General features: G+C 52.3%; 1 protein-coding gene across 2 annotated transcripts; it reads right to left on the bottom strand.

Moving 5' to 3' along the window:
• Positions 1-29168: 29168 nt before the first annotated feature.
• SIK1 (salt inducible kinase 1) lies at positions 29169-40577 on the bottom strand. Of its 2 annotated transcripts, none has more exons than XM_070376759.1 (14): positions 40421-40577; positions 39865-40035; positions 39296-39412; positions 36709-36772; positions 36385-36546; positions 36084-36208; positions 35734-35857; positions 34928-35151; positions 34521-34667; positions 33927-34049; positions 33606-33822; positions 32823-33098; positions 31908-32142; positions 29169-31504 (listed from the first exon to the last, which is right to left on the bottom strand). In XM_070376759.1, the coding sequence occupies exons 2-14, from the start codon at positions 40018-40020 to the stop codon at positions 31138-31140; spliced, it is 2337 nt and encodes a 778-aa protein (XP_070232860.1). In that variant the 5' UTR covers positions 40021-40035; positions 40421-40577; the 3' UTR covers positions 29169-31137. The 2 variants fall into 2 exon arrangements, with proteins under 2 accessions (XP_070232860.1, XP_070232866.1); XM_070376765.1 differs by having other exon boundaries at positions 40353-40501.
• Positions 40578-70888: the final 30311 nt, after the last annotated feature.

Here is a 70888-nt window from a genome sequence, read left to right on the forward strand (position 1 = left end):
CACCCACTGTCCATCCTTCCAGAGTCTTCTCTGACTCTGCTCCACTCCAGCCCTGGCAAAGGCGGGTCCAGGCTGTGTGGGTTTCACACTTACACATTTTAAGGCACAACTTTAAGAAAAAGAATACAGTCTATATCCGCAAAATGTAAAAGATACATCCACAAGGTGCAAAAGTGATTACTGAGAATGAAAAAAGAAATCATAGCAAAGGACATATTTTTCATGCGACACGCAAGACAAAATCCAAAAATATGACATAAACTTTCATGAAATGATCAACAGATCTGTGTAATTCTCTTTTTTTCCTGTTTTTAACTGGATGCTGTGATTGTCTCTTTCTGTGACAACAATGTTATAATATTTCCTGTAAAGAGAGTGAAAAGGCTCTTCATAGAAAATATTCACGTGGTTGATCAGAATTTGTTTCTAATTATTGATAGAACAATTTCTTTACTGATGATGTCAAACATCTTTTTAACATCATAAAATTTAGGAAAACCTCTGCTGAGGTGCTCTGTCTCTCTATGAATTGTCAAATTTGGAGGAACATTCCGTAAACAAGCTCTGACTATGTTCTGGAGACTGGTCTCTCCTGGGCTGTGCACATACTTCTGGGATCTGAACCCACCGGACGTGCTGAGGTCCAGACCTGACCTCTGACCCTGAGTGTCATGGACACTGGGGCCGGGTGCCAGGGGTAGGATGATGACTGCAGGTGCCCAGCAGACCATCCCCACAGACATTCCACTGCACCACGCAGAGTGTGGCCCCCACACTGCCCCTGCAAGCCTGGGCCTCCTGCGAGGCCCCCGAGGGGAAATACCTGGGGTGGGAATGGCTCCAGGCTGGAGGAGGGGGGCCATAACCGATTGTCCTGGAGCATCTCACTCCTTCAACATTCAGGCCAACCCTGAATGTTGGGACCAAGGCCTACGCTTCCCCTCTCTGAGACCCCACCCTCTGGGTGGCCTGCGCCCCATTCAGGGACTCTTGGCTCCCCAAGCATCACCCAGAAACAGCACCTGCAAATCAAGGAGGGCTGTCTGAATGTGGAGGAGCCAGCAGGAAGCCTCCCCCAGAAGGCAAAGGTGTGGGTCTCCTCAGCCTCCAGCGGAATTTGCTCCTGGCTCTTCAAGAGCAGCCCAGCTCTGGCCCGGGGGTAGCGAGTGGTAGGTGTGTCTGGAGGCTTTGGTCCACGGGCAGTGCCGAGAGTGGCCAGCCCTGAGCCCTGCTCCCCCACCCTCTGGCCTCCCGTGAATGAAGGTGACGGTCGCCCAGGCAGAGCCTAAGAGGCACCCCTTGAAGGCAGTGCCCCGCACCCCACTGTGGGGAAAGATGTGAGCGGGTATTGCATGGGGCCATGTGGCCGGCCTTCATGGGGCTGTCATACCAGCTTGCGGACCATGTCTGGGCCGGGATAGGAGGCTTCCTGAGTGCAAGAAGGGAAGATGACCAGTGCTCTGCCCACATCGTCCTAAAGGCTAATGGCCAGTGGGATTGAGAGCCTGGGAGGCCTGGCCAGGCATCAGTAGCACTGGGGACAGGCGGCCGGGAAGGAAGGGCCCTGGGCTTCTGTCCCTGTGAATGTGCAGGGTGCGAGGTGAAGGGGGGAGGGGCAGGGTGGGCTCCTGCTTCCAAAACAACAGGGGTGAGGGGAAGGGGCAGGGCCTTCAGCAGCCACAACATGTGAGGCCATGCCAGGTAGCTAACAGCCCCAGGTCTCCAAGGCTTAATGCCTCCAGATATATTTCTTGCTTCTAGGACACACCCATCATGGTGGACACTCCCGGGACAGGTGGTCACTGCAGCAGGAAGACAATGGAGACCTGGGGTTGGGGGGCGGGCCTTAAAGGCTACACACCTCCTCCCCCCGCCCCGCGGCCATGTCTTATGTCACCCAGCTCACTTCCATGGGCCAGATGTTAGGGTCTCCACTCCTGCCCCACGTGGACAGAAAGCCTGGGAGGTGCCATGGGAGGGCAGCTGGGAGGGGTGACCCGAATTAGTATAGGGTCTAGGGAGAGGGGTGTGAGGCTCTGAGTGGGCCAATCCCACGGAGGCCAGTCTGAGCTGTAGACCCCCTGGTCTGGAGGTGATGGTCACCCAAGAAGAGGAACAGGTCCCAGGGGGCTCACTCCCGATCCTGACAGCAGCAGCCATGTGGAGGGGGGCTCCATCTGGAACAAGAGCAGAGGGTGCCCCAAGGTCAGGCTTACCCTGTGTCCACCCTCCTCTTACTGGGTCTGCCACAGGGCACAAAACAATTCCAAGGGCCTCTTTACTGGGGTTTAAGGTCAGCTTTAAAATGGCTGTTTACCTGGTGAGCTAGAAAACGGTTGTTTTTCCTCATGTGGCAGTGACTGCACACACCTCACGTCCACCTGAGGTATGGGGAGCGGGGCTCCAGGCCACCACTCCCTGCCTCACCCCAGCTCCCTAAGCTCCCCTCCCAGCCCCCACCACCACCCAGAACCTCCCCTCACTCACACACCCTCTCTTGCCCAGTATGCCTCTCCCCTTCCTCACCTGACAAGTGTTACTTGTTCCTCCACACACATCACTGATGTCTCCTCCTCCGGGAAGCCAGCTGAGCCTGCCCCACCAGATCCAGCTCCATCATCTTCCACCACAGCCCTGGCAGGCCTTACAGTGCCACTGCAGCTGCCCTTTTACCCCATGGGCCCCCGCAGCCCAGAGCCAGGCTGGTACCACCCATCCCAAATCCCCAGACCGGGATCATGTCCCCAGGCAATGGTCACCAAGAGGAGACCTGGCTGGGCTGCACAAAGGGGTGGAGGGGTCTGGGGTCTGTGACAACCAATGAAGCTGATGCAGAGGTTTGGGGCCCCTTGAGACACCAAAATCCCAGCAGAGAGCCCGGCCTCTGGCCACTTAGAGCACTCAGGCAACTTCCTTGGGTGCCTCCAAGGCTGGTCATCTGAACCAGGCTGACTCAAATATTCTGCTATTGCAGCAACAGGCAGAGAAGGCAACGGCACCCCACTCCAGTACTCTTGTCTGGAAAATTCCATGGACGGAGGAGCCTGGTAAGCTGCAGTCCATGGGGTCGCTAGGAGTCAGACACAACTGAAGTGACTTAGCAGCAGCAGCAGCAACAGGCCTTCTAGGGCACAGAGTGTATTAGAAGGTACTCGGAACGCACTGTGACGGGAGCTCTGAGAGGGACACAAGCGAGAGCTCAGGGCAGGCAGCCCCCTGTGGCAGTGTATTGCCTCCTTCGTGGGAGCGAGAGTAAAGCCCACGTGACCTCACTTCTCTGGCCTCCCTTGTCCCCCAAGCTGAGTTCTGGGTGAATTTCCAGACTGTCGTCCTTAAGTGCCGCTGACCATGTCTCAGGCTGGTGCTCATGCTGCTGACGGAGGGTTTGGTGTCTATGCTGGCATCCGTGATGGCTTCCACATGGCAGACCATGCTGGGTATTTCTGTGTTAACCCCGTTCTCCCCATTTAGTGGAAGGGAAGACGGAAGCTGCAGAGAGGGGGCAAAATGGCTTAAGGTGAGACTGCTCAGGCCACACGGAGGGGAAGTGCTGTCTACCTGCTGTCTGAGGACCAAAGCCTGTTACTAGAGAACCTCTGGAAGATACTCTCTTCCATTCTCCAGGTCTCCATTCAGACCCCCTTCCCTGACCCACAGCTCCCGTCTTTCAGATGGGCCTTCTTCCTTCCCACTGCCTCTTTGGGGACTTGAATCGTGAGTCCAGACACAGCCAGTCATATTGCCCAGTCCACTCCATTTCCTGGAGAGCAAATACTCCATCATGCTGCTTTTCCTCCAGCGCTTTGAAAACGTGTGTGTGTGTGTGTGTGCGTGTGTGTGTGACAGGGGGGCAGGGGTGGGAGGATGAAGGGAGTTTTCATTTTCACTCTCTCTCCTCATGTGTTCGTTTCCCATGGCTGCAATAACAAAATACATCATTGTCACCATCATCACCATCATCCCAGAATTGAGATGATGAGAGCCTGGATTCAGGTTGTAGAAGCAAAACGGGACAAATTTGAGAGATGTTATGACAGAATAAGGGCTTCCCTTATAGTTTCGTTGGTAAAGAATCCACCTGCAATGCAGGAGACCCGGTTCGTTTACTGTGTTGGGAGGATCCCCTGGAGAAGGAAATGGCAACCCACTCTAGTATTCTTGCTTGGAGAATCCCATGGACAGAGGAGCCTGATGGGCTACAGTTCACGGGGTCACTAGAGTTGGACATGACTTAGCAACTAAAGAGAGAGAGAGATGACAGAATAATGTGTAGACTTAGAGAAGAAATAAATGCTAGAGGAAAAAGAAAAGAGGACTTGGAAATGGCCATGAGGGACCCAGAATAGGTGACTAGGGAAAAAGAGAGACGAGTCAGGGGCAACATTCACAGAGGCTGGAGGCCTGGAATAGTGGGGTCGGGGGTGGGGCGGCAGGCAGGAGTGGGATATGAATGTGGGCAGGAGAGCCTGGGGCCACGAGGATGACCAAGCAGAGGGTCAGGAACCCAGACTCCATGGTCAAGGTCAGACCAAGGATTTGAGTCAGAGAAAGAGCCAGAGGAGGAGGAGCCAAGCAGGAAAAGGGAAACCAGAGAGGAGATCTGGAGCTTTGTGCCTCTTCTGTTTTGTGGGTTGATGTTGATTTGCTGCTGTTTTCAGGATAAAGATGGCCTTCACCTGGTCACCAAAGTGATCAGCCCCTCATTTTCCTAACAGAAGGGAGTGGGTCCTTCTGGGGGAAGTAACATTTATTCCAGTGGCTGCAGTTCTTTTTAACACAATGTGCAGAAGATAATCAAAAATTATGAGACATGAGAAGATGGAGAAAAATGTGACTCTCCACCAGGAGGAGAAATTTGATGAGAGAAGCAGAGGCGCACACAACTCAGAAGTGAGAGCTATTGAACAAAGATTTTAAAATATCTTTTAAAATATGTTAAAGAATTTGAAGGAACATATAAAATATTTTGGGCTTCCCTGGTGACTCAGTAAAGAATCTGCCTACAATGCAGGAGACCCAGGTTCAATCCCTGGATTGGGAAGATCCTCTGGAGAAGGGAATGGTTAACCCACTCAAGTATTCTTGCCTGGAGAATCCCATGGACAGAGGAGCCTAGTGGGCTACAGTCCATGGGGTCATAAAGAGTCAGACATGACTGAGCGACTAACACTTTCACTTTTTTTCATAAAATAAATCAATAGATGGGGAGTTTCAACAGAGATGTGGAAACTCTGAAAGATAACAAGTGGGTATCCTACAACTGAGGGCTCAGAGTTTGAATGGAAGGATTTGTTGTGTCGGCTCCACAGCAGAGCATACAGAGCAGAAGAAAAGACAATAAGACAAAGAAAAGCATACCAGAGGGGTGCTTCAGTGAAAAAGATGGAACACAGGGCCATCACAACATCTGCATGTTTGATTTATGCAAATTCAAACAGTACATTTGGGGCAAACGTGGGTCAATAGAAATCACCCAGAGTGAAGCACAGAGAGGAAACAAATGGGAAAAACAAGAACAGAGTTTAGAGACATGTGAGAAAATAGCAAATCGTCTACCATACCTACCTGTAATTGAGTACCAAAAGGAGAAGAGAGTGAAGATGGGACAGAATAAATATTTGAAGAGAATGTTTTTAATTGATAAAAGATATCACACCACGGACTTAAGAAGCAGAGTTCCCAGACACATTGTATGTGTGTGTGTTTGTGTGCTCAGATGCTCAGTCAAGTGGGACTCTCTGTGACCTCATGGACTATAGCTCACCAAGCTCCTCTGTCCATGGGAGTCTCCAGGCAAGAATACTGGAGTGGGTTACTATGACCTTCTCCAGGGTCTTCCCAACCCAGGGATTGAACTCAGGTCTCTTGCCTTGCAGGCAGATTCTCTCCCATCTGAGCCACCAGGGAAGCCCAGAAACATCATAATGAAGCTAAAAAGGAAAGATACAGAGAACACCCTGGAAGCAGCCCGAGAAAAATGATACATTGCCTCCAAAGGAACCACAGTTGAATGATGGATGCCTTCTGATGAGGAACGATGTAACCCAGGGACAATGAGTCCAGTGTCCAGGTGCTGACAGAGGGAACTTCTAACCTAGGACGCCACACCCAGTGACAACACCCTTCCATAACGAACACAAAACAAAGATATTTTCAGACAAACGAAAGCTGGGAGATTGATCACCAGCAGACCTACACAATAAAACTGCAGACCTGCACCAGCAGACCTGAGGAAGACCAGAGGAAATTCTTCAGGCTGAAGGGAAGTGACCACGGAGTGAGTTCAGATCTGCGGAAAGGAAGAGAGGGCACCTGAAAAGTCCAGAAAGGAGGAAAGAAGGATAAAAGAGGAGGCAGGACAAATGGAAAAACAGTAGCGGACCAAGACTTAAACCCAACCACGTCAAGCCATTGCATTACACGTAAACGGAATAAACATTCCCCTGGAAAGACAGAGCTCCTCAGACCGGATAAGAAAATCATGACTCCGCCATAAGCTATTATCAAGGGACACAGTTTAAATATCAGGACGTGTGAGACTCCCCTGGTGGTGCAGTAGCTAAGACTCTGTACTCCTAATGCGGGAGGCCAGGGTTCAAGCCCTGGTCAGGGAACTAGATCCCACATGCCACAACTAAAATTCCCGGTGCAGCCAAATAAATGAATAGACATTTTTTTTAAATAAATGAAAAAATTTTTTTAAAAATCAAGACACAAAGAGAGTGAACTTTTTTTCAAGGGAGAGATAAATCACACAATCTGTAACCATAAGTCAGCTGATAAGACTGCATTAATATAAGACAAAGTGGACGGGCCTCCTCCCCCAGCCTGGCTGGGGATTTCTGGCTCCAGGCTCTACTCTCTCCAAGTGGACACACTCACTGGGGGAGCTGCAGGCTGGGAGCAGGCTCTTTAGGATGACAAGTGGCCTGGTATCCTGACAGCATGACCCTGGCCCCTGGCCCCTGGCCCCATGCATGGTCTGCCTTCCCTCTAGGTGAGAGGTGTTCTCTGGCCAACCCTGAACCAGGTCAGCCTCACAGGACAGACAGCAGGGAGCCGGGAAGTGGGGCTCCCTGGGGGTCCCGCAGGCTCAGCCCGCCACTGTGGGCACCAGGGTGCGTGTTGGCTGCTGTGTCCTCATGGAGACTTCCCACCTGCCCGTGTGCTTCCTTTCTGTCTGCCCTGGGCCATCCCAGGACTCAGGGCTAGGAGAACACACAGGGGGATGGGGAGAAAGTGACCCCTGCTCTCTGCACACCTGGGATCAGCTCTGTTCACAGACCAGCTTCCAAACATAGTGTTCCAACGGAAACCCACAACGTGGCTCAGGGAGTCACGGGCACCAGGGCCCCGGGCACGTGTGTGCTCATCATCCCTGACAGCCAGGGAGGAAGCACGAGACAGGCTGTCCTGACCCTGGAGGAGTCTGGGCCCCAAGCAGAGCCATCTGGGATGAAGTGTCGCTGTAGCTGTTCTGGGGCTCTGACCCGCTTCTGGAAGGACCCGCCCACCTTCAGGATTTTCCTTCTTTAGAAGGCCCCAGTCATCACTAACCAGGACAGCAGCTGGCAGGGGACAAGCTGGCATGCCGTGGCTGCTCTGTGTCCCTGGGGGCTGCCCTCCTGCCCTCTTGGTCAGGCCCCTGCAGAGTACTGTTTTCAGGCACAGGGTCCAGTGGGGAGCAAAACCATCAGGGGTTCAAAGTGTCTGTGGGACATGGCCTTATTCAGATGACCAAGGGACCCCCACTCTTGCTGGCCCCAGTCTTGTTTGCAGGGCCCATCTCAGCCTGTGTGTCCCACCACCCAAAGACAGAGACCAGACCCCAGCCCAGCCCTTATGGGGGATGCTGAAAATGCACTGATCAAGATAGTACTTTCTAGGGCATTTTAAAAAATTGATGTATAGTTGATTTTACAACATGTGTTAATTTCTGCTGTAAAGCATAGTGATTCAGTTGTGTGTGTGTATATATACATGCACACGTATACACACTATATACATATACACACAAGTATAAGTGCATTCTTTTTTAGATATTCTTTTTCATTTTGGTTTATTATTGGATGCTAAAATGGTTTCCTATGCTATATAGCAGGACCTTGCTGTTTATCCGCCCTGTATACAAGAACTTCCATCTGCCAACCCCAGCCTCCCGCTCCATTCCTTCCCGAACCCCCGCCCACTTGGTGGCCACGTCTGCGCTCCATGTCTTTGAGTCTGTTTCTGTTTCATAAATAGGTCATTTGTGTCATATTTTAGATTCCACATGAAAGTGGTATCGTATGGCATTTGCCTTTCTCTGACTAACCTCACAGCATGATAATCTCCAGGTTCATCATTTCCTTGCTGCAAATGGCATCATCTCTTTCTTTTTCAAGACTGAGTAATATTCCATTATGTACCTTCTTTATCCATCCTCTGTTGGTGGGCAGTTAGGCGACTTCCACGTCTTGGCTGCTGTGAATCATGCTGCTGTGAACAGGGTGCCCGCATCTTTTTGGATTAGAGTTTTGTCTGGATATATGCCCGGGAATGGGATTGCTGGATCATATGGTAGGTCTCTTTTTAGTTTTCTGAGAAACCTCCATACTGTTTTCAGTAGTGAATGCACCAATTTACATCTTCACCAACTGTGTAGGAGGGTTTAGAGCAACAGTTTTAAAAATCAAAATGACTGTGACATTCATGATGAACAAAACTTTCAAACAAAGGCAGGCTCCAGCCCTGGCCCAGCTGGAGCCCCCAGCTGGGGGCTGCCCTGGATTCCACAGAGGCCACCCCAGGTGTGAGAGTTGGAGTTCAGAGGCTCCGCTTCTGGGACGGATGGGGAATCCCTGCCAGGAAGAGACTTGGCTTCCTGTGAAGGGAAAACAATATTCCAGGGATACAGCAAGGAAATCCCTGGTCCCGGGAATTTCCCAGAGCGTGGGTGGATGACTCCATCCTCCACATGGTAGGAACTGGGCAGGGCGTCCCTGGAGCCCTCAGACCTTTCTGTGCGGGGGCTCCTAGACCCCCAGGACAGTGTTTTCCCACATGCAGAGCGGAGGCCGAGTGGGTGACCAACCATTAAACTGAACAGCATTTTCTGACACACTGCCCTGTGAATAATTATGGAGGTTGACCACTAGTAATAAGACGATAAGAATACATTTGAGTCTGAACACTTTTTATTAACAGTTCTTACCAGTCGTGGGTGCTACTGAGGGTGGATCTGAGGGAAAAGTGAAAGTTGCTTCCAGGTTTCTCCCTCAGGGAAAGACCTGGGAAAGTCCCTTCTGAGAGCAGTTAGCATTTTTTATGGAGGGTGGGATGGTTCCGTGTGTGGGCCTGACAGGAAGCTGTTGTTGTTGTTTTTCAGTCGCTCAGTTCTGTCCAACTCTGCACCCTCATGGACTGCAGCATGCCAGGCTTCCCTGAAGTTTGCCCAGACTCATGTCCATTGAGTCAACAATGCCATCCAACCATCTCATCCTCTGTAGCCCCTTTTCCTCCTGCCTTCAATCTTTCCCAGCAGCAAGTAGCTTTGACAGTCAAACTGGGACATTCTAGGAATGTTTAAGAAAGGGACAATTTGCAAAAAACATACACAGGCCTTAGGAAGCAGGGCAGGGGTGGGCGACGTCCTGGGGCAGCACAGGAGCAGGCTGTGTCCACCCCATCCTCAGGGCAGGTAGGGCCTGCTCACCCAGGCTCCGTTGGCCAGTTCTGCCATTAATTAAGTGCAGAGGTTGAGAGGCTTCCCAAAGGCTTTGTAAACCCTTCAGTTTCCTCAGAGCCCACCCGCCCCGCTGTCTCTGACCACAGAGCCCCTAAGAGCAGGAGCAGCCAGTCGGTGCAGATTGGACCCATCCAAACGCCACCAGGCATTGTGCAAGGGGCAGGCGGTTCAGAGACACCCTCCTAGCAGGGTGTCATCTACTCTGCTGGGGGTGGACTCTGCTCAGCCTCTGTCCCCTCTGCCAGGCACCAAACCTCTCTTTTTTACGGGACTGACCCTATCGAGTAGACAGACAGGTAGATAGCCCATTCGCTAACCACAGTGGTTCGTTCTGGGATGCTCATGTGACCCAAGTCACATTGTTAAGAACCGACCTTTGGGACTTATCTGCAGAGTGATCAGAAAAAACATCAGCCTGTCCGCACTGGGGCTGCTAATCCACTAAGAGGCAAATTCATGCTTGCCAAAGGCCACCTACACCCCATGGGGAGGCAGTTGACACCCTGAGTGAAGTTAGTCAAACCAAGCAGAACCACAGACTTTCCTGGTAATCCAGTGGCTAAGACTCCATGCTTCCAATGCAAGGGGGCCCAGGTTTGATCCCTGGTCAGGGAACTAGATCCCACATGCCACAAATGAGGGTCTCGCATGCTACAACTAAGACCCAGTGCAGCCAAATAAATAAAGAAAAAAGTTTTTAAAATTTATATTTATAAAAGCAAACTGGAAGAACCAATCCATGAAGAGACAGGCAGAGCCTTGAGGCCATCTTCTGGGTTCCTGGATCCACCCATGCCTGAAACTGCTCCCAGGTGATCTATTAATAGTTTAATGTAAGCTAATAAATTTCCTTTTTACTTATATTCATTTAAATGGGAAAAGACCCTGATGCTGGGAAAGATTGAGGGCAGGAGGAAAAGGGGGGAGAACAGAAGATGAGATGGTTGGATGGCATCACCAATTCAATGGGCATGAGTTTGACCAAACTCTGTGAGATAATGAAGGACAAGGAAGCCTGGTGTGCTGCAGTCCACGGGATCGCAAAGAGTCGAACACGACTGACCGACTGAACAACAACAATTTGAATTGGGGTTCTGCATCAAAAAGAGTTCTACCTAAAACAGAGAGACCATGTTAATGTACTAGGAGCTCAGGTCGTCATGTGTAGAGGTACTGTGGGAAGAAGCGAAAGGGCAGGGCTGTGTCCTGAAGGACACTTGCAGCTACCCGGGCAAAGGCATGCAGAACTTCCCAGGGAGGGAACAGTGTGAAATCAGAGAGGATGGGGGCAGGAACTGTGAGCAATCGAGATGTCCATAAAGGGCTGGGTGTAGGCAGGGGTGAGGGAGTGGCAGGGGTAGAAGGGGGCTGCCGAAAACCAGTGAAGTGAGCATTCTGTGGAACCGCACCTCCTCTTTCTACGCTGGAGCAGCGCGGTGATTACACACATCCAGCACTCAAACAAAACCTGCAAGTGAACTCCTGGCCTGCGTTTTCTTCCAGCAGTGTGATTGAAGTCCAGAACCACAGCATCTTTTCCAGAGACTCCTGCATCCCTCCGTCCGATCCTGCCCAGCAGAAAGGACACTGCTGAGTCTTCCTCAGCCAACCCACCAGTTTAGCCACCATGGATCTATCCTTCCCTCTCCTTCCCCCTCTCTGTCTGCCCCGCACCACCGTGAATCAGGGGGCCCATCAGAGGGCTTTGGCAGGACACGCAGCCTCCAGCCTGGGAACCCTCGGCCCTAGGCCCCTGTGACCCACACAGGCACAGCACTGCTGTTGCTGCCTAAGGTCTCAGTCCTCGCTACCCCTCCACACCGGGTCTCACAAGTGGTGTCATTGGTGGATGCCCGCTGCCCCCAGCAAGGCCTCCTTGCATCTGAACCTGGACCTCACCTGGGCAGCCTGAGCACAGAGAATGTGGGCTCGAGGATGGAGCCACCCCCTGCCTTGTACCCAGGGTCACCCAGACGCAGGGGAAGGCCCAGCCTCTGAGCCACAGGGAGGTTGAAAGGGGCTCCCGTCGGCCTAGAGCCAGGCAGGAGCTCATCACGCCCTCAGTTTAGGGTGGATGCTGTGAGAGTGGGCCTTGCCTGGACAAGCCAACTGGATGTCCTCAACCCTAGGTCACGAGTGGAGTGCAGTCAGAGCGAGGGAGGAAGCTTCTCAGGGGCTCTAGTGCCTGTATGAGTCACCCTGAGAGTACTCACCCGGGGCAGGGGGAACTCCCTCCTGGCCCCGATCCATCCGCACCTGGGTCAGACCTGCAGGAGCCTCTCTGGAAGCCTCCAGACCTCCAGTGTCGGGGGGGGCCTTCGCTGAGCTGGGACCAGGGTGGGGAGGGGCACCTCCATCGTAGCAGCCCCAGGGCACCAAGACCACCTTTCCAGGCCCCAAGTCAGGACCCAGCAAGGGCCTCCTCATAGGCAGGGCCTTGGGGACCGAGGGGCCACAGCCTCCAACTCCCAGAAGGATCTTGTCCAAGGGAATCCAATGCCAAGGCTGCTGGGGTCTCTACATTCGGCTCTGAGTCTATTCTCCAAAATAAGCAAGGAAAATGTCACCTGAGTTTCAAAGTCAAGGATGAAATGGCACCTGAAGGGGACCCATGTTTATACAACGTTTAGAGTAACGTGTGTGCAGAAAGTCAGCCAAGCTCACACCCAGCAAGTGACTCAGCTGTGCCCTGGGCCCACAGGCGGCCCTGCAGGACAGGGAGGCATGCACGGGTGGCTGAAACCCCTCCCTTGGTTGAAGGGGGAGATTCCTGGGAGGCCCTCACTGGGTGGAGCCGTCCCCCCTCATATCAGCTGCCCTGCTGGCTGCCAGCGCGGGGCCTAGCCTTCCTCACAAGGGTCTTCTTGGAGCCAGGTCTCTGTAATGGTATTTGACAATAAACTAAGGCTCCCAGGAGCCCAGTTTGCAGTAAACTTCCACTTTCTTCAGCCCAGTTCTCAGGGCTCCACTGGACCAAGAAAGGGAGATTTGCATTTATTTTCTACAGCAAAGGAGGTGCTGGCCTCAGTGGTCACGTGTGACACAAATCCTCACTTGGCTCAACCTCCAGCCCCTCCAAGACACTTTAGACACACACGCACGTGCACACGCCCAGGCAGGCAGCATTCTGTACACAGCATGCTCCCACACTGCGGACAAGCGTGGCTCTCGGTACAACACTGCCTGGCTGGCAGCTGGCATGGGTGACATCAGCAGCTCGGCTCTCATGAGCTGTCCTAACCATTGTGCACGAGGGGAGTGGGGGAGCAGGTGCCCCTGCGGAGGGTGGGACCCTGGCCCAGCGACAGGGGACTCCCAAGGCCCCGGGACGTCTATGCTATGGTACCTGCATTGGCCAGCCCACAGGTCCAGAAGAACAGGGTGTGTTGACCACGGCCCTCCCTATGCCCTTTTCCCATGGGCCCTTCTCCTCAACCTGCAAGGCGGCTGCTCCCCTGGCAACCTTCTCCCCTGACAATCACCTCTTCCCCATGGTCACCTCTCCCTGTGGTCACCTCTCCCCGTGGTCACTTACCCCCTGTGGTCACCTCTCCCTGTAGTCACCTCTCTCCCTATGGTCACCTCTCTCTCTATGGTCACCTCTCCCCATGGTCACCTCTCCCTGTGGTCACCTCTCCCTGTGGTCACCTCTCCCCGTGGTCACCTTTCCCTGAGGTCACCTCTCCCTGTGGTCACTTGTCCCCCTGTGGTGACTCTGTCCTCAAGATCGCCTCTCCCTATGTTGATTTCCCCTGGACGTCACCTCTCCCCATGGTCATTTCTCCCCTGTGGTCACCTCTCCCTGTGGTCACCTCTGTCCCTATGGTCACCTCTCTCTCTATGGTCACCTCTCCCCGTGGTCACCTCTCCCCGTGGTCACCTCTCCCCGTGGTCACTTACCTCCTGTGGTCACCTCTCTCCCTGTGGTCACCTCTGTCTCTATGGTCACCTCTTCCCCAAGATCACCTCTCCCCATGGTCACCTCTCCATGTGGTCACCTTTCCCTGAGGTCACCTCTCCCAGTGGTCACTTACCCCCTGTGGTCACCTCTCCCTGTGGTCACCTTTCTCCCTATGGTCACCTCTCTCTCTATGGTCACCTCTCCCCATGGTCACCTCTCCCCGTGGTCACCTTTCCCTGAGGTCACCTCTCCCTGTGGTCACTTGTCCCCCTGTGGTGACTCTGTCCTCAAGATCGCCTCTCCCTATGTTGATTTCCCCTGGACATCACCTCTCCCCATGGTCATTTCTCCCCTGTGGTCACCTCTTTCCCTCCGGTCACCTCTCCCCTGGTCACTTGTCCCCTTGCAGTGACTTCATTCTGGAGATCACTTCTCCCTGAGGTCACCTCCCTGCATGGTGACTTCGTCCCCGAGGTCACCTCTCCTCCCGCACTCACGCTGACCAACATGAGGTGCTCTTCTCCTGCAGGAGCTCACCCACCCCGCCCGCACGGTCAGCAGCACTGTCCCCGGCTCTCAGCCACCTGACCTGGAGTCACACCGATGAGCACCAGCAGATGAGCTGGCCTCCCTCTGAGTCACCCAACCTCCCAAACCTCAGCTTCCTCTTCAGCAGCCGGGGGCCCAAACATTCGCTTTCGAGTCTGTTGTGGTGACCAAGTCAGAACAAGTAGGAGCGCAGTTTCTGTGCCTGCATGCACCCAGGTCCATGCACACGTGTGCCAATGTGTGCAAACACACATCACAGAGTGGCCCGCTCGCCACCCACCCTGTCCCTTGGCCTTCTCAGAAAAGGTGGTTGAATGTGTGCCTCCCACTTGGGGTGCATGGGAGGAATTGAGGGGCCAGGGGAAAGGGTGAACCCCAGGGGTGCAGGCACAGCCCAGCAACCTCTCTTCCGCTTTCTGCAGCTAAGCCTGGCTTCAGCTTCCTCATCTGGGTGCTTGAGACACGAGTGACCGTGAGTGACAGCCAGCACAACAGCCCTGCACCGGGCCCCGCCCTGCTCGCCCCGACACTGCAAAGCCCGCCGACCAGACCCAGCATGGAGTTTGTCACCCACAGGCGGGGATGGAGGTGCCATCCTCTAGGATCCTGGCTGGGGCGTTCCCCTGAGGCTCACCCCCTGGCCTCAGTTTCCCACTGGACCCCTGCAGGCCTTTCCTGGGACATCTCCTGACTTCCTGAGCTCCTGGAAGACTCTCCCTATGGAGGGACCACTATGTCCCGAGGAGCAGACAGACTTCTGAGGCACCAGGGCCCCACATTCCATCACACTGCTGCCCACTCTGAGTCCCACCCCATGTGAACTGTGCTGGGAGGAGTGGGGTGCAGCCCTGGCCCCCGGAAGCACTGCCACCCCCCAGACCTTAGCTGGCTGCACTGGAGGAGCACCACCCTAAAGAGGGGAACCTGGAAGCCAAGGGCAGTGAAGAGGGGTAATTAGGGGGTGCTGCCCAGAGACACCTCAGTGCATTTCCCCATGTGTGCGGGGTTCTGGCTGCGAGCAAGCGGGGGGCCCAGGGCTCCTCCCTGGGGGCCCCTGAGGTTCTAGAACCAAGACCAGCCCAGCACCTGCTGCCCTCTTCACCACCTTGTGACTTTCTGCCCCTTGCTCACTTGGCCCGCCTGGGGCAGACCACTTCCCTCTGCACTTTCATTTCCCCCTTTCCTGCCCATTTTCCCACCCTGCCCAGGACAGGCCCCTCACCAAGTGCAGCAGCAGCTCTAGGCCTGGGGAATGGGGCTCAGAGCGGGCCTCACACCTCAGGGCTGCAGGGAGTTTGGGAACTCAGCATCCTTCCCAAATACACATCAGGGGAGCCACCAGCTGCCCCAGAGGGGACAGGACTCGGGGACAGGACTCAGGGCCAGGCGAGGGCCATAGTCGGGGCTGCTGGGTACACCACAGTCCTGGAGCCAGGCTAGGGAGACAGCAGGGTGCACACCCAACCCCCCACTGGCAGCATCCCTCCCACAGCCCCCTCACCAGGGGGCCACCCTCCCCTTGCCATCCTCAGGACACCCCTGCACGTCCATAGGGTCCCCACTGTCTTGCCCCCAGCCTGAAGACCAAGACAGGAGCCCCCAGCAGCCTGTGTGCCCCCTCCTTCCAACCCCCCGGCTGGGAGGTGGGATCTGGTTCTCTGTGGATGGGCAGCGGGAGTGCTGGGGGAGCCCCTCACCACAACCTCCTGCTCACAAGCCCCTCTCCAGCCCTGGTGTCGCCACTGGTCACAGTGGCGACACCTTCCATGGCTGGGGTGGGCACACCCTGTGCTGGGCCCACCTGCACCCCCCACCCTGCGAGAGTGGTGCTCGCTCAGCCCCTGCGTGCCCTGGGTCTCCCGCTGGTGGCTCAGTTGAGCCTTAAGCCCAGGGTCCTTGGACTAAGGCTGCCCAGAGGTCACCACTGAGGACAGGGGGAGGCCCCAGAGCCATTTCCTGGATAAAACCCGGGCCTCCCAGGCAGCCAGCTCTCTTCACTCAGCAGGGACTCAGGGAGGGGATGGTGTTGTTTGGTCCAGCAGGAAGCAGTGTCTGGAGTCTCCTTGGGTCTGAGCTTCGGACCCAGCGCGGCACAACGGACCCCCTCCCACAGGAAAGCACATGGCACTGCAGGGTGGGAACCTCACTCCCCTCTGAGATGCAGGCTGAGAGGCCAGTGCTCCCAGGAGGAGGGTGGGAGGTTGGTAGGAAGGGGTGGCTGGGTCCCATCCCCTCTGTTTTTCTGTCTGCCCTCACCCACCCCAGAAAGACGGTGAGTTCTCTACAGATGCCCCTGCTCACGCACTGTGTGTGTGTCAGGCAGAAACATTGGTGTTTGGCAGGAAGAAGGGATCATTTCATTAGGAAAATACTTCTTGACCATGAACCTTTTGGTCCCCAAGCTCTGGGCAGGGTGGCTGTGATGGGCAGTGTATCCCCAACTTCTGGCCAACCCTGAACCCCCCTGCACCTCCGCCATGGGGCTGGGTAGCTGCGGGCATGTTGAATTCCCAGTGGCCGACGGCACGCTGCACCCGTGAGAGGCAATAATCACTGCCTGACTCAGGCAAAGACTGTCGGGCCTGTCATGCCTATTTCAGGAAAATTAATTATACCCCATACGGAGAGGGAACTCGCTCATTAAATGTCTCAAACTCACCAGCCTGGAATGCCCTGCACAGCTTGCCTGCAGCTCTGGGCACTGGACGGGCTGGGCAGAGTCACCAGGAGCCCTAGGTGCATGGGGGCTCCAGAGCCTTCCAGCTGGGCCCTTATCCCTGCCATCCATCCATCACTGATGCGGGAAATGTGATCATTGCCCAGAGAGTCCTGCTGGGAAGCCAAGGCTAAGGACCAGCTTGCTGCTGGGGGGCTGTTGGTGGGGTTAACTCAAGAACCTGGCTGGACCCTACATGCCAAGTGGGGCTTGTCACCCTTGTCAAGGGTAACTCAGGCACAGGAGGCTCCCCTTTGCCCATTCAGATAGCACTCCCTCATCCCCCTATTTTTCCAACTTGTTCTTCAGGATCTTCTGATTGTTCAATGAAAAGAGATGGACAGTAGGTGCATCCAGGGATAAGGGTGTGAGCCAGGCTCATCTGGCCCCAGACTGAACCACCAGCCCCAAGTCTAAGGCCCCGCCTTTCCTTCCCACAGGAGTTGATAGTTGCAGCCTGAGAAGGTCAGGGACAAGCTTCCTGGTGATACACAGCAGCAGCTCACATTGCCCGTGCATGCCCTCCCTGCTCCTTGGGCAACTGGGCTCAGGAAGAAGGGGCCAGAGGGATATAGCCCAGCTGCTTGGCTGGGGAGTCGATGCCTCTGCCCACTACAGGCCCATGTGCACCAGTCAAGTCCTACAGGTAGAATCATGCTTGGAGCTCATGGAAAAGTGGACCCACTGGTCTCTGTCTCCAACTCCAGCAGTGAAGGCCCACGTTTCCCAACGCACATGTTGTCCCAACCTTAGTCGCTATTGTTGCTTGTCACCACAAGAGGAATTCTTGTGGTGCAGTATTCTTCCATGAACACTGCTCTTTAAAACATGATAAAAGTGGTGGTGTGGCCACATGTCCACAGTTCAACTAACAGGAGATAGACCAGGGAGTTGTGCACTGCACCCCCTCCCCACATGGAGACAGGCGACATAATTAAAATGCAGCTGTTGCAGAAGATGTAGAAAGAGGCCACGACAAGGAGCAAAGAATAGAGAAGACAAACTGGAGTGAAGCGCGTGTGGCAGGCAGATACACTCGTGTCACTAGTTACAGTAAATGTTACACAAATTAAAAGGCAGAGATGGTCAAGCTGGATAGAAATCCAGGATGCAACTCCATGCTGTCTACAGGAAACCCACTTTAAAAGTGGGCTAATAGTGTAAAAATGGTAAAAGATGTACCACGCAACCACAAACCCAAGAAAGCTGGAATCTCAGTATGGAAGTAGACCTCAGAACAAGGAAGATTAAAAGGTAATGAGGGGCAGCTCATAATGATAAAAGACTCAGTTCATCAAGATGCAACAATCCTGAAAATGCAGGCTCGAGTAAGAGAGAGCTTCACATACATTACTGTAAAACCAAAGAGAACAAAAGAAACAGACAGAGCCACACTGGAATCCACATCTCAACACTCCTCTCTTAGTGCAAATAGAAAAGAACAGAGAAAAATCAGTAGAATGGAGGAGAATTCAACAGCAGCATTCACCCTCCTTGGCTGATGTTTATAGTACACTCCACTAACAAGAGAAGGACTCAAGCCCTTCTCAACAGCACGTGGAGCATTCACCAAGATAAACCACATGCTGGGCCACAAAACAAGACTTAATGAGATGGAAAGCATGGCTGCAGAGCCTATAGATAATAAATGAATACTAAGAGATACTACAAGCAAGAGAGTTCCAGAAAAACATCTATTTCTGCTTTATTGACTATGCCAAAGCCTTTGACTGTGTGGATCACAATAAACTGTGGAAAATTCTGAAAGAGATGGGAATACCAGACCACCTGACCTGCCTCTTGAGAAATCTGTATGCAGGTCAGGAAGCAACAGGTAGAACTAGACATGGAACAACAGACTGATTCCAAATAGGAAGAGTATGCCAAGGCTGTATATTGTCACCCTGTTTATTTAACTTATATGCAGAGTACATCATGAGAAACGCTGGGCTGGAAGAAACACAAGCTGGAATCAAGATTGCTGGGAGAAATATCAATAACCTCAGATATGCAGATGACACCACCCTTATGGCAGAAAGTGAAGAGAAACTCAAAAGCCTCTTGATGAAAGTGAAAGTGGAGAGTGAAAAGTTGGCTTAAAGCTCAACATTCAGAAAACAAAGATCATGGCATCCGGTCCCATCACTTCATGGGAAATAGATGGGAAAACAGTGGAAACAGTGGTAGACTTTATTTTTCTGGGCTCCAAAATCACTACAGATGGCGACTGCAGCCATGAAATTAAAAGATGCTTACTCCTTGGAAGGAAACTTATGACCAACCTAGATAGCATATTCAAAAGCAGAGACGTTACTTTGCCAACAAAGGTTCGTCTAGTCAAGGCTATGGTTTTTCCTGTGGTCATGTATGGGTGTGAGAGTTGGACTGTGAAGAAGGCTGAGCGCCGAAGAATTGATGCTTTTGAACTGTGGTGTTGGAGAAGACTCTTGCAAGTCCCTTGGACTGCAAGGAGATCCAACCAGTCCATTCTGAAGGAGATCAGCCCTGGGATTTCTTTGGAAGGACTGATGCTAAAGCTGAAACTCTGGTACTTTGTCCACCTCATGCGAAGAGTTGACTCATTGGAAAAGACTCTGATGCTGGGAGGGATTGGGGGCAAGAGGAGAAGGGGACGACAGAGGATGAGATGGCTGGATGGCATCACTGACTGGATGGACGTGAGTCTGAGTGAACTCTGGGAGTTGGTGATGGATAGGGAGGCCTGGCGTGCTGCGATTCATGGGGTCGCAAAGAGTCGGACATGACTGAGTGACTGATCTGATCTGATCTGAAGAGATACTACAAACTTCAGAGAAATAAGGCCAACAACTCATTTTAAATGGACAAATGCCTTAAAAGACATAAACTCCCAAAGTTCACTCAAAGATGAAATAGAAAACCTGACTATCTCTAAACTTAAGAAACGAAATTGAACTTGTAATTTAAAACTTTCCACAAAGCAACCCCAGCCCCAAATGCCTTCATCAATGAATTCCATCAACATTTAAGGAGGAAATAATACCAATGTCACACAAATAACAAGATTTGATACAACTTACAGAAACTGACAAGCTGATTCTAAAATGTACATGGAAATGCAAAGGATTTAGAAGAGCAGTAGTAATTTAGAGAAAGAACAAAATTAGAAGACTTACATTGCCTGATTTTATCAAGACTTAAGCTATAATATTAGCAATAGGGACTTTCCTGGTGTCCAGTGTTCGGGACACCACACTTCTGCCGTAAGGGGCATTGACTCGATCCCTGCCGAGGGAACTAGGATCTCACATGCCACACCAAGCAGCCAAAAATAGAAATTGATAGTAGCAATAATCAAGGCAACATGGCATTGACATCAGATAGACACATTGATGTAGATCAGTGGAACAGAGTCCAGAAGTGGGTCTTCATATCTGTGATAAACGTGGCCAATTAATTCAATGGGGCAAAGGAGAGTCTTTTCAATAAATGGTGCTGAAGCAACTGAACATCCATAGCAAATAAATATACTTCAACTGCTATCCGAAACCACAGGGAAAAGTCATCTCAGAGTGGATTGTAGACATGGATAGAAAAGCTGACAGTATAAAGCCTCTGAAAGGGAACAAGGGGATCCTCTCGACATTGGCATAGACAGAGGTCTCTTAGGACATAAAAAAGCACTGACCATAAAAGATAAAATGATAAGTTGGACTTAAAACCTGCAACTCTACTCTGCAAATGAAAGGTAGGCCATAGACAGGAGAAATATTATGTGTGTGAATGTGTGTGTATATATGTGTGTATGTATAGATACATATGTGTGTGTGTGTGTATGTACATAGATATGCATACATCTATACACACATTCCACCTGACCTGCCTCTTGAGAAATTTGTATGCAGGTCAGGAAGCAACAGTTAGAACTGGGCATGGAACAACAGACTGGTTCCAAATAGGAAAAGGAGTACGTCAAGGCTGTATACTGTCACCCTGCTTATTTAACTTACATGCAGAGTACATCATGAGAAACGCTGGGCTGGAGGAAGCACAAGCTGGAATCAAGATTGCCGGGAGAAATATCAATAACCTCAGATATGCAGATGACACCACCCTTATGGCAGAAAGTGAAGAGGAACTCAAAAGCCTCTTGATGAAAGTGGAGAGTGAAAAAGTTGGCTTAAAGCTCAACATTCAGAAAACAAAGATCATGGCATCCGGTCCCATCACTTCATGGGAAATAGATGGGGAAACAGTACAAACAGTGTCAGACTTTATTTTTGGGGGCTCTAAAATCACTACAGATGGTGACTGCAGCCATGAAATTAAAAGACGCTTACTCCTTGGAAGGAAACTTATGACCAACCTAGATAGCATATTCAAAAGCAGAGACGTTACTTTGCCAACAAAGGTTCGTCTAGTCAAGGCTATGGTTTTTCCTGTGGTCATGTATGGATGTGAGAGTTGGACTGTGAAGAAGGCTGAGCGCCGAAGAATTGATGCTTTTGAACTGTGGTGTTGGAGAAGACTCTTGCAAGTCCCTTGGACTGCAAGGAGATCCAACCAGTCCATTCTGAAGGAGATCAGCCCTGGGATTTCTTTGGAAGGACTGATGCTAAAGCTGAAACTCTGGTACTTTGTCCACCTCATGCGAAGAGTTGACTCATTGGAAAAGACTCTGATGCTGGGAGGGATTGGGGGCAAGAGGAGAAGGGGACGACAGAGGATGAGATGGCTGGATGGCATCACTGACTGGATGGACGTGAGTCTGAGTGAACTCTGGGAGTTGGTGATGGATAGGGAGGCCTGGCGTGCTGCGATTCATGGGGTCGCAAAGAGTCGGACACGACTGAGCAACTGAACTGAACTGAACTGAACTGATACACACATAGACATAAGACAATACACACATAAGACATAAGACCAATTTAATATGCAGAATATGTAAAGAACTCCTGCAACTTAATGAAAGAATTAAAACAACCTAATTAAAAACTGGCAGAGACATAAATAAGCTTGAAAAATAAAATGGCCAATAAGCACATAAAAAGATGTTAAACTTCAATAGTCATCAGGAAAATGCAAGATGAAATGAGAATAGCAGATCTATTAGAATGGCCAAAATTATAAAGATTGAGGCTACCAAGTGCTGGTGATGATGCAGAGCAACCAGAACACTCAAATTATGGGAAGGAATATAAACTGGTATACCCACTTTGGGTCATAGTCTGAAATCTTCTCATAAAACTAATAGCTATCATACCATATGTGTAGCTTCTACCTGTTACCCAAGAGAAACAAAACCTGTCCACGCAGACTCACACACTCATAGCAGCATCATTTGTAATAGCCCCAAACTGGGAACAACCCAAGCATCCATTGACTGGAATGGATGAACACCCTCTCCTCCGGCCTGGCCACACCCTGGAGCTCTACCTGGCTGTGAAAGGCTGAACTAGTGATGCTCATGACGCCTGCACGGGTCTGCACGCCATTCTGCCTCCTGAAAGTCAACAAACGGAGAACCCACACTGTATGACCCACTGGTGGGAAAGTCTAGGAAATGCAAACTGGTGCACAGAGATGAGAGCTGGAGCAGCTGCCTGGAGCCGGGAGAGGACGTGGGGCCTCTCCGGGTGATTAAACATGTATACTGGTTTCAGTGGTCATCACACCATCTTTGCCTGGTCAAAGCTCACTGATGACTGGCTCTCGGGACACCTCCTTTCTGGGTTCTCACATCCCCTTCAAATCTCGATCCAGGGCACCAGGAGTCCCAGACTTTACGTACCCTTTGCTGCTAGAGGTGGACACACCCACCAAAGGATGGAAGGTACGTTGCCCTCCAGCTGAATCAAACCCCTCGACCCCGCCCCGAGACTGCTGGAGAAGCGGCACTGGCCTGGAACCCCCTCGCGGGCTTCACCCTAGCACACAGCTCCTCAAAGACAGTGGGGGCAGAGCTCTGTCACCTGGGCCTCCTGAGTGATGTGTCTACTTTTTACAGAACTCACCTTCAAATAAATGAAATGATGATAATTAAAGAGTGAGTCAGGCCGAGACTTGGGAGTTCCCCTAAGGGAGGAGGAATGAACAAGCTCACTTTTTCTCCCTCCACACTCCTCCTCCCCCTTCCCTCCCTCTTCCCCTCCCCCTTACCCCTCCACTGTCCTCCAGGCCCATCTGTTTCCCTTTGCCTCCTCTCACCACGGATGGTAGCCCACAGAGCCAGACCTGGAAAACCTAGGGTGGGTCCCCTAAAGACATCTCCATCCCAGATAATCTCTTCAGGACCCCCTCCCAAAGTCAAACGTCATGCTGCAGGCTGGCTGTGCTCCCCATGGGCATCTGAGACTCCCTGCTACTACTCTGGAAGGAAAATTAATGGGGGACTTCCCTGGTGGTCCAGTGGTTAAGAATCCACCTTCTAATGCAGGGGACATGGGTTTGATCCCTGGTCAGGGAACTAAGATTCCACATGCCTTGGGGCAACTAAGCCCATGCACTGCGACTAGAGAAGCCAGTTCACCACAAGTACTGAGTCCACACTCCACAAGGAAAACCCATACACTGCAACTAGAGAAAGCCTGTGCACCTCAGTGAAGACCCAATATAGTCAAAATAGAGTTTAAAAATTAGAAAACTAATGGACTAACAATTTTTCCTTCCACCCCAAGCAAGTCATTCAATATCACATTAATCCAAGTCTATGCCCCAACCAGTAATGCTGAAGAAGCTGAAGTTGAATGATGCTATGAAGACCTACAAGACCTTCTAAAACTAACACCCCAAAACGATGTCCTTTTCATTATAGGGGACTGGAATGTAAAAGTAGGAAGTCAAGACGTACCTGCAGTAACAGGCAAGTTTGGCCTTGGAGTACAGAATGAAGCAGGGCAAAGAGTAACAGAGTTTTGCCAAGAGAACGCACTAGTCATAGCAACCACCCTCTTCCAACAACACAAGACTCTACACATGGACCTTACCAGATGGTCAACACTGAAATCAGATTGATTATATTCTTTGCAGCCGAAGATGGAGAAGCTCTATGCATTCAGCAAAAACAAGACTGGGAACTGACTGCAGCTCAGATTATGAACTTCTTTTTGCAAAATTCAGACTTAAATTGAAGAAAGTAGGGAAAACCACTAGACCATTCAGTTCAGTTCAGTCGCTCAGTCGTGTCCGACTCTTTGCAACCCCATGAATTGCGGCACACCAGGCCTCCCTGTCCATCACCAACTCCCGGAGTTCACTCAAACTCATGTCCATCGAGTCAGTGATACCATCCAGCCATCTCATCCTCTGTCATCCCCTTCTCCTGCCCCCAATCCCTCCCAGCATCAGAGTCTTTTCCAATGAGTCAGCTCTTCACATGAGGTTGCCAAAGTACTGGAATTTCAGCTTTAGCATCAGTCCTTCCAAAGAACACCCAGGGCTGATCTCCTTTAGAATGGACTAGTTGGATCTCCTTGCAGTCCAAGGGACTCTCAAGAGTCTTCTCCAACACCACAGTTCAAAAGCATCAATTCTTCGGTGCTTAGCTTTCTTCACAGTCCAACTCTCACATCCATACATGACCATTGGAAAAACCATAGCCTTGACTACATGACCTCTGTTGGCAAAGTAACGTCTCTGCTTTTGAATATGCTATCTAGGTTGGTCATAGCTTTTCTTCCAAGGACTAAGCATCTTTTAATTTCATGGCTGCAATCACCATCTACAGTGATTTTGGAGCCCCCAAAAATAAAGTCTGCCACTGTTTCCACTGTTTCCCCATCTATTTCCCATGAAGTGATGGGACCAGATGCCATGAAATCTAATCCCTTATGATTATACAGTGGAAGTGACAGATTCAAGGGATTAGATCTGATAGAGTGCCCGAAGAACTGGACGGCTGTTCATGACATTGTACAGGAGGCAGTGATCAAGACCATCCCCAAGAAAAAGAAATGCAAAAAGGCAAAATGGTTGTCTGAGGAGGACTTACAAATACATGAGAAAAGAAAAGTGAAAGGCAAAGGAGAAAAGCAAAGATATATCCATCTGAATGCAGAGTTCCAAAGAATAGCAAGGAGAGGTAAGAAAGCCTTCCTCAGTGATCAATGCAAAGAAATAGAGGAAAACAATAGAATGGAAAAGACTAGAGATCTCCTCAAGAAAATTAGAGATACCAAGGGAATATTTCATGCAAAGATGGTCACAATAAAAGACAGAAACAGTATGAGCCTAACAGAAGCAGAAATTATTAAGAAGAGGTAGCAAGAATAAACAGAAGAATTATACAAAAAAAAATCATGACCCAGATAACCACAATGGTGTGATCACTCACCTAGAGCCAGACATCCTGGAATGCGAAGTTAAGGGGGCCCTAGGAAGCATCACTATGAACAAAACTAGTGGAGGTGATGGAATTCCAGTTGAGCTATTTCAAATCCTAAAAGATGATGCTGTGAAAGTGATGCACTCAATATGCCAGCAAATCTGGAAAACTCAGCAGTGGCCACAGGACTGGAAAAGGTCAGTTTTCATCCAAATCCCAAAGAAAGGTAAGGCCAAAGAATGTTCAAACTACTGCACAATTGCACTAATCTCACACCCCAGCAAAGCAATGCTCAAAATTCTCCAAGCCAGGCTTGAACAGTACGTGAACCGTGAATATTCAAGCTGGATTTAGAAAAGGCAGAGGAGCCAGAGATCAAATTGCCAACATCCGCTGGATCATCGAAAAAGCAAGAGAGTTCCAGAAAAACATTTATTTCTGCTTTATTGACTACGCCAAAGCATTTTACCATGTGGATCACAACAAACTGTGGAAAATTCTTCAAGAGATGGGAATACCAGACTATCTTACGTGCCTCCTGAGAAATCTGCATGCAGGTCAAGAAGAAACAGTTAGAACTGGACATGGAACAACAGACTGGTTCCGTATCGGGAAAGGAGAACGTCAAGGCTATACATTGTCACCCTGCTTATTTAACGTATATGTAGAGTACATCATGCAAAATGCTGGGCTGGATGAAGCCCAAGGTGGAATCAAGACTGCCAGGAGAAATATCAATAACCTCAGATATGCAGATGACACCACCCTTATGGCAGAAAGTGAAGAGGAACTAAAGAGCCTCATGATGAAAGTGAAAGAGGAAAGTGTAAAAGCTGGCTTAAAATTCAAATTCAGAAAACTAAGATCATGGCATCTGGTCCCATCACTTCATGGCAAATAGATGGGGAAACTGTGAAAACGGTGAGAGACTTTATTTTTCTGGGCTCCAAAATCACTGCAGATGGTGATTGCAGCCATGAAATTAAAAGACGCTTGCTCCGTGGACAAAAGCTATGACCAACCTAGACAGCATATTAAAAAGCAGAGACGTTACTTTGCCAGCAAAGGTCCGCCTAGTCAAAGCTATGGTTTTCCCAGTTGTCATGTATGGATGTGAGAGTTGGACCATAAAGAAAGCTTAGCACCGAAGAATTGATGCTTTTGAACTGTGGTGTTGGAGAAGACTCTTGAGAGTCCCTTGGACTGCAAGGAGATCAAACCAGTCAATCCTAAAGGAAATCAGTCCTGAATATTCATTGGAAGGACTGATGTTGAAGCTGAAACTCCAATAATTTGACCACCTGATACAAAGAACTGATTCATTGGAAAAGACCCTGATGCTGAAGGCAAGAAGAGAAGGGGATGACAGATGAGATGGTTGGTTGGCATCACCAACTCGATGGACAGGAGTTTGAGCAAGCTCCGGCAGCTGGTGATGGACAGGGAAGCCTGGCATGCTGCAGTCCATGGCGTTACAAAGAGTTGGACGTGACTGAGCAACTGAACTGGGCAAGCAAGCCAGTTCCTCTTAGGTCAGGTTCTCTGGGGGAGGTGAGCCCTCAGCTCCAGTCCAGAACTTCCATCACTCTATCCCCTCCAAATCCTTCCCTCTGTCCCCTCCCCAAGAAGTCAGTCTCACTCAAACTGACCATGTTTCTGAACACCCAAAAATGCTTTCTCCTAAAGCAGGGTGGGCTCTGGAGCACTGTCCCCTGGAGCTCTGGGCAGTAAAACCACACGGATATGGCACTGCTGCAGGAGGAATCAGCATTTTCAACAGAAGCAGGCGGATGGAGCGGGGCCTGGGCCACTCACTGCACTGGCCTTCCTCCCTGGCGGACATGTGTCCTCGGGCTGTGGCAACCCTGTGGGTACCCTGAAGGGTACTTCCTTCAGGGTCAGTGTGTTCCTGGGAGCTCTCCGGTGCTATGTTACAGAGTTCGTGGTTGTTAGTGTTCACATCCCCCTGTGCGGAAGATGGCATTGTGAGGTGCACTGCACTGAACACGAGGAAGCCAGCCACAGCATGGTCACTGCCCAAGCCCAGACTTGCCATCATGTGCTTAAAGGACGTACCAAAGCCTAGTTCAGCCTCGCTTCACCCCGGGCCCCCCCAGGAATGCATACTTCCACAGCACTGACACCTCGTGAAACGCCCGAGGTGGGATCGTCCACATGCAGAACTGCTGGGAGAGCAAGCCGTAGGCTGTGGGGCCAAAGCACCCTTCACACACCGCAAGCTTCACAAGTCCCGTGGCCACTGGCCTCCTGTTCTGGGGACAGGAAAGGATTTGTGAGCAGATCTGTAAGCCCAGGACAGAGTCCTGACAATCTTTCTTCTTCTCACTTTGGTAAAATACACATAAAATCTACAATGTTAACTACTTAAGTGTATATTTCAGTGGCATTCGGTACATTCACATTATTGTGCAACAATCCCCACCATCCATCTCCGGCATTTCCAGCACCTCCAAACTGAAACTGTCCCCGTGAAACACTCACTCCCTCTCCATGCCCAGCCCCTGGCCGCTGCCGTCCTACTTCCCTTCTCTATGGGTCTGACTCCTCCTGGGACCTCTGGTAAAGAGATTACACAGTGTTTGTTCTTTTACGCCTGGCTCTGTCACTGAGCATCATGTGCTCCAGGTTCATCTGTGTCATAGCAGATAGCAGAATCTCCTTCCTTTTTAAGGCTGAACAATATTCCATTGCTGCTGTTTAGTTTCTCAGTTATGTCCAACTCTTTTGCGACCCCTCAGACTGTAGCCCCCAATCTTCTCTGTCCACGGAAATGTTCCAGGCAAGAATATTTAGAGTGTGTTGTTATTTCCTTCTCCAGGGGATCTTCCCGACCCAGGGATCAAACCCACATCTCCTGCTTGGCAGGTGGATTCTTTACCATGGAGCCACCTGGGAATCCCAGTCTTCTCAAGTGGCGCAGTGGTAAAGAATCCACCTGCCAATGCAGGAGACACAAGACTTGCGGGTTCAATCCCTGGGTCGGGAAGATCCCTTGGAGTAGGAAATGGCAACCCATTCCAGTATTCTTGCCTGGAAAATTTCATGAACAGAGGAGCCTGGAGGGCTACGGTCCATGGGATCACAGTCAGACATGACTGAGCACAAGTGTGCGCACGCACACACACACAGAGATTCCATTGTGTGGATGGACCACATTCTGTTAATCCACCCACCCACCGATGGACACTGAGTTGCTTGGACATTTTGGTCCTTGTGAATATGCTGCCATGAACACGGGTGTAGAGATAGCTGAGACCCTACATCCAGTTCTTTTGGGTCTATGCCCGGCAGTGGGATTGCTGCATGACATGGGCGTTGTTTATTTGAAGAACTGCAGTAGTTTTCCACAGCAGCTGCACTATTGCACGTCCCCACAAGCAATGCAGAAGGGATCCAATTTCTGCATCCTTGCAAATAGGATTTTTTTTTTTCAAAATGATCATCCTAATGGGTGTGAAAAGGTTCAAGAATTTCTTTTTTACCAAAAATAGAGTTGCCAGGCATCAAAGTGAAGAGTACCCTTTGTCTAGCAGCCGTATCTGCCTTACTGCTAGAAAGTGGTGACACCAACTTTAAAAACTGGGAAATAGTTTGGCTGTGAGATTCTTCCGAAGCCTTGATTTACAGGTGGATCCAGAGAACATTAAGGCTGAAGAGGGAAGTATGAATGGTACCCTGGGAGAAGAGAACAGGCTGAAACCAGACCTGGCAGTTAAGACCTCCAGCTGATTAGCAGCGCTACCACCTGGGCTCAAGGGGTCTGAGAACCAGTAGGCCCACCCCCCAGCCCGGACCACCAAGCACCTTCTGCTCTAGCAGCTGAGAACCTGGGTCTGAGGCTCAGCGAGGCATGGGAGCTGGCACCTCGCCCTGTCCTCTAAGATCTGAGACTCATCGAACCTGGAGGGAGCGGCTTAGAAGGAGGGAGCCCACAAAGAACCGGGGGAAGAAGTCAAGGTTTTTTCCCCAAATGTTTTATTTAAATATTAAATTAAAAAACATACATCCACTAATCATTTGGCATATGTTTCTCACGTGAACATAAGAAATAAAATAATTCAGTTACGGTAAAAAAAAAAACAAAACCCAAACTATGTACATCTTCACCACACAGCACGGGGCCTAGGACAGGCCCCCGTGCTCAGTTCGCAGGACAGTGCTGCCGAGAATCCTACAGCACACGCGTCGCACACGCCGGACACAACACGAGACACGCCTGACAGCGACGAGAAAAAACTGCAGTGAGAGTAAAGTGCTTGTCACAGTTCTGAGGCCTTTGATCAATGGCATTCGAACAGATGCGTCGAGGGGTCGGGGGTGGAGGGTGGCCTCGTGAGGGCTGATGGTGCCTCTGGAGGGGGCTGAGCTGGAGCCCCAGGGCCTCCGGCACTCTCCTGGTGCGAGTCACGAGAGGCTTGGGTGACTTGGCAGCCGCTGGGCACACGGAGTCCTTTGTCCTGATCCTGAAGCAGCCCCGGAGCAGCAGCAGCAGGGCTGGGAGCCGGGAACACGCAGGCTGGGCCACCTCCTGGGCCTCAGCAATCTTTGGCTTCTACAGGGGCCCCCTTCCCGAGCCAGCATCGCCCGGGTCGGCACCACCCGTGCCTAACGCTGCAGGTGGTGAGAGCCGACGTGAGCTGAAGGCACCTGGGTTGGGGGGAGGCGTGGGGGGGACGACGGACGGCCCTGATCGGCCGCAGGGGTGGGAGCTGTGGCTGTCCTGCTCAGTCCAGTGGCTACCACCTGAGTTTCCCTGCCGGGTGAGCGCGCACCTGTCTGCTGCCTGCTGGCCCCGCCTCCACCTGGACCTGGCGCCAGGTGCGTCGTCACGTTACCAGAGAGGGATGTTCAAACCAGGAACACAAAAATGTAGTAAAAAGTATAAAAAATAAGTAGTGTATGTTTGCCTCCTATGTATATACATGTACAGTATTTGCTTTAAAAAAGGAACAAAGCTTGAACAACACTGACCTGACCTCTCATTTCACTTTCCTAAAACGAAAGCCCACCGAGCGTGGGGCCCGGACAGGGTGGGCTGTCCCCCCACCACCAGCAGCCCCACACCGGCCACCCCCATCAGAGACTCGCCATATTGCACGTTCCCCTCCCCAGTCAGTTGTTCTTTTTGGACCCTGATAATGAAATGCATAAAAACTTAATTAGCAGCGGAAATAAGAGGTGCAGGAGGAAGAAACCTCCCTGGCTGACTCCCTTTGAGGGCGCCCAAGTGACCAAGGGGAGCCCCCACCTCACTCCATCTCACTCAGGTTCCTCTCTGCAGCCCCTCCAAAGAATCCTGGAAAACTAACTCCCGAGCTGTTTATACAACATGCTCTCGAAAGATAAGAAAAACTATCCTCTGGGTTCTGATTTCAGGGGAGAGAATTCCAAGAACTCGTAGATCGTCTTCTCCTGGACTGGAGGTTAGAGCTTTTCAAAAACCGATACATAAAGCGGAAAGTTCACAGTTTTCAAGTGAAGCGTAAGTGTTTCAGGAAGTGGAGAATTGTGAAAAAAAAAAAAAAAAAACACCACTAATCCACACGCACACATGCGCATACACACAGTGGAGACACACAGCTCACACCATGGTTTCCTGGGGCCAACTGGCCACCCCTGTGACCCTGCCCATACCACTGCTGGCTCCACCCACTGCCCTCCTCCCCATCCCATCCACCGGTCCCAACAACAGGCCCCTGGATTATTATTTTTCTTCAAAAAGTTTCCAGTCTCTACTCGGAGTTACAGTTGCTCAGTGCAAGGAAAAAAAAAATAATGATAATAATAATAAACTAAAAAATCCAAAACACCAAACATATTGCTTGTTTCGCTTCTGGAAAGTTATTGGCTTTGCGTCGGGAACCATCTTCACATCCTCTGAAATTATTGCTTCAAGAAGTCAGCTGTCCCAGCCGGGGCCCTCACTGAACCAGGACGAAGGTGCCCAGCGGGCCTGAGGTCAGGTCTTCCATCTCACAGTCCCCATGGGGCAGCCCTGTGGGCTCCAGGCTCACGGGCAGCATGGCAAAGCGTGGCTGGGGGGCCGCTGCGGCGGGGCTGGGAGCTGTGGAGCCACTAATGCGCAGGTGGGCATCCAGGAGCTGGGCGGCTGAGGCCACCGGGGAGACGCCAGCCTGGAGCAGGTGGGGCGGCAGCAGAGGGCTGGGCCCCAGCCCCAGATCCTTCTGCAGTCCTGACATGTGGAGGGCGCCGTCGCAGGGGGCGAGGACCAAGGGGGCTGGCTGGCAGCTGGCTGGGGCCGTCGTGTGGTGCTGTAACTGGAGCAACCTGGCCGGACGGAGGGACAGTGGGAGCAGGTCAGTGCTGGCCAGCTGGTGGCTCGCAGCTCCCCCCGCCGCCGGCCAGACTGCCACACGATCGGGTTTCCACCTGCCAGAGCTGGAAGGCCTACCCCACAGAACCACGGGCTGGGGCTGCTCAGAACACGCCATTCTGTGTGTGACTAATCCCTGAGCAATTCCTGACATTTCCTTCCCCCTCCTGCTTTCAGAGCAGCTCAGAGATGCCAACCAGACATGACATTCTTCCTCGCTGCCCCCTCCCTCCCCCACCAGCTGATGCACCCCGCCCCCGCCCCCAGCCACAGGGAAGGAGCTCAGGGCTAACGATACTCAGGTGCCCCGAGGTCTGTGAGCCCTGCCCAGGTCTCAGCCGGTGCCCACAGGCCTACCTCTGCTGCTGCAGCACGTCCTCCAGCATGCCCCTGCCCTCCCAGCTGCCGGCTCCACCGCCGTGCAGGCCTGGGCTCTGCGCGGGCAGCTGGAAGGCATGCGGGCCGCCCCGGGAGGCCCGGCTGGAGGACGAGGGCTGGCACACCTGGCGCGCCAGCCCCTTGATCTTGTTCAGCCCCAGGAACCCCTTGGTCCTCGCGTTCTTCCTCAGCTGCTGCCGGAAGGCTTTTAGCCCTGGGGGAGGCAAAACCAACACGTGTCCAGACCTGTCCCCCAGCCCAGAACCAACGGCCTGTAGCTCGCTGGGGCTTCCAGGCAGTGGGGGGGCCGCGTGGTGTGACATGGTGGGATGAGGGGGTCAGCACTTTCCTACAGGGTCAAGGGGCCCTCTAGTCACCCCATCACTTCATGACAGCCCCCCTCCTACAGCTGGGACATCATCCCCTTTTAGGGTTTGGTTTGGGACAGCAATTCCAGCACTGAAGAAGCACACATCTGGGCAGACAGTGGATCCTTCCACTCCTGTGGAAGGCAGGAGTGAGCAGTACAGGGGGCCTCAGCATCCCACAAGCCTGGAGGGGGCATTGGGAGAGCCTGATGTAGACTGCCTTCATGGCAGGGGCTCCCTGACCATCCCTCCTCCAGGTCGGGACCTGCTACCTGGCATCTAAGCACCTCTTGGGCTTTTAGGACCACCTTCTAGAGACCACATGAGTTTGTCCTAGAAGCCAGGGCATCTAGAACCCAGGCAGCAGCTCTGGCCTGCCTGGAGGGGCACTGCTGCTCTACCAGAACTGCCTGGAGAGAGGATAGCCACCTGCCACAAGGGACAAAGTGATGCCCTGCCCCCGGGGGCGGTGGGTACACTCGGGTCTCCCGGAGAAGGTGGAAGTGGGCATGAAAGAGAAAGTCACCTTGAGTGAGCGAGGTGTCTGACGCCCTCCGGCCCTCCTGGAAGCTGACGGGCAGCAGGGCAGCTCCTCGCAGGGCCCCCTGCGCCTGCAGCATAGGCGTGGCAGACTGGGTGCCCAGCAGTGGTGAGGCCAGTCTGAGTGGGGAGCAGGCACCCACAAGCCCCTGAGCAGCCAGGTGTCCACTGAGCCCGGCTAGGCCATCGCCCGCAGAGGTCAGGCAGCTGTCTGAGCTGGTGCCTTCACAAGGACTGGCCACGGAGGGTGAGACGACAATACCTGTGGGAAGCGGGTGCAGCTGAGGCCCTGGGGACCCTGAGGCCAGACCCACCCCCAGTGCTCAACACTTCACCATGAGTCTAAGCACTCACGCCTCTGGGGCTCTGCATCCTCTGCAGCGTCTCCTGCAAACCCGGCCCTCTGATGGGGCAGACAGCTGTATCCCCCACCACCCTTACCCTCAACTCTGTGGACAGGACGTCCGTGACAGGCAGAGGCTACCAGAGTCCAGGGAGCCCTGACAGCCAGCACCGGGGGCTCCACAGCCGACAGTGGAGCTTGCACCCGGGACACAGAGGGGCCTGGGCCAAGGAGCTGTCCTGCCAGCCCAAGGACGGCTAAATCCCCTCCAGCCCTGATGCTCGAGAGCTCCCTGTTGGGTGTAAGTATGGTCCATCAGGCCTCGGGTGCTCAGGAATGGCAAACCTGGAGAACTGTCATCAGAAGAGGCTGCCCCGCCCCTAAGCCCACCTGTCAGGTGTGTGTGTGGCCCCCGGGGACACTTACATGGGGGGGCACCTGGGGAGAAGCAAGTGGAGACCTCGGCCAACGTGTGCCTCCGGCCTGTGCTGCTGGGCAGGGGCTCCTGCACCTCCTGCTCCTCGTCCAGGCCTGGGCCTGGCCTGGCCTCCTCACTGATGGCCGTGTCCAGAAGGCTGCTGGGGGAGATGGAGCGATGCCGGCACACCCCGCCAAAGCTGGTGTCCACGGGGAACATCAGGGGCTGCGAGGGACATACACAGACCGTGAGGCCAGGCTCGGGAGCGTCCCCACCACTGGGGACCAGATACGCCCACCCCAGATGCCCCCCACGAGGTGCTCACGCACCTGCAGGGAGCTGTGGAGGTCATAGTCCATTTCGGCCTGTAGGACAGACTGCCCCAAGGTCTGGGGCTGCGTGCACAGCAGGGCGGAGCGGAGAGCGTCTCCGGGGAGGCCTTCCTGAGGCACCTGTGGGCCGGCAGATGAAGACAGAGGCCATGAGGCACAGCGGCGGGGAATGACCACCGGCAACACGGCATCACCTGACAGACCAGGCTGGTTTCTGAGTTAACGAGCCTCAGCTGTGACCGGACAGGCTCAGGACACGCACACCCTCTCTCCAATGCCTTGCTGAGCAGGGAGACCAGGAGGAGCGGCCGGGAGGTGGCACCAGGGGCAGTGAAGGAACAGGGGGCTGATGGGCAGGGTCTGAACCCCAGCAGAGAGGCTGGCACCCCCTCTCCATCATGCCGTCTGTCAGCGAGCGGCTCACACAGGATCCCTATCCAGTGCCTAACGGGTGAGGGGACGTGACCTCGGGGCTCGGTCTGCAACCCCTCCTAGGGGTGTCTGAGAGGGGGACTCCTAACTTGGGGACACAGTCCAAGGCAGAGACACAGGTGGTGGGTGAGGAATCAAAGGCACTCGCTGCCCCCTCACCTCGAAACCACTGAGGTCTGTGCTCCGGGGCCTCTGCTGCCGGGCAGGGCCAGGGCGGGCTGGCTGGGCGAGCCGGTACTCCTTCAGCCGCTCCACGAGGAGGTAATAAATGGCTGCAAAGTGGTTGTAGCTTCTCTTCTGCAGTGACTGGGGCAGAGAAGAGGGTGGGGGTCAGAGAGGGGCTGGCAGAAGGGACGGTCCCTGACGAGACCACTCTGGGGTTATTCTGGGGCGGACGAGAGTACCCTTTCTAGCAGACGAGCAGCCCTCAAATGAGCCATGCTGCTCCCATTCTAACCTGGCTGGCAAGAGCCAGCTTCTCCGATCAGCCACCCAGGGAAGGCGCCCTCTTCCCCACCACGGCAGGCAGGCAGGCAGGCAGGCAGGCAGGCGGCCAGGCGGCTCACCTCCACGGTCTTCTTCCGGTCGACGCCCAGCATCTGCATGATGCCCAGGGCCTGTTCGTCGTAGTCGCCCACGCTGGAGGTGTAGCCGAGCAGGGAGAAGCCTGGGCAGGCCGGCAGCACCAGCGCCGGCTCAGCCTGCATCCACCTGTGCTGTCGGATCTGGGCGATGGTGATGCGCTTGGCGGGCTCCACCACCAGCATGCGGCGGATCAGCGTCTCACAGTCTGGAGGTGGGAGCGGAGCACTGAGTCTGCGCACGGGCCGCCCGCCCATGCGTTCCCACCTCCCGCCTGGGCTCCTGCAGGGCACACAGCTCCCCAGCAAATGGCAAGCAGACCAGTGACCATCCCAGGGAACACAGAGGCCAAGAGAACTGCCAGCAAGGAAGGCCACCGGCTGAGGGATCGCCCCTGGAGGACGCGGTCCTCAAGTCCACTAGACTGAGAACCACCTAGAACCCCCATCCTGTGTGTTACTAGGCAGCGGTCAGAGTGGAAGAGAGAAGCCCAGTGTGGGGTGGGTGAGACTTGGGACACTGGGCCCCAGCTGGCTTCCCAACAGCCTGCAAAGGGGCAGGCCAGCCCCATATGCAGGGCCCATAAGCAGCCTCATAGGCACCTGGTGAACACCCTGCGGCGACACGGGACTGGCTGCCGGGCCCAACAGCAGACTCAGAAGACGGCCAAGCAGGCCTTGCAGGAAATGAATTCCTCCTCCTCCCCTCAGACTCTCATCCCAAGTTACCCAATGCATGGCCAGCAGGCTGCCAACCCCATGCGCCTGGAGGAGGCCAGGTCCTCACCTACCTCGGGACATGAAGAAGGGGATGCGGAACCGGCCTTCTAACACCCGCTGCCGCAGGGCCGGCAGGTTGGGCCCGTCGAAGGGCAGAGACCCGCACACGAGGACGTACAGCACGACGCCCAGGCTCTGCAGAAGGAGGACCAGGTCAGCACCTGTGCCCAGGCATCAGAGCCCTCCACCCTGTGCACCCGTGCCCCCTCCGAGCCCCCAACCCTGCGCACCTGCGTCCCCTCCAGACCCCCTCCACCCCCCCACACACCCATGCCCACTCCAAGTCCCCCACCACGTGCACCTGAATCCCGCCCAGGCCCCCCCGCCCCACACATGTCCCATGTACCACCCAGGCTCCTACCCAGATGTCCAGCTGGGGGCCTTCATACTCCTTCCCCTCGAAGACCTCCGGGGCTGCATATGGGGGGCTTCCACACCACGTGGACAGAGGTTCTCCTGAGTTGTAGAAGTTCCCAAACCCAAAATCTGAGAGGCAAAGAAACAGGCGATGAAGTTGTGGCAGAAACAGCAAGGTCGAGGTTTCAAAGGCTCGTGCAAGAAAGCATGGACCCCTGGCAAGCAGGTACACCCCTCACACGGAGCACACTCGCGGCCCCTCACCCGCAGGCACCCCTCCCACTGGGCACGTTCCTGGCCCTCACCCGCCAGCTTGATGTCCATGTTGTCGTCCAGCAGCAGGTTCTCCGTCTTTAGGTCCCGATGTACGATGTTGTGGCTGTGGCAGTACTCCACGGCTGACAGAATCTGCCAGAACTTCTTCCGAGCTTCACTCTCGCTCAGGTGCCCATTGGAGGTCAAGTAATCTGAGGAGGGACAAAACGAAGCTCTAGCCCCAAACCCAAAAGTCCAGTTGTTGCTCGGGGCACAGAGAAAGAATGCTGGGGAGACCCCACCACTGGAGGGGCGAGTGGGAACAAGTTACTACCATTTCTTTCCAATAGATATCAAAAATCAGCGTGGCTTACCAAACATTTCTCCATTTTTTGCAAATTCAGTGACAATGTACAGCATATCCTTCGTTTCCATAACCTAAAAAAACAAAGACCTGACGTTTAATCACGTGAAAAAGGAACATATCAATGTTTCAAGAATCCGCTTGAAATCCTGTAAATTTTTAACTTCTCCAGAATAAGTATATTTGTTATTTCAAAAAATAGGGAAAGAAAAGAAAAACTTCCGCAATAAAGAGACAAAGGGACTTCCTACTCAGGAAGTTTTTTAAAATCAGATGTGAGCTCCTCACTAACCTGTCCACCTCAATACGCATCTGCTTCCAAAAACATCTGCTCGAACTGCAACTTGCCTCTGCCATATTTTTAACTCACTTTCCTCACCCAAAGTGAAGGCTCTGCAGGCCCCAGAAATAAAATAGATGCTAAGAGTTCTGCGAGGCCTTTCTACTAGAAGCTGAGCAGACAACAGATTATCCATGCCTAGGGCCAGCACAAGTTGAATAATAGATAAGAAGTTCCCCTCCCTACTTGCGTTACTGACTGACCTGATACATTAGGCTGAGAGAGGCCGGCTTTGCCAGGTAAGCTATGAAAGACCATTCTCTGTACAGCAAACCGCTCAGCGTGTGTGTCAATAGCAACAGCCAACGTCAAATACACCTGAAAGGTTTGTTTACTGATCCGAGAATTTTATTTCATGTTGAAAAAAAGATGTTTTTAAGAGTTTAAAACATAACTAAGAAACAAGGTCAAATTCAAATCTTTGGTACTGAAAGGAGTAAAACAGACTCATAAACTATTGAATTTGTTACAATATTGCTTCTGTTTTATATTTCCGTTTTTTGGCCTCGAAGTATGTGGATCTTAGCTCCCTTTACAGGGATCAAACCCACAACCCCTGCATTGGAAGGCAAAGTGTTAACCACTGGACCACCAGGGACTATTTCAGAGGAAGTTATCCTTATTTAAAAAAGAGCTCTTCGAGGTTCAAAATGTAATTATTCCTTTAAAAAGGTACTTTGAGCCATAAACTTAAAGAGAAGAGCAGACACAATGCAGTTTAGCTGCAATTGTAACTGCCCTGGACCTGTGTGGTGGAGGGACTTTGAGTTTATCCCCTTCCTCAGTTTAAAAAAAGAGAGGCAGAAAGATTTAAGAGTCAACACGTTTGAAGTTTAAAAAAAAAAACCTCGAGGAAAGAGTTGAAGTGTCTCTCCAAGGTTCTGGGGCCCGGGCCAGCTGGATGCAAATTAGACATTAGTGTCACAACGAGAGCTGTACAATCATTGCAGCCCACTGAGCCCGTCATCTTCCAACAGCAGGTCCTGGAGCGGAGCAAATTCACCCCCAGAAAAGACCTCAACGTGGATCCCAGGGGCCAGGCATCTGGCTACCCGGGCTCCTCCTGCCCAGGGTCAGCGGAGGACAGGAAGACGGGGAAGGCCCTGGCTCATCCCCCTCGGCAAAGTCAAAGGCAGGCAGGCTTTAGCCCACTCCTGCGGAAACGGGGTGGGCACATTGCTCAGGCACTGACATCAGCCACCGTGGAGGAAACATCTTATCTGGGCCTCACGACGCGACGACAACAGAAACAAAACATGAACCGGAGTGCACGTGACGTGAGCTGTGCGCTTAACGACACCGAGTAAACTGTCATTAGGGGAACACGAGCCTTGTGACTCCCTCATCCTTCATTGTAACCGAGGGCAGCAGCGTTCCCCAGGGTCACTTCAATCACAGTCCTCTCTCCACCTCGCCTTGCCAAGGGCACACCCCCCCACACACACATGGTCCCCTATTCATCGTGGATCCACAGGGTTTCATGAGACTCCTCAAAAGGAACTTATACCCAACACAACTGGGTGAATGCAAAGAACACATCCTTCCGAAGTGGATCTAAGTTCATTCTACGGAAGTGGCTGGCTAAGGAAGAGATCGCTCTGCTGTCCTAATAAAATCAGCACCTAGTTTCCAAAGGTACAATTTATTAGTCTTAACAGGAGAACAAAAATAAAGTCACAAAGCAAACCAACAGGCGGACAGGGTGAGGTGCGTTCTCAATGTGGATTAGATGTCAAGTTCCCTGCTCTCACCTGGGCACAGGTGTTTTATGTCTCCATTTCTGATGGGAGGGTTGAAACAGAAGAGACAAATGCTCACTGCTGCCTTGGCATAGGTAAGTTTACAAAAACTGGTAAGAGCAGCTAGTTTTAAAGTTTATTAAAAATCTGCCGAGGTAGAAGTGTCTAGACTCAAATTTGTCCTTTCACACTAAATGGTTGACTCTCAGCAATACAGAAATCCGTGTGTTTTTTTTTTGTTTTCATAGTAAATTTAACAATTGACCTCCAACGCATCCAAAACTGGAGCAAGTAACAGTATCAAATAAAACTTTAATGAAGCAAATCTGGATTATGATCCAAAAGCAAGAAAAAATTAGTGCATAGCTCACAAAAATCAATCTTTTTACCTTCTACAATCAACTCCCTGACTCCCACCCAGCGAGACAACCTTCAGAAACTGTAGACTTAAGTTGTTGAAAATTAAAAAATGATACACTTGCCAGAAGTAACAGTGGAACGCACACTTGAATCCTTACCTGATAGAGCTTTATAATGTGAGGATGATTCAGAAGCTTCATGATCTGAACCTCTCGATAGATTTTCTCCAAATTGCTTGAATCTAATCGTGCTTTGTCGATTATTTTTATTGCAACCTACAAATTATTAATAAAGGATATTTTGTTGAAATAAAACTCTCTGCGTTAAGCTAATTTACACACTTCGTTTTTTGCAGGTTAATTTCTAAAACACTTCATGTCCCCAAAGGTCACAAAAACTTAGGGAGGAAAATAACAAAAGTAACCAAAAAAGTCAAAGTTCAATAAATGTCTTAAGTCTCTGCAGACTCGTTTTACAGGCTCCAGCTGCACTCCTGGGTATTTGGTCATTATCCTTCTTGCTACTCCCCAGTATCTGTACAATTTACGCATAATCATAACATATCGCATTTCTTTCTATACAGAACTGATAAAAACTGTCAGCGTTTCGACCTTGGGACGATGGACCCCACAAGGAGGGATTTCACCAGCTTCCCCGACTTCGGGGAAAGGGGGTATCCACCCGCGGAGGGTCCACCCCGGGCCGGGGTTCCGCCCCCACCACGCACCTGCGTTTTGGTGACTCGATGCCGGGCCAGCTTCACCACCGCGAAATTGCCCTTGCCGAGGGTCCGCTCGATGTCGTAGAAGCCCACCCGGAGAGGCTTCTGCTGGCCCTGGCCCGAGCCCGCGGGGGCCGCGCTCAACTCGGACATGATCACCATGGTTCCGGGCCGCACCTACGGGCGGGGCGCGCTCAGCTTGGCGTCTGCAGACCCGACCCCGGGCGCGCGGACCCGCGGCCACCGCCCCCGCCGACGACTTGCTCCACCGCGAGCCCCGATCCGGGAGCCGTGCGCCCCGCTCATACGCCCGCCGCCCGCAGTCGGATCCGCTCAGGCTCCGGGTCCCAAGCCCCGCGGGACGCGTGGACCGCGGCCCGCGCCCGTCTCCGTCCTGAGCCCTGGACCCTCGCTCCCACGGCCCCCAGCTGTCTGCCGCACAACAAAGGGGAAGCCGGCGGCGGCGCCCCGGCCCGAAAACCCCGCGCGCGCACCTGCGGGGCCGCCGAGCCTACAGCCCCGAGCCCGGCGGCGGCCACCGGCCCACCGGGCCGCGCCTCACCTCCGCCGCCCTCGGAGCGCCGAGGCTGGGACACCGCTCGCCCCGCGGCCCCCGCCGCCTGTTCGGCCGTTCGCTCTGCCCGGCCGCCAACTGCTCCGCCGCCTGCCGCCCGGGCTGCGCCGCATGTCAGCTCTGAGCCGGGAGCCGCGCTCTCCAGCCGCACGCGCCGTCCGCCCCGCCCCCGGCCCCGCCCCCGGGCTCCCGGGCCCGCCCCGTCACTCCCCCACGCCGCCGGCCCCGCCCACGGCAGCCCCGCCCACGCCGCCGCCGCCGGATTGATACATCCCCATTGACGTCCTTTTGACGCCAGAGCGACGCGCGGCCGAGCGCCAGGCGGAGGGAGAGCGGGAGATCGGGCGGTTGCCAAGAGACTGGCGGCTCTGACGCGCGCGCTGATGAGGCCGTCGCCATGGCGACCGTGGGGCGGTGACGTCAGGGGCCCCGGCCGCCTGAGGCCCGCCCGCGAGCGCCCGCGCTCCCGCCGGCGCGCGACCCCTACCGGACGCCTAGGGCGCTGCGGGAGGCTTAACCGTTTCGTCCCCAGTGAGAGCCTGCCCTTCCTCAAACGGGCGCACGGCCGCCTTCGCGCTGGTCTCCCCCTTCTCGCTTCCTCCCAGCAGGCTTGGTTCTAGCGCGGTTCTGAAACTCCTTAAGTGCAGCACGGTTGCGGCTGCGTCCTCTGCAGACCCCTACTCCCGGGTCCCTATTATCGTGCTGCGAGTTTCATGTGTCCCCTAGTTTCCTTCGGAAGTGCTCGGCCTTGGAGCCTCAGGGGAAGTACCAGGTGGGGCCCGGGAAAGCTCACAGACGCGCAGAATGTGGCCATACGAGGTGCAGATGACAGCAGGCCAGGTCTCACCCCCCATATCGGTCACCGGCTCCACGGAGGAGCCGCCACCCGCCAGGGACCCTTCTGAGCGTGGCAAGCACGGACATGGAAGTCATGGGCGTCCCACTTCGACTGCTCTTGCTCTGTACTGAAACGTCAACACTGGAAACCGGTCAGCCTCTCTGTAACCTACACTGGGGGCCTGGGGGCTGCCTGAGTGCGGTGAGCCCCCAGGGGAGTGGTTCAGCCCACCCGGCCCATTCACCTCCAATCTGAGGTCAGCAGCCAGCTGGTGACTGGAGGCAGCCCTTTGCTGAAGAAACCTAGCAGGCTGGAGAGAAGAGGAAAGCCCAGTGAGCTGATTTCTGGGCTGACCTGAGGTCTAGGTGGGAATGGACCCCACTCCTGAAGGACCAGGGTGTTGAGAAATCCAGTTAGCACACCTTAAATAAAGGCCAGTTTCCCTGATGGCTCAGATGGTAAAGAATCTGTCTGCAATGCAGGAGACCTGGGTTTGATCCCCGGGTAGGGAAGTTCCCCTGGAGAAGGAATGGCAACCCACTCTAGTATTCTTGCCTGGAGAATCCCATGGACAGAGGGGCCTGGCGGCTACAGTGCATGGAGTCCTGAAGGTCAGACGTGATTGAGTGACTAACACTTCGCTTTCTTTTGACTCAGTCCAGGTGCTTTGTATGCAGATGACAAAAGGGTCCTGTCCCTTGGGGACGGGGGTGCAGGTGGGAGGGAGAGCCTTCCAAAAGGGCCAACAGGAGGGTCAACAGTGAGCAAGGACCTCATCCCTGCGAGGGTGGACACTGCAGGTCCCTTGGCCTTGGTCACTTTTGTCTGCTGCCGGGTCCACCATGCTGTCTCCTTGAGCTTCGGTGGAGGAGCTGGCAGGGACCTGTGCCCTCAGGACAGAGGTCAAGGCAGGAGGGGGAGAGCATGAAAATGGCAGCAGGTGACAGTTTCCATTGGCATCACTGCTCAATGCATGTTCCTTTACGCCTCTGCAGAGAAGACACTGTCTAAGGGAAGACACAGCCTATGGCAAATACTATTTATTAAATATTAGGGAGGCAGATGGAAGGCAGAAGAATCTGCCTGCAATACAGGGGACCTGGGTTCAATCCCTGGGTCAGGAAGATCCCCTGGAGAAGGGCATGGCTACCCACTCCAGTATTCTTGCCTGGGAAACTATGGACAGAGGAGCCTGGCAGGCTACAGTCCACGGAGTCACAAAGAGTCGGAAACGACTGAGCGACTCAGCACAGCACCCAGCCTGCAATCGTTTTCCTTGTGTTCAAGTATGACTTCAGAGGAGAGGGTGGGGAGCAAGAGGTAAGCGAAATGGATACAGAGCTTGGACACCTTCTGGGGAGGTGCAACACCTTTTCGGTGCTGGCCAGCTGCCCCGCGAGGGTGTCTCATGGAATCGGATGTGCTTCTCTGGTGCCCAGTCACAGGCTGGGGCTAACATGTGCCATCACCCCCCTCCCTGGGCACAGTTTGTGGCTTTAGTTTGTCTTGAAAGGCCTTTCAAGGCCATTAATAGTCTCAGAGTTTCCCTTAGTCTTTCAAAATGCCCTCGTTATCTGTCCCAGGTTTATCCATAGAGAATTTGGAGGAATATTCTTCCTTCCAGCTGAGTAGTTTACAACCGTGAGTTATTTACAAAGTAGTTTACTCTCCTTCTGGGGTCTGGCATCCTGCTCCAGATCTTGGATGCAGAGGCCCATCAGCACAAATTCACAGGGTGCTGGGAGAATCCCAACCTCTCTCTGCCTGCGTTGTCCGAAGAGCCGGCTCGCTGCCCAAGGGGCTGAGGGATGGCCACCCCATGTTGGGCTGTCAGATGGTGGGACCCTCAGGAAGGGCTGGGGGCGGGGTCAGGTGAGCCTGGGTCCAGGGGCCTTCTCTGGGGAGGCAGCTTTCAGCTCTTTTGACTGCAGTTTCTTTTCGGCGCAGACAAAAGTGCTTCCCAACAGCCGGGTGTTTGCTAATGTCGGTGACCTTTCTAAAGACTCCAGCCAGATCTGGGGCTGGGTAGGTGAGAAGGCAGAGCCATTTGTGCGCTGGATGTCACTGGGATGAGCCCGAGGAATGCTCTTGCGTCACAGAACAAGGGACAGCAGGTGAGTGCCTGCGGGTCCCTGGTGTCTTCTCTCTGCGTCTCATTCTCCTAGGAAGAGAGGAGCTCAAGATGTCCATATCTATGCCTGTATGTAGATAGACATAGATAACACAGGCATAGGCATATCAGATACAGGTATAGATAATAGATGTAGATACATCGTTGCAGAGTCAGAAACAAAGATTTCTTTTCCATTTGGAGTTTCTTAAGCCTGTCTTATAATGGCAGTATTTCTGGAATTGGTCTTCCTGTTTCTTGCTCTTGAGCCTGCAGACCCTGTAACAGGAAGTGGGTCTCTTTAGCATTCACACTTTCCTGGCCAGGCACCCCAAGGCTCTGAACACGAGCAAGATGTGAAATTCTCAAAATAAATCAATACACTCTGAGAGCTGGGCCTGGAGGCAGCATTTACACACAGCAGGGTGTGCCCCCACCTGCCCCCGTAAGGCGTCCTAAACCTGCTTCCCTCTGTGACTAAAGGCAGGGGAACAGCCACACCCCTCTCCAGATGGCTTTCCCCTGGTCACCCTGAGTAAGACAAGGCTTTCTTTTTTCCACTTTTAAAAGTCTTTATTACCCAAGTAAGACGGTAGGTGTTGTGAGAGGCATCAGAGGGCAGACACACAAACCATAATCACAGAAAACTAGTCAATCTAATCACACGGACCACAGCCTTGGCCATCTAGTCAAGGCTATGGTTTTTCCAGTGGTCACGTATGGATGTGAGAGCTGGACTGTGAAGAAAGCTGAGCGCCGAAGAATTGATGCTTTTGAACTGTGGTGTCGGAGAAGACTCTTGAGAGTCCCTTGGACTGCAAGGAGATCCAACCAGTCCATTCTGAAGGAGATCAGTCCTGGGTGTTCATTGTAAGGATGATGTTGAAGCTGAAATTCCAATCCTTTGGCCACCTGATGCAAAGAGCTGACTCATTTGAAAAGACCCTGATGCTTGGAGGGATTGGGGGCAGGAGGAGAAGGGGACGACAGAGGATGAGATGGCTGAATGGCATCACTGACTCAATGCACATGAGTTTGGGTGAACTCCGGGAGTTGGTGATGGACAGGGAGGCCTGGCGTGCTACAGTTCATGGGGTCGCAAAGAGTCGGACACGACTGAGAGACTGAACTGAACTGAACTGAAAGTCTTTATTGAATTTGTTACAGTATTGTTTTTGTTTTATGTTTTGGTTTTTTGGCCAAAAAACCAAAACCCTGAGGCCACAGGGACCTCAGCTCCCTGCTCAGGGCTGGAACCCGCACGCCCTGCATTGGAAGGCAAAGCCTTAACCCCTGGACCACCAGGGAAGACCCCACTTTTCTCTCTTGACACCCTCCTCCTAGGGACTCAAAGCCTCCTGGCTTTGCTTCATCTGGTTTCGTGTGGTTTATCAAAGGCATCAGCCCTGTGATTTCAGAATAAGATCAGCCACCAGCAGCATCCTTGGGCCTCAGGGGCAGCCCTGGTCACTTCTGCTGCCCTCTGTGCTTGCAGAGCTTGACACGGACACATTAATAGCCATGTGTGCACTTTGTCTGAGAATCGCAGTCTCTGACCTGGCATTCAGCAGACAGGAGGAGAGCCCAGATCTTCACAGGCTAACTCAGGATCTTGGCTGAACTGGCCGGCCGGCACCACCAAGTGGGTCAACCATCCGTGGCTTCCCCTCCTATGGGTGGGACCCATTTGTTCCGTGACTGCTGTGATGATGGCTCCATTTCTCAGACCAGGCCCTCCACAGGCTGAGGGAGATGGAATATCTGGCCTGGGGATGTTGGGCCCAGGCTGGGGGTCCCTGGGGCTCTGGGGAGGCAGCCATGGACGGGCAGAGCAGATTCTCAACTCTCTGGGGTTCATACCCACACAGGCAGGAGCTTCCTGTTGGTCCCACAACCCCAAGTTCTAAGCTCTCTCCTCCTGTCTCTGTTCCTGTCACCACTGAGGCACTGGGCACAGCTAATGGGGTGGCCGTGGTGACATTGACAGGCCAGGGAGTGTGTATCTCCCTGACCCATGTTCTGAAGACAGTTATTGTAAGGAAACTGGAGGTGGGGTCACAGAGGGGCGAGGTGAGCAGCAGTGAGTCAGCAAAGGCCTGGATAGAGGCATCGCATTTACTGGGGTCTTGTTAAGAAAAGCCACATCAATGGACTTCCCTGATGGCCCAGTGATTAAGAATCGGCCTTCCAGTGCAGAGGATGTGGGTTCAATCCCTGGTCGGGGAACTAAATCCCACAATACCATGGGGCAGCTAAGCCCACACTCCACAACTACAGAACGGTGAGTACCAGCAAGGAAAACCTCAGTTCAGTCGCTCTGTCGTGTCTGACTCTTTATGACCCCACAGACTGCAGCACACTAGGCTACTCTGTATCACCCACTCCCAGAGCTTGCTCAAACTCATGTCTATCTAGTTGGTGATGCCATCCAACCGTCTCATCTTCTGTCGTCCCCTTCTCCTCCCACCTTCAATCTTTCCCAGCATCAGGGTCTTTTCCAATGACTCAGTTCTTCCCATCAGGTGGCCGAAGGATTGGAGTTTCAGCTTCAGCATCAGTCCTTCCAATGAATATTCAGGACTGATTTCCTTTAGGATTGACTGGTTGGATCTCCTTGCAGGCCAAGGGACTCTCAAGAGTCTTCTCCAACACCACAGTTCAAAAGCATCAATTCCTCGGGGCTCAGCTTTCTTTATAGTCCAACTCTCACATCTATTCGTGACTCCTGGAAAAACCATGGCTTTGACTAGACAGACCTTTGTTGTTAAAGTAAGACCTTTGTTGGTCTGCGTTTTAGTATGCCATCTAGATTTGTCATAACTTTATTTCCAAGAAGCAAGCATCTTTCAATTTCATGGCTGCAGTCACCATCTGCAGTGATTTTGGAGCCCAAAAAAGTAAAGTCTGTCACTGTTTCCATTGTTTCCCCATCTATTTGCCATGAAGTGATGAAACCGGATGCCACAATCTTAGTTTTCTTAATGTTGAGCTTTATGCAAACTTTTTCACTCTCCTCTTTCACTTTCATCAAGAGGCCCTTTAGTTCTTCACTTTCTGCCATAAGGGTGGTGTCATCTGCATATCTGAGGTTATTGATATTTCTCATAGTAATCTTGATTCCAGCTTGTGCTTCATCCAGCCTGGCATTTTGCATGATGTACTCTGCATACAAGTTAAATAAACAGGGTGACAGTATACAGCCTTGATGTACTCCTTTCCCAATTTGGAAACAGTCTGTTGTTCCATGTCCAGTTCTAACCGTTGCTTAGACCTAGCACAGCCAAAATAAAGATTAAGAAAAAAGTCTCAAGACTCCTTGTAGGGGGTGGTCAGTTGTCCTGGCAGCTTCCTGTATAAACCGCTTTCCTCAGGTGGAGGGAAAGGGCCTCCAGAAATGCCAGGGGCTCCACCATTTGACTGGAAGTGGCAGGCAGTCAGGGAGAGGAGTTCTGACTTCTCCATGCTGAGGAGCGGAAGCCTCTGGGGCACATGGGGGAAAAGGACCAGGAGCCCAGAGTGGGACCATGTATCAGTCTTCTGCATGGGCCACATGGAGCTCCCCGATTCCATCCAAGAGATGTTGGACTTCTAAGGGCTGGTTCTCAGCACATTGTCTCTGGGCCACGCGCTGGATTCAAGTACGGTGTACTGGCCTGTGTTACTCTTCACTCATTCCTCAAATCTATGAATTCTACTCTCTGCAAGCACCATGCTAGGCTGGCGAACATGGGTGAGCTCTGTGACAGACCAGTAGGGACCGTGGGAAGGGAAGGGCCAAGTCAGAGAGAGAAGAGACGGCCTGGCATGCCAGGGCCAACGGAGTCACCTTCCAGCGTCCACCCAGGCTTGTGAAGCACCTGCCAATGGCCTCACACTGTCTGGGGCTGTGAGCACAGTGGGAGGAGAACAGATGAGATACCTTCTTCACCTGAGGGCCGCCAGCCACATCAGGAGGAGGACAAGAAAGAGAAGACGGTGCATACGATGCTTTCAGAAGACAGCCACTGGGAGGAGGGAAGGAAATCAGAGTGATGGAGCAGAGTGGCTTGGTGGGGAAAGTGGCCGTACTCCAGGGGCTCCTTCTGTTTCCATCTTTATAGAAGACAGAGGGTGTGGACACAAGGGTGGGAGGACAAAGGACCAGCTGAGGGGGCAGGAGATGGCAGAGGAGATCTGGACCAGCTCCAAGATGGAAAAGTAAAACGGCGGACATGCTGGCATCGTCAAAGGTCCATTTAGAAATGATCGCCCAAACAGTTGTGTGGTTTTTCTCTGAAATTGCTTGGATAAGGATGGGTGTGGCATAAGTGGGTATCTGGGCTTAACTGGGGTTGGGTATTGCCAGGCAGGGATGATGAGGAGGAAAGAGGTAAGGATGAGGGGGAAAGAGTTTGGGATGATGCCTAGCAGTGGGTCCAGTCTGGAGTGTGGCTTCCAAGCTCTGGAGGAGAGAGTGAGGATAGGAAGGAAGCAGGTGGGTGGGGCAGGGGAGAGGGGGGTAATCCCTGCTGACAAGTCCTGATGGCTCTGAGAAGTTAAGCAGTTTGCCCATTCTGGACCTTGGGGGAGAAGTAAAGGATCCCCCATTCCAGGAGCAGGTTCACAGAGTGAGCTAAGGACAGAATGGCCAGGGTCCTGGCTCTCCCATGGCCTCTAGAAGGATCCTGGTCAGTTTCAGCAGCATCAAGTGGGAACAAGAAAATGCTCTGAGAGCAGACTGGCCTCTTCTTTTTCCTTTTTCTTCTTTTTTTCCAACTGGTCTTTTCTAATAAAGCCATTTGTTTTTTATACATATAAAAATAAAAAACTCAGTAAAAATTTAGGAAACATAGAAGTACGTGAAGACGTCAAAAAGCACCAGCAGTGCTGCTGACAGTTTGAAGTTTTTCCAGTCTTTTCATAAAAGTAGTGTCAAGCTCTTTTTGTAGGTGATGTACACCCTGCCCATTTCCCCATCCCTGTCTAGGAAGCGACTTGCCGAGTCGTTAGACCACCAACAGAATCGTGCCTGGAATCCCATGATGGAGGAGGCTGGGCCACTCCCTGCCTAACCCCTCCTTGTCCTCCTGTCCAAGGCCAACCTCTTGGTCACGCCTGACCAGCCTTTCCTCTCACATTCTCCGGGAGACTTGCTTGGAGATGCCATGGCTGTCAGAGAGGCATGCAGGGTGCAGACCGGATACCTAGCCCAGCCTGCTCAGGACGGAACAGCCCTGGGGAGGAGGGTGATCCCAGGAGGCCAGGAACAGACTCTCAGAAACCAAGGGGCTCGGGATGAGCCAGGGGACCCTCAGTCTTGGGCCACTGCAGCGGGGCTGAGGGGCCATGGAGAATCAAGAGGCCTCCTCCCCCAGTTGCCAAGGTGATCTGGAAGCTCTGATTGCCCAGGGGGACACACGGCTCCCTCCAGGGCTCCGCTTCGGGCTTTTTCAGCTTCTTTCTTTCTGGCCTGGTTTCCATAGATATTGGTATTGTTGTTTGTTTAAAAAGAAAACACATGGACTGATGTCATGAAGAGACAAAGACGTCATTGGCGTCAACTAAAAATGGTCATAAACTCGTCCCCAGACTGAGCGCCCATAATGACGCCTGGCAGGTACAGCGTGACATCCAGTGAATGAGCCGATCGGGAGCAGAGGACATGGACAGGGTGGGATGCAGTCCCATGGCATTTGCTCACACTCCTCTGCTGCTGCTGCTGCTAAGTCACTTCAGTCATGTCCGACTCTGTGCGACCCCATAGACGGCAGCCCAACAGGCTCCTCCGTCCCTGGGATTCTCCAGGCAAGAACACTGGAGTGGGTTGCCATTTCCTCCTCCAATGCATGAAAGTGAAAAGTGAAAGTGAAGTCACTCAGTCGTGTCCGACTCTGTGCGACCCCATGGACTGCAGCCTACCAGGCTCCTCTGTCCATGGGATTTTCCAGGCAAGAGTGCTGGAGTGGGGTGCCATGGCCTTCTCCTCTCACACTCCTCAGTTCCTGCTAAACCAGAAAACAGGTTTGGTGGGGAAAAAAGCACAATTTGCATGTATGACACAGGTCAGTCTCAAGCTCCTCAGAACAGGTGAGAGTTTTAAATCAGGCAGAGCCTCTTGGGAGCAGGAAGAAGGTCCAACCAGCCCTGCCTCAGGCCCACAAATCTCTGGGTCACCCCAAGGCCTCGAAGGAAGTTTCCAGAACTTACTTCTCACAGGTAAACCACAGACCAGAAATCAGCAAGTGCAGTTTCGAGAGCTGGGAACCGGCATTGGAACCACCAAAGTCTCAGATCCCCAAACCAGCTGGGTTTGCTTCCGTTTTCTCAGAACAAGTATGCAGGTACATGGGGATGCTGTATGCCACCTCTGGTTACCCTCGGCGCCATCTGACAGAGGACATAAGATGCTCTGTGGTGATGTGATGTGTGGGGATCATATAGAATCCTAAAAAATAGAGGAAGGGCTAGAGGCCTGGGTATTGCCAGCCCAGCTCAGCACTGTCTCTGCCCAGATAGAGGGATTCCCAGGCACTCTCAGGGCAAGCCTGCCTCTGCCTGGGCCCACAGATACATGCAGAGCTTGGGCTGACTCCGTAACACTGGCTAAAGGATCCCTCTTCCCTTGTTGCCCATGGCAACATGCACAGCTGACTCCAGGACCAGTCAGCATCACAGCATCAGGGCAGTGGGGGATCTGGGCCCTGTCAGCTCTGACAATTTTATATCTTATTTTTTCTATTTACATAAAGGGAATGTCTTTATGTCATATTATTTAAAGACATTATTTTTAACATTCAATATTCCATTATGTCTAATATTTATTTCACATTTCCATTTATTTAATATTTCACCTATTTTCAGATGTGTTGTTTATACACATTATTATAAACATCAACCCTGAATATTCAGTGGAAGGACTGTTTCTGAAGCTAAAGCTCCAATACTTTGGCCACCTGATGAGAAGAGCTGACTCACTGGAAAAGACCCTGCTGCTAGGAAAGAGTCAAGGGAGGAGAAGAAGGGAATGACAGAAGGTGAGATGGTTGAAAGGCATCACCAACTCAATGGACATGAGTTTGAGCAAACTCTGGGAGATGGTGAAGGACAGAGAAGCCTGGCGTGCTGTAGTTCTTGGGGTCAAAAAGAGTTAGACACAACTTAGCAACTGAACAACATCAAATAGCATTATTATGAGCATGTTTTCCAAATCTCTTGATTTTTATGTGAAATGTTTTCTTAGGGTAAAGGCTTAAAATGGAATTACCAAATTAGAGAAGATAAATCCTCTGTAACACTTGAGTGGGACTTAGTAGGAGGCTCAGTGGTGAAGAATCTGCCTCCCAGTGAAGGAAATGCAGGTTTAATTGGTGGGTCAGGAGGATCCCTTGGAGAAGGGAATGGCAACCCACTCCAGTATTCTTGCCTGAAGAATCCCATGGACAGTGGAACCTGGCAGGATAGAGTCTATGGGGTTGCAAAACAACAACAAGCCTTGGGTCAGTTCAGTTCAGTATTTCAGTTGTGTCCGACTCTTCGCAACCCCGTGGACTGCTGCACGCCAAGCTTCCCTATCTACCACCAACTCCCAGAGCCTGCTCAAACTCATGTCCATCTGGTCAGTGATGCCATCCAACCATCTCATCTTCTGTCGTCCCCTTCTCCTCCCACCTTCAATCTTTCCCAGCATCAGGGTCTTTTCCAATGACTCAGTTCTTCCCATCAGGTGGCCAAAGGATTGGAGTTTCAGCTTCAGCATCAGTCCTTCCAATGAATATTCAGGACTGATTTCCTTTAGGATTGACTGGTTGGATCTCCTTGCAGTCCAAGGGACTCTCAAGAGTCTTCTCCAACACCATAGTTCAAAAGCATCAATTCTTCGGGGCTCAGCTTTATTTATAGTCCAACTCTCACATCCATACATGACCATTGGAAAAACCATAGCTTTGACTAGACAGACCTTTGTTGGCAAAGTAATGTCTCTGCTTTTTAGTATGCTGTCTAGGTTTGTCATAGCTTTTCTTCCAAGGAGCAAGCATCTTTTAATTTCATGGCTGCAGTCACCATCTGCAGTGATTTTGGAACCCAAGAAAATAAAGTCTGTCACTGTTTCCATTGTTTCCGTATCTGTTTGCCATGAAATGATGGGACTGGATCCCATGATCTTTGTTTTTTGAATATTGAGTTTTAAGTCAGCTTTTTCACTCTCCTCTTTCACTTTCATCAAGAGGCTTTTTAGTTCCTCTTCATTTTCTGCCATAAGGGTGGTGTCATCTGCATATCTGAGGTTATTGATATTTCTCCTGGCAATCTTGATTCCAGCTTGTGCTTCTTCCAGCCCAGCGTTTCTCATGATGTACTCTGAATATAAGTTAAATAAGCAGGGTGACAATATATATCCTTGACATACTCCTTTCCCAATTTGGAACCAGTCTATTGTTCCATGTCCAGTTCTAACTTGCTTCTTGACCTGTATACGGATTTCTCAGGAGGAAGGTAAGGTAAGACTTGGGTACATAAGCCTTGGGTACATGTTGCCAAACCGCTAGGATACTCCTGACTTTAATACCTTTCCCAACATTTAAGAATTTTCATTTATAAACTAACACATTGTAAATCAAGTTTTATTTCAATTAAATAATTGAATAAATAAAAATTCAAATAATTTTTAAAACATCAGATAAACCAAAGCATGAACAATAAATGTTAAGATAACCTGTGTAAAAAAGAAAAAAAGCATGTTGCTCATTGCAAAAGGGGAAATAGTATGTGTCTTAGTTTCCTGGGGCTGCTAATATTAAGTACCACAAATGATGTGGTTTCAAATAGCAAAAGTAGTGTCTTCTGAAGGCCAGAAGGCTGAGAGCAAGGTATGGGCAGGGCAGCTCCCTCCTAGGCTCTCAGGGAGGCTCCTTCCCGCCCCTCCCAGATCCTACGGGCTCTCAGTAAAGCTTATCATCTCCCTGGCATGTTAACCATCACTCCATCCTTTTTCCTATGTGTCTCTTCTTCTTACAAGGACACAGATTGCATTAGGGGCCCACCCATTCCAGGATGACCTCATCTCAGCTAATTCAGGCTGCAACGACCCTGATTCCAAATAAGGTGATGTTCTTAGGTGCTGGGGATTAGGGCTTTTAGGGGGCATGCAACGCAAACCACGACAGTGCACCTCTGTTTTAACGAGCGTGTAATCCTGAATGTCCTCATTCAGACTGCTTCTGTTTTCGTGTTTATTGGCCTTTCAGATTTCTTCCACTTGTCAGATCTTCTGGTTTCTGTTTGTGGGTCTCGGCCAAGACTCCCTTGGTTGTGAATGACAGAAATGCAACTCAAAGTGCTGAAAGCTAAAAGTGGAAAGTTGATGGTTGACGTCACTGAAGGTTTCAGGGCTCATTAGGGCTCAGGCTGAGCTGGACTCCCATCCTTGTTCAGCGTTTCTCTGCTATACTCTGTCTGCACAACAGCATCTCAACTCTACCTCCCCACTTCCCTCCACCCGCTGTGGCTTTGTGCTCATGCAGCTCACTCCAGTTTGCAGCAGCAATGGCTAACATTTTACCAGCTTAACCATCTGTGGGAAAACTTAAAGTCAGGAGTATCCTAACAGTTTGGCAACATGTACCCAAGGCTTGTTGCTGTTGTTCACTTGCTAAGTTGTGTCCGACTCTTTGTGGCCCCATGGACTGTAGCCCACCAGGCTCCTCTGTCCATGGAATTTTCCAGGCAAGAATACTAGAGTGGGTAGCCATTCCCTTCTCCAGGGGATCTTCCCAACCCGGGGATCCAACCTGCATCTCCTGCATTGGTCGTGGATTCTTTAGCACTGAGACCCAAGGAGACCCTTCCCTGGCCAGGTATGTGTCAAGTTCCACTCCTGGATGTGAAGTAGAGGTCAGTCACCTCAAATCTCAGGGACTAAGGGTGGGAGCAGGCTGGTTTCTGGCAGCTGTGATCAGGTAGGATAAACACAGGACTCCTTTGGGTAGGCAATGTCAAAATATGTCCCCCAGGAGGGTGAATGCTTTTCTTATTTACTCTGAGAACTCTACATAGTAAGGATATTAGTCCTTTACATCTTTCGTGGACATATTTTTCTTATGGGTTCTTTGTTGGTTTTTTCCCTTGGAGGCCAAAGGCTGCCATTGGGCTGTGTTCCTGCTGTGGCACCCTTGTGATAGGGGATCGTCGTATAATAAAGTCACATCAGAGGCCATGGTCAGGCCACATTCTCTGGGTGTGATGAGGCCATTAAGCAGAAGAGAAAAGCCTGTGGCTAGTCAGGAAATGACCTGAGAGCTTATCTTCATAGCCCAGACATCACAGGTGAAGGTAAGCACAGAGACTGCGGCAGCACCTAGCAAAACGGCAGCTGCACCCAGGAAGGTGACCACGGCTGTGCAGTAACAAAGTGCACCAGGGCCCTGCTGAGGGTGTGGGCTTCCAGCCTCAGAATGCGATAAGGAATGCGACTTTGAACTTATTCACCTGGGATGGGGTTATGAACTGCAGGCAGCCAGACCCCACCCACCCCCCCCCCCCTGCCATGAGGCTGCACTGCCTGCCTAGGAGGAGCTCACAGGTGGGCCCCGGGCCAGGTGGGACCCCTCCCAACAAGAGAGGCGCCCTAGACCACAGCCCTGCTCCCCTTTCCTGCCCCCTCCTTTCTCCTTCCCAAGAGGCAGGCCCTAAAGCACTGGAGAACACAGGCTGCCTCTCCCCCTGCACTGTTGGGAGCCCAGGTCACCTCAGTATCTTCAGCTAAAGGATGACAGCACCATGAGGTTCCTGATAAGAGAGGGCTGCATAGCTCTGGGTCTGGGGAGGACACCACTTGTGGGAAGGAGCCTGTGGGGGCCAAGCCTGCGGCAGGGGTGCAGGAGGGCTGTGGGAAGGTCACGGGAGCGCCTATGTCCTCCTGCCGTCGGGAAGGCCTCTGTGGAGAGTGAGCCGGGCCCCCAGAGCCACTGCTCAGGGCACAGGAAAGGCTCTGTGTACTGCAAGGAGCCGAGCCCATCCCGACTACAGCCCTGTGCCCCGGGGGCTGACAGAGCAGCAAGAGGGGCTGACTTGGAGGGGCCGTGGGGGTGGGGGATAACAGAGTGTGAACAATGCGGGGGTGGGGGTGCGGGTCACAGTAGATGCATGTGAGCACCCCCCTGCAGACGTGTAGACATTGTATTAGGGTTCTCAGGAGAAACAGAACTGATAGGTATGGAGAAGGATGGACAGATGAACAGACAGATCTACCATGAGGAATCGGCTTCCACCTGCAGGCTGGGGACCCAGGAGAGCTGGCGGTGCCAGTCAGTTTGAGTGCGAGGGCTTGGGAACTGGAAGCCCTGATGTTCTGGGTCCCACTCTCAGCCAGAGGCAGGAGGAAGTGGGGCATCCAGGCTCAGTGTGGGGCAAAGAGCCTAGTCCCCTTCCTCTGTCTCCAGGGGGAAGCCTGGACCCTCCTGCTGCCGATGGCCTACTGACCCTCCATGCAGAGGCTGTGCCCACACACATACTGACTCCTCCTACTGCCCCTCCAGGGCTGCTTCTGGGGGGTCACCAATTTCCAGTGGGGTCCACACTGGACAGGGAGTGGGCAGCTCACCCCCACCATGTGGCTTGTCCTGGGCCTGCACCCCAGGGAGGGAGGGGGCTGGGTGTCACAGAGCAGCAGTGTAGGGTCCTCATGTGTGGAAGCTGGGACCATCCCACCTTCCATCAATTCTATTGTATTTAGTACATGTGATTTAGTTTTCTTCCTTTATAGACTTTTCAAATAACATCACAAATCAGAAAAATGCTCACAACCTTTCATGATCAATCTGGCTGAGACAGACTCAGCACCTCACCCCAACACACACTCATGCTGTCTTGCACCTATGCTCACGCAAACCCCTTCACACACAGGTACACGAACACACCTCTCCTGCATGCCCCACCTAGCCCCCGCCCAGGCCTCACACTCCACTTCCTCCACCAGCCACCTCCTGGCCCGGAGGACAGACATGTTGCCAGTGCACACGCAGCTGAACCCCGTGTAAACATGCCTGTTGCAATTCATGGGGGAGGCTGCCTGTCTGGCCTGCTGGACGTGCTTCCTGCCAGGAAGGCCGTGGACCTGAGGCCCATCAGGGCAAGGTCAGCCAGCGTACAGCCACCAGCTGGCTGGCTTGGCTTGCTCAGTCCCCTGGCTGCAGAAAGGGGGCTGGGCCTGGCCCCTCGAAGGATAGGGTCTTGGCCTTGCAGGTCCAGAAGGGCCCTTGGGGAGAACAGCAGGCAGGCCCAGGCTCAGACATGGACACGAGTGCCCAGGAGGGAGACAGTAGGTGACCTCAGCAGGCAGCCAGACCAAGGGGGCAGGTCTGAGGGGCCCAGGCTGGAGGTAGGAGGAGGAATGGGGTCTGAGGAGCCAGTAGGAAGGCAGTCAGGGAGAAGGGGTGGCCAGAAGGGCCTCCCCCACAGAGCCCCAACCTGACCGACGCCCTGGACCAACTGGACCAACTGCGTGTCTGCGGCGCAAATGGTGACTATAGAGCAGATGTGGCTTCTTTTAAACTGACCCTAAAATCAGGGGATGGCCGAGCAGCCATCATATGTGTACCTGCATTTTTCTTGTGTAGAGGACCACACGGGAGCCAGTGACTCAGAGGATGGTCCAGGAGAGGACGTGGAGTGAGGGGAGGGTGTAGGGGCAGGCAGACAACCAGCATCCCGGAAGGCAACAGGACAGGGTTGCACCCCCTGCCCCAGATGCCCACGTGCAGGGCAGTCACTTAGGCTGAAGGCCAGGTGGGCCCCAGCCCCTTGGTCCTTTGTCCAGGCTCCAGCCAATGACCACCTGCTCTTACAACTTGCGCTGCTCCCCATACCCCACTCGGTCTGACACGGCTCAGCCTCCCGGGAGCTGCGGCGGCTGCTTCTCCCAGGGCCACGCACTTTGTGCTCATTTCACACATGACTGGCCTGTCTCCGACCTTGTCCCAAGTCTTGAGTTGCTCACCACACCCTCCAGGATGCCAGCCTTGAACCTGAGTCAGGAGAACAAGTCCCTGGCTCCAGGGTGACGGCTTGGCAGAGGGGTGGCGGACCAGGGCTCACCTGCGGAGGCTTCCGGGCTGCACCCTTCAGCCCCTGCCCGAGGGCGTTCTCAGGGCGTGGACAAGCTCCTCGCAAACCCCAAGAGCAAAGTCCCACCAACAGGGCTGGAGTTGGTGGGTAAACACTGGCATCCTCGCCCAGAGGCGTGCCAGATGCCCAGAGGCATGCCAGATGCCCAGAGGCCACCACTCAGCAGCCCCTTCCCTCCCCACTCCCGCCCTCACCCCCTCACTGGCCTTCGCATAAACAACCTTCACCCAAATCCTTGACCCAGGTCTGCCTTTGGGGGACTTGAGTTTGGACCAAGGCGAGGCCCCGAGGCAACTCAGGGGCGCTGGGTGAGTGAGCCGGCTCCCAGGGTGTAGGCTGGTTCTCTGCTTGGTTGGCTCAGCCAGAGAGGAAACAGCAAGGAGAGCTTACGCAGAGCCGGCTGGTGGGGGCGGGGGAGCTGAGGCACCGGGAGCCCTTTATCCACAGACGCGGCACTGCGTCACAGCAGAGCCTCCTGACGCCCTGGGACCTCACCCTGCGCTCGCTCCTTTCCTTTCTTGGAGGCGAGCCTAAGACTCCCTCCGTATTCAGATGAGGTTGGAAATAACCTCAGCTGCAAGTAATGGCTGATTTAATCAGGGGAGAGCAGTGGGACCTGTTAGAACGCTCCCAGTAAAGATTGCTCACCTGCAGGTCAAAGTGGCTCTTGACCTTGTGCATGCTCCATCAAGGGCATCTCTGCCCCTGGGTGCCCTGCTTGAGACTCTGCTGGGGGAGCAGAGCCCATTGGGAAAATCCTATCAGCGTGACCATCGGAGGCTTCCCGGAGACCCACCTTCAGGAGCTAATGTCTTTAGAACCCAAATTGAAGTGAGATGCAAGTTACTGAGGAATTCTTGTCTTTGCGTAGTGGTTTCCAAAAGGATTCCTAACCCGTGGGATGTTAATGGTGTTTGTGACTGCAGCATGACTGAGCCCAAACTGCCTGCTGTGGTCCTCGACTAAAAACAGGAGTGGCATGTCACCTCCCACCTCACCAGAGTGCCGCGGGACCATGTTCAAGGAAAGACATTGTTGTGACCGTACAAGATGTGTCAGAGTCCTGGGGCCACCAGAACAAGCACTGCGGGCCAGCAGAAATTTATCGTCTCACAATCTTGGGGACAGAAGCCCAGGATGTGCTCAGGGCTGGTCCCTCCCCAGGCTGGGACTTCGGAGAGCTCAGGACTGGAGAGGCCATGGCTATAAGGGGCCTGGGGACTCTGTGACAGACCAGGAAGCTGGGCTGTAAGGGAGGGGGTGCTGCATGGGGCCACACCACCAGTCACAGGGGGTGCTAGCCCAGAGCCCAGTGGGACCACCGCTGCAAAACCCTTTTCGGCCAGCCCAAGGACAGCAGTGGCCAGCAGGTCTTGTCTGCATGTCTCTCTGATGCTGCCATCGACGTTTCAGCTCTGAAGCAGGTTTCAGAGAAGAGTGGCCCCCCACCATCACCATGCCCTCTGACGAAGGGTTTCTGGGTCATGGACAGCGATGCCTGGAAGCTGTCGGTGGCGTGTGGGTGGATGCCGCTCCTCCCACTGTCCCCACGTGGCTGCCTTCCACGCACGTCTATGTCTTAATCTTCCCTTTCCAAAGGACACCTGTCAGCTTGGATTAGGGTCACTCAGGGACTTCACTGAACCTTAATCGCCTCTTTAAAGGTTGTGTGTCCAAGTACAGCCTGTTCTGTGGAGCTGGGGAGCAGGGCCCCAACATGCAAATTTGGGGGGACATATTATTGAAAGGACTGATGCTGAAGCTGAAGCTCCAATACTTTGGAAACCTGATGGGAAGAGCCAACTCATTGGAAAAGACCCTGATTCTGGGGAAGATTGAGGGCAGATGGAGAAGGCGGTGACAGAATGAAATGCATGGTTAGATAGCACCACCAACTCAATACACATGAATTTGAGGAAATTCTCAGTGAAGTTCAGTTCAGTCGCTCAGTCATGTCCAACTCTGCGACCCCATGAACCGCAGCACACCAGGCCTCCCTGTCCATCACAAACTCCCGGAGTCCATCCAAACCCATGTCCATCAAGCCAGTGATGCCATCCACCTGTCTTATCCTCTGTCGTCCCCTTCTCCTCTGGCCCTCAATCTTTCCCAGCATCAGGGTCTTTTCAAATGAGTCAGCTCTTCACATCAGGTGGACAAAGGATTGGAATTTCAGCTTCAACATCATTCTTTCAATGAACACCCAGGACTGATCTCCTTTACGATGGACTGGTTGGATCTCCTTGCAGTCCAAGGGACTCTCAAGAGTCTTCTCCAACACAACAGTTCAAATACATCAATTCCTCGGGGCTCAGCTTTCTTTATAGTCCAACTCTCACATCTATACATGACCACTGGAAAAACCATAGCCTTGACTAGACAGACTTTTGTTGGCAAAGTAATGTCTCTGGTTTTTAATACGCTGTCTAGGTTGGTCATAACTTTCCTTCCAATGAGTAAGCATCTTTTAATTTCATGGCTGCAGTCACCATCTGCAGTGATTTTGGAGCCCAGAAAAATAAAGTCAGCCACTTTTCCCACTGTTTCCCCATCTATTTCCCATGAAGTGATGGGACCAGATGCCATGATCTTAGTTCTCTGAATGTTGAGCTTTAAGCCAACGTTCTCACTCTCCTCTTTCACTTTCATCAAGAGGCTCGTTAGTTCTTCTTTCTGCCATAAGGGTGGTGTCATCTGCATATCTGAGGTTATTGATATTTCTCCCAGCAATCTTGATTCCAGCTTGTGCTTCTTCCAGCCCAGGGTTTCTCATGATGTACTCTGCATAAAAGTTAAATAAGCAGGGTGACAATATACAGCCTTGACGTACTCCTTTTCCTATTTGGAACAAGTCTGTTGTTCCATGTCCAGTTCTAACTGTTATTTCCTGACCTGCATACAGGTTTCTCAAGAGGCAGGTCAGGTGGTCTGATATTCCCATCTCTTTAAGAATTTTCCACAGTTTATTGTGATCCACAGAGTCAAAGGCTTTGCCATAGTCAATAAAGCAGAAATAGATGTTTTTCTGGAACTCTCTTGCTTTTTTGATGATCCGGTGGATGTTGGCAATTTGATCTCTGGTTTCTCTGCCTGTTCTAAATCCAGCTTGAATATCTGGAAGTTCTCGGCTCAAGTAATGTTGAAGCCTAGCTTGGAGAATTTTGAGCATTACTTTGCTAGCATGTGAGATGAGTGCAATCATGCAGTAGTTGAACATTCTTTGGCATTGCCTTTCTTTGGGATTGGAATGAAAACTGACCTTTTCCAGTCCTGTGGCCACTGCTGAGTTTTCCAAATTTGCTGGCATATTAAGTGCAGCACTTTCACAGCATCATCTTTTAGGATTTGAAATAGCTCAACTGGAATTCCATCACTTCCACTAGCTTTGTTTGTAGTGATGCTTCCTAAGGCTCACTTGACTTCACATTCCAGGATGTCGGCTCTAGGTGAGTGATCACTCCATCCTGATTATCTGGGTCCTGAAGATCTTTTTGGTACAGTTCTATGTATTCTTGCCACCTCTTCTTAATATCTTCTGCTTCTGTTAGGTCCATACCATTTCTGTCCTTTATTGTGCCCATCTTTGCATGAAATATTCTCATAGTGTTTCTAATTTTCTTGAAGAGATCTCTAGTCTTTCCCATTCTATTGTTTTCCTCTATTTCTTTGCCTTGATCACTGAGGAAGGCTTTCTTATCTCTCCTTGCTATTCTTTGGAACTCTGCATTCAGATGCTTATATCTTTCCTTTTCTCTCTTGCCTGTAGCTTCTCTTCTTTTCTCAGCTATTTGTAAGGCCTCCTCAGACAAACATTTTGCCTTTTTGCATTTATTTTTCTTGGTGATAGTCTTGATCACTGCCTCCTGTACAATATCCTGAACCTCTGTCTATAGTTCTTTGGTCACTCTATCAGATCTAATCACTTGAATCTGTTTTTCGCTTCCACTGTATAATCATAAGGGATTTGATTTAGGTCATACCTGAATGGTCTAGTGGTTTTCCCTACTTACTTAATTTAAGCCTGAATTTGGCAATAAGGAGTTCATGATCTGAGCCACAGTCAGCTCTACATCTTATTTTTGCTGACTTCTCTATAGAGCTTCTCCATTTTCAGCTGCAAAGAATATAATCAATCTGATTTCAGTATTGACCATCTGGTGATGCCCATGTATAGAGTCTTCTCTTGTGTTATTGAAAGAGGGTGTTTTCTGTGACCAGCGGATTCTCTTGGCAAAACTCTGTTAGCCTTTGCCCTGGTTCATTTTGTACTCCAAGGTCAAACTTGTCTGTTATTCCAGGTATCTCTTGACTTCCTACTTCTTGCATTCCAGTCCCGTATGATGAAAAGGACATCTTTTGTGTGTGTGTGTTAGTTCTAGGTCTTATAGTTCTTCATAGAACTGTTCAACTTCAGCTTCTTTGGTATTAATGGTTGGGGCATAGCCTTGGATTGCTGTGATGTTGAATGCTTTGCCTTGGAAATGAACAGAGATCATTCTGTTGCCTTTGAGATAGCACTCAAACACTGCATTTCAGATTCTTTGTTTGACTGTGAGGGCTCCTCCTTTTCTTCTAAGGAATTCTTGCCCACAGTAGTAGATGTAGTGGTCATCTGAATTAAATTCACCCATGCTGGTCCTGGAGAAGGAAATGGCAACCCACTCCAGTGTTCTTGCCGGGAGAATCCCAGGGATGGGGGAGCCTGGTGGGCTGCTGTCTATGGGGTCACACAGAGTCGGACACAACTGAAGTGACTTAGCAGCAGCATTCTGGTCCATTTTAGTTCACTGATTCCTAAAACGTCAATGTTCACTCTTGCCATCTCCTGTTTCAGTTTAGTTCAGTCCCTCAGTCATGTCCGACTCTTTGTGACCCCATAAACTGCAGCATGCCAGGCCTCCCTGTCCATCACCAACTCCCAGAGTTTACCCAAACTCATGTCCATTGAGTCGGTGATGCAATCCAACCATCTCATCCTCTGTCTTCCCCTTCTCCTCCTGATCTCAATCTTTCCCAGCATCAGGGTCTTTTCAAATGAGTCAGCTCTTCACATCAGGTGGCCAGAGGATTGGAGTTTCAGCTTCAACATCAGTCCTTCCAATGAACACCCAGGACTAATGTCCTTTAGGATGGAATGGTTGGATCTCCTTGCAGTCCAAGGGACTCTCAAGAGTCTTCTCCAACACCACAGTTCAAAAAAATCAATTCTTCTGCACTCAGCTTTCTTTATAGTCCAACTCTCACATCCATACATGACTACTGGAAAAGCCATAGCCTTGACTAGACGGACCTTTGTTGGTAAGGTAATGTCTCTGCTTTTTAATATGCTGTCTAGGTTGGTCCTAACTTTCCTTCCAAGGAGCAAGCGTCCTTTAATTTCATGTCTTCAATCTCCTGTTTGACCACTTCCAATTTACCTTGATTCATGGACCTAACATTCCAGGTTCCTAAGCAATATTGTTCTTTACAGCATTGGACTTTACTTCCATCACCAGTCACATCCACAACTGGCTGTTGCTTTCACTTTGGCTCCATCTCTTCATTCTTTCTGGAGCTATTTCTCCACGCTTCTCCAGTAGCATACAGGGCAGGTACAGACCTGGGGAGCTCATCTTTCAGTGTCATATCTTTTTGCATTTTCATACTGTTCTTGAGGTTCTCAAGGCAAGAATACTGAAGTGGTTTGCCATACCCTTCTCCAGTGAACCACATTTTGTCAGAACTCTCCACCATGACCCATCCTTCTTGGGTGGCCCTACATGGCATGGATCATAGTTTTATTGAGTAAGACAAGGCTGTGATCCAAGTGATCAGTTTAGTTAGTTTTTTGTAATTGTGGTTTTCATTCTGTCTCTCCTCTGATGGATACGGATAAGAGGCTTGTGGAAGCTTTCTGATGGGAGGGACTGGCTGTGGGGGAATCTGGGTCTTATTCTCATAGGCAGGGCCATGCTCAGTAAATCTTTAATTGAATTTTCTGTTGATGGGTACGGCTGTGTTCCCATCCTGTAGTTTGGCCTGAGGCCAAACTATGTTAGGGTACTGGTGGTAACGGTGACCTCCTTCAAAAGGACTCAGGCCAGCACACCCAGGGGCTCCCAGGACTATTGTATTCAGTGCCCTTGACCTCACAGCAGGCCACTGTCGACCACACCTCCACGGAGACTCCTGGACCCTCACAAGCAAGTCTGGCTCAGTCTCTTATGACGTCACTGCTCCTTTCTTCTGGGTCCTGGTGCGCACAAGGTTTTGTTTGTGCCCTGGAATACACAAGTAGAAAGTCAAGAGATACCTGGAGTAACAGGAAAATTTGGCCTTGGAGTACAAAACAAAACAGGTCAAAGGCTAACAGAGTTTTGCCAAGAGAATCCACTGGTCGTAGAAAATATCTCTTCCAATAACACAAGAGAAGACTCTACACATGGACATCACCAGATGGTCAATACCGAAATCAGATTGATTCTATTTTTTGCAGCTGAAGATGGAGAAGCTCTATGGAGAAGTCAGGAAAAACAAGACCGGGAGCTGACTGTGGCTCAGGTCATGAACTCCTTATTGCCAAATTCAGACTTAACTTAAGAAAGTAAGGAAAATCACTAGACCATTCAAGTATGACCTATATCAAATCCCTTAAAATTCTACAGTGGAAGTGACAGATAGATGAAAGGGATTAGATCGATAGAGTTCCTGAAGAACTATGGACAAGGTTCATAACATTGTACAGGATCATGTGATCAAAACCATCACCAAGAAAAATTAATGCAAAAAGGCAAAATGGTTGTCTGCGGAGGCCTTACAAATAGCTGAGAAAAGAAGAGAAGCTACAGGCAAGGGAGAAAAGGAAAGATATACCTATTTGAATGCAGAGTTCCAAAGAATAGCAAGGAGAGGTAAGAAAGCCTTCCTCAGTGGTCAATGCAAAGAAATAGAGGAAAACAATAGAATGGGAAAGACTAGTGATCTCTTCAAGAAAATTAGAAATACTATGGGAATATTTCATGCAAAGATGGGCCCAATAAAGGACGGAAATGGTATGGACCTAACAGAAGCAGAAGATACTAAGAAGAGATGGCAAGAATACACAGAAGAACTATGAAAAAAAAAGATCTCAATGAGCCAAATAACCATGATAGTGTGATCACTCACCTAGAGCCAGACATCTTGGAATGTGAAGTCAAGTGGGCCTTAGGAACCATCACTATGAACAAAGCTAGTGGAGGTGATGGAATTCCAGTTGAGCTATTTGAAATCCTAAAAGAAGATGCCATGAAAGTGCTGCACTCAATATACCAGCAGATTTGGAAAACTCAGCAGTGGCCACAGGACTGGAAAAGTCAATTTTCATTCCAATCCCAAAGAAAGGCAATGCCAAAGAATGTTCAACTACTGCATGATTGCACTCATCTCACATGCTAGCAAACTAATACTCAAAATTCTCCAAGCCAGGCTTCAGCAATATGTGAACCGTGAACTTCCAGATGTTCAAGCTGGATTTAGAAAGGGCAGAGGAACCAGAGATCAAATTGCCCATATCCATTGGATCATCGAAAAAGCAAGAGAGTTCCAGAAAAACATCTACTTCTGCGTCATTGACTATGCTAAAGCCTTTGACTGTGTGGGTCATAACAAACTGTGGAAAATCCTTAAAGAGATGGGAATACCAGACCAGCTGACCTGCCTCCTGAGAAATCTGTATGCAGGTCAGGAAGCAACCATTAGAACTGTTCTATGTTCTAGACATAGAACAACAGACTGTTTCCAAATCGGGAAAGGAGTATATCAAGGGTGCTGTACTGTCACCCTGCTTATTTAACTTCATGCAGAGTACATCATGAAAAATACTGGGCTGGATGAAGCACAAGCTGGAATCAAGATTGCCACAAGAAATATCAATAACCTCAGATATGCAGATGACACCATCTTTATGGCAGAAAGCAAGGAAGAACTAAAGAGCCTCTTGATGAAAGTGAAAGAGGAGAATGAAAAAGTTGGCATAGAGCTCAACATTAAGAAAACTAAGATCATGGCATCCAGTTTCATCACTTCATGACACATAGATGGGAAAACAATGGAAACAGTGAGAGACTTATTTTGGGGCTCCAAAATCACTGCAGATGGTGACTGCAGCCGTGAAATTAAATGATGCTTGCTCCTTGGAAGAAAAGCTATGACCCACCTAGAAAGAAAGTATAAGTGCAACCCCACTGTGCAACCCCATGGACTGTAGCCCACCAGACTTGTCTCTCCACAGGATTCTCCAGGCCAGAATTCTGGAGTGGGTTGCCATTTCCTTCTCCAGGGGATCTTCCCAACCCAGGGATAGAACCCGGGTCTCCTGCATTGCAGGCAGATTCTTTACTGTCTGAGCCACCAGGGAAGCCCCATGACCAAGCTAGACAGCATATTAAAAAAAGTAATGTCCATCTAGTCAAAGCTATGATTTTTCCAGTAGTCATGTATGGATGTGAGAGTTGGACTATAAGGAAAGCTGAGTGCCAAAGAATGGATGCTTTTGAACTGTGATTTTGGAGAAGACTCTTGAGAGTCCCTTGGACTGCAAGGAGATCAAACCAGTCAATCCTAAAGGAAATCAGTCCTGAATATTCATTGGAAGGACTCATGCTGAAGCTGAAACTCCAATCGTTTGGCCACCTGATGCATAGAACTGAGTCATTGGAAAAGACTCTGATGCTGGGAGGATTGAAGGTGAGAGGAGAAGGGGACAACAGAGGATGAGATGGTTGGATGGCATCACTGACTCAATGGTCATGAGTTTGAGCAAGCTCCAGGAGTTGATGATGGACAGGGAAGCCTGATACGCTGCAGTCCACGGGGTCGCTAAGAGTTGGACACAACTGAGCGACTGAACTGAACTACAAGATTCTGTTTCCCCAGTCCTGTGGAAGTTCTGTAATCAAATCCCACTGGCCTTCACAGTCAGATTCCTCAGGGGTTCTCAGTCCCTTTGCTAGATCCCCAGGTCTGGGAATCTGTTGTGGGCCCTAGAACTTTTGCAACTGTGTGAGAACTTCTTTGATTTAATTGTTCTCCAGTTTGTAGATCGGCTGCTCAGAGCAAACTCTAGTAGATGGTGAAGGACAGGAAAGCCTAGCGTGTTGTATCCATGGCATTGCAAAGAGTTGGGCACAACTCAGCGACTGAACACACTACACACATGTAGCCCACGACAGACAGGCAGGGAGGCTTCAACAGGGCAGTTGCAAAAATGGAGTCTTCCGTCGGCTTGAACGTATTGCGTCTTGTTTTAAGTGAAGGGAGAGACACAGCCTGGCTCCTCGGGGCCAAGGCTGCAGTGAATGTAAGGGAAATGTCAGGAGGCTCAATGCCCCCGTCCCTGGATCTAATCCATGTGGGGGGAGCACCCCCCGACCCCTAGCTGCAGGTCCATGCTCACAGCATTTGCAGAGGGGAGCATGGAGCCTGTGCCCCAGGCCCCTCAGGCCTCCACAGGGGACAACTGGTCTCTCTCTGAAAGGCCTGCTCTGGTTCCCGTGAAGCCGCGTCCCTCGGCACAAACGGTGCTGACACAGGCCCTGCCTGGCCGTTCACAGCCGGAGCAGAGCCAGTTCTCCAAATGAGAGACAAATATAGCTGCCACCTCTAACCACCCAGCAGCACCTGTTCGGATGCCCCTTCATCCCCTTCTACTCAGACCCTCCCTCTGAAAAGGAAAACTCCAGTCAGTGCCAGTTCCCAGGTCCCGAGAGTGTGGTGGGACCCAGCATGGCTCCCTGACCCCTGGAGTGTGGTGGGGACCCAGCGTGGCTCCCTGACCCCTGGAGTGTGGTGGGACCCAGCATGGCTCCCTGACCCCTGGAGTGTGGTGGGACCCAGCATGGCTCCCTGACCCCTGGAGTGTGGTGGGGACCCAGCATGGCTCCCTGACCCCTGGAGTGTGGTGGGGACCCAGCGTGGCTCCCTGACCCCTGGAGTGTGGTGGGACCCAGCATGGCTCCCTGACCCCTGGAGTGTGGTGGGACCCAGCATGGCTCCCTGACCCCTGGAGTGTGGTGGGGACCCAGCGTGGCTCCCTGACCCCTGGAGTGTGGTGGGACCCAGCATGGCTCCCTGACCCCTAGAGTGTGGTGGGGACCCAGCGTGGCTCTCTGATCCCCCGGAGTGTGGTGAGGATACAACGTGGTTCTTAGGCCCTGGAGGCAGCTCCTGTCAGCCATGGGGCTTCCTCTACCTGTGTTCCCTCCGCAGCCTTACTGTTGAGTGACAGGGAGGTGCCTGGGGGTGTCCACGCCCAGGCAAGCCCCTCTCAGTTCCCAGGCTCCATGTCAATTCCAAAAGATGTTCTTTCTGCTCTTGGAAAGTCTAAGGGATAAGTCGGTGGAAGACTGCAGGGGCTCGGGGCTGGGGTGGTCAGGCCTGGCAGGAGTCTGAGCAGGTACAGGGTGGCCCCCAGAGGCAGACCTGGGGATCCCAGCCTCCTCCAGACCTCAGCTTACTCCCCAAAGCTGGGTCTGTCTGCATAGTGGTGAGGAGGAGCATCAGCTCCCATGTAGAGGGTCTCGGGCAACACTGGGAGGACACACTTGCTGAGTATCCTAAAAGTTCTTTCCCAGCAGAGTGATGTGCAAACCCAGGGGTTTGCTGTAACTATGCCAGTTTCCCCATCAATCGCCTAGCAGTCAGGGGCTAACCTCAGTCAGGTCCCTCCGACTTGCTGGAAGAAATTCAGTTGACTCTTTCCTTCTGGGCTGCTTCCTACCACCAAGTCTGAAATACGACCAAGGCAAAGCCAGGCCTGGGTTTGGCACAGAACATCCTTTCAGCACGGCCCTTCTGTGCCAGGATGCACAAGCCCAGGGCTGCCAGGCCAGGAACTGGCCCTGGTCAGGACGCAAGGCTTGGGGAGCAGGGTGTGGCCCAGGGAAGCTCAGGGGGCTTGGGGCAGTCCTGGCTCAAGGGCTGCCCTCCTATGGCCTTGGGCTGCTCCTCTGCCTCTGTCCTAGCCAGCCCTGGTCTGGCCTCAATCCAGGCAGATGCCCACGAGCTCTGTCTCCCTGCTCCACGGGCCCCAGACAGCTGGTATTCACTGCTTACTCCCAGCTCTGGACCAAGCACTCCACCCAGTTTTCACCTCCTTCACTCCACAAACCTGAGGGCTCTCGGTGTGACTTCTACTGTGCAGATGAGGAAACAGAGGCTCTGAGAGGCCTGGAAGTTGCCTGCAGCTGAGAAGGGGAGGTAAAGCCAGGATTCACACCCGGGGCAGAGTCTGACTGTGGCCCGCATCCCGCTGATGGCTTCCAGGTATCACCGTCCATTCTTCAGAAACCCTCAGTCAGAGGGCACGGTGATGACGGGGGGGCATTCTTCTCTGAAACCCGCTCCAGAGCTGAAATGCTGTTGGCAGCACCAGAGACAGACTCAGACAAGAGCTGTTGGCTGTTGCTGCCGTCAAGGGTTCTGCCAGGCGGGCCCACTGGGCTCTGGTCTGGGGCCTCCAATGACTGGCAGTGTTGCCCTATATAGTCTCTCCCGCAGCCCAGCTTCCTCACCTGCTGTAAAGTCCCTGGGCCCCTTCCAGCCCTAGCCACTCCAGTCCTGAGCTCTCAGAAGTCCCGGCCCTGCAAGCAGGAGGCAGAGAGGGGCCTGGTGGAGGATATGGGGGGCTGACTGTCAGCCAGGAGGCCAGCAGAATCCATGGGACACAGCCTCAGCTTCTCCCCAGTGGGACCTGAGGCCCCCGAGGTGGGTTTCTCTGTGCCACTCGAGTCCAAGGCAGGTTGGCCAGGAGGCTGAGTCCTCCCATAGCCTCCTGATCAAAGGTGTACCAGGAACCCTAAGGGGAGCAGGACCGAGTAGATGGGCCCTCAGTGCCCTCCCATAGCCTCCTGATCAAAGAGGTACCAGGAACCCTAAGGGGAGCAGGACCGAGTAGGTGGGCCCTCGGTGCCATGCAGGGCCCTGGGGACAGGGGTAAAGAACTCCCGAGACACGGAGGCTCAGGATCAGCACGTAGCTTGGAAATGTAACCTGCCCAACCCCTGAGCAAGTGGAGGACTGGCCCTCCCACGACTCCTGTCAAGAAACAAAATTCAACCTAGAGAACTTGAAGATCTAATTGGCTTTATTCAGCGATGCTGGGTCCAAGGGCAGCATCCTGTCTGTCTAGTAAACAGAAGGGCTGTTCAAAGTGGAAGGTTTTATAGGCAGAAGGAGAGTGGGACCAGAAGGTATCAATAAAAGAAAAGAAAGGATGGTTTGGGGCAAGGCCCTAGTCTGCCCAAACTTCCCTGGTGGGCTTCCTTGGGGGCTCAGACAGTAAAGAATCTGCCTGCAATGCAGGAGACCCAGGTCCATTCCCTGGAGATCTTGTGGAGAAGGGAATGGCAACCCACTCCAGCATTCTTGTCTGGAGAGTTCCATGGACAGAGGGGCCTGGCGGGCTACAGTCCATGGAGTCCTGAAGAGTTAGACACAACTGAGCGACTGACACTTTCACTTTCTTTTTCTAGTCTGCCCAAACCACACCAACCAGCCCCTCCTCAGCCCGCTGGCCTTGCCTCGCCCGTGCTTTCCACAGGGAACCACGGAACTCCTGCCCGCGTTCCCCACCTCTGTCCCCACCCCTGCCTCCTGCCCAGCCCTACTGCTTCCTCCCTGGGCCCTCATGGTCTGCCGTCCCCCTGCTCGTGGGACCTATGAGACGAAAGTCTTTCTAATAGCAGTCGGCTCCTGGTGTGTCGGCCTCACTATTTCAGAGAATAATGAAACCAACCATCATATAAAAACATCCCCTGCACAGGCCTGGAGACTTCCTAGGCCAGGGGTGGCCTTCCCCCTTGACCCCAGTGGACAGAGGTGTGAGCTGAGTGACCCCAAAGGCCCTCTAACGGTGGGGATCTGGTGTCTTGCTGGCCCCCTGCCCCCAGGCCCTACTGTGCACCTCCCATCTCACTGGCAGGGAGGCTCAGCCACCCTGCAGCAGCTGAGCGAAGCCAGGGCTGTCAAGGGGCTGCTTGGGGATTCCAGAGAGGAGCTGGTCATGGAGATAGCTGTTTTTTTTGACACCCCTTGGGTCTGCACACATCCCTGGAGCCACTGCCTGAGCACCCCAGATACTGCAGAGGAAAGGGGAGCCCCAGTAATGGCCCCTGGACTGAGACCCCTGGACCAGCAAGACTTGGGCAACATCGCTTATGCCAGCCCCTCCTTCACACTCGCGGTCAGAACCTCAGTCTGGGTTGGGGCACTGGTGCCTCTTCATTTCCACCCTCCTCCCAGGGTTCACACTCCACCTCTGCTTCTATTCCAGCACATTCTGCCAGAGTGACTGCCGAAGCCACAGCCAACGCTTCCGTTGTCCATGATCCTGTAATCCCTCCATGTTCCCTTCAGAATATGCCGCCCCTGGACCGTGCGGGCCTGCCAAGCCTGAGCATCCCCACCTGTCAGCCTCCTGCCCCCTCCACCCCCAGCAGCCGGTGACTCAGCACCACTAATCCCCCAGCTCTGTCCCCCAGGAGCCGCTTGGTGCTCTGCCGGTGCTGGAATCCAGCCGCCGCGTCTTCAGATTCCGCGTTGCTGTAACCGCCTCCACCTGCCAGCTGCTTCCCTCTGCCCTGACCTCCAGGGTCCTCGCTGCCTGGCCAGGGGCAGGGAACCCAGGCCTCTGCTTGCCTGAGTGAGGCTGCCCCTGGGGGAGGCGGTTTCAACCCTCAGCTCAGGGCTCCTCAGGGCTGGGCAAGGATGGGGTGTCTCCTTTACAGAAAAGCAGACCTGGGATGTCCCTTTCTAAGTGTTTTCCAAAGTCCTCAGGAACAAAGATGGTCCTGCCGTGGAGTGGAGGGCTCAAGCAGGAGGTGGTCAAGATTCTTAGCAAGAGTCACGATGGGCCACGACAGCGTCTGCACTGAATGCCTGACCACAGCAGAGGAGAGGTGATCTGGCTCCAAACAAGACCTGGGTGATGCTTGAGCAAACGGACATCAGAGGGAGCCATGCTGGAAACGGGCTGACATGGACCACACTCTGCCCGGCTGATGCCTCCCCCGATGTCCTGGCAGGACTTGCCTCCCTGGGCTCCTCAGGGAATGTCTGGTGGGTTAGGTTTCCATCAGTAGTTCTGACTTCAAAAGGGTGGCAGCTCCCTGTCTGGTCAGAGTCCCTAAGACCAGAAGCCCGGGCCCCGGCAGAGTCGGGAAGCAGATGATCCCAGGTGAGAGCCACACGCCAGCTTCCCGGACCTCTGCCAGGCACCTGTTCTGTGACCCAAGATAGCCAGGCAGGAGGGAGGGCTGCTAATGCCCTTCCTCGAGACTGGACCCCTACAGATATGGGGGGCTCTGGGCAGGGCCAGTCAGGTGGCTTGGCCAGCTCCAGGTTTGACTTTTGATGTGGGCACTCTTGGGCAGCCAGCCTGGGGGGGGTC

The sequence above is a fragment of the Bos mutus genome, chromosome 1, assembly GCF_027580195.1.
Source record: "Bos mutus isolate GX-2022 chromosome 1, NWIPB_WYAK_1.1, whole genome shotgun sequence".
Lineage (NCBI taxonomy): Eukaryota > Metazoa > Chordata > Mammalia > Artiodactyla > Bovidae > Bos > Bos mutus.

Excerpts from the sequence above, each read along its gene's own strand:
- SIK1 (XM_070376759.1), bottom strand. The coding sequence starts at position 40,020 with ATGGTGATCATGTCCGAGTTGAGCGCGGCCCCCGCGGGCTCGGGCCAG. Across the intron at positions 36,547-36,708 it reads AAAAAATGGAGAAATGTTTG|ATTACTTGACCTCCAATGGG; the intron begins GTAAGCCACGCT and ends GTCCCTCCTCAG. Across the intron at positions 34,050-34,520 it reads CAGACCTCAGTGGTTTCGAG|GTGCCTCAGGAAGGCCTCCC; the intron begins GTGAGGGGGCAG and ends GCCGGCCCACAG.